Genomic DNA, 72,089 nt, shown 5'->3' on the forward strand with positions numbered 1-72,089 from the left:
CAACCGATTGTTCAGGTAAGAAACTTTTCGCAATTTCTACCCCATTTTAACAGCTATAAGCTTCAAATTTCACCGATTGCTTACGTATATAGTATGTATTGTTGTGTCAAAAAATCATAGAGATCGGTGATATATATAATATATATATGATGGTATATATAGTATATATATATATAGTATATATATTTTTTTTTGCGATTTTTGCCTCATTTTAACAGCTATAAGCTTCAAATTTCACCAAATGCTTACGTGTATAGCATATATTGATGTCTGAAAAAATCATTGAGATCGGTGGTATACATAGTATATATCTCATACAACCGATTGTTCAGATAAGAAACTTTGCGCAATTTCTGCCCCGTTTTAACAGCTAGAAGCTTCAAATTTCACAAAATGCTTACGTGTATAGCATATATTTATGTCTGAAAAAATCATAGAGATCGGTGGTATATATATTATATACTTCATATAAACTGTCATTTTTGCCCCTTTTTTACGGCTAGAAGCTTCAAAATTCATCAAATTTCATCAAATAGTTACGTTTACGTCATATATTTTTGAAAGACGTGATTCGTAGTCATAGTTTTTACATGCAGACCACAAAAAACGTGAAGCTTTGCATCCCCACACAGATTACCTACCTATTTTTATACCTTTCATGAAAATGAAATGGTATATTAATTTCGTCACGAAACCGAAAATTGTAAGTCCTTAAAGGAAAATAGATAGACCCACCATTAAGTATACCGAAATAATCAGGTTGAAGAGCTGAGTTGATTTAGCCATGTCCGTCTGTCCGTCTGTCCGTCTGTCCGTCTGTCTGTTTGTATGCAAACTAGTCCCTCAATTTTTGAGATATCTTGATAAAATTTGGTGAGCAGGTGTATTTGGGTGTCCGATTAGACATTTGTCGGAACCGACCGGATCGGACCACTATAGCATATATCCTCCATACAACCGATTTTTCAGAAAAAGAGGATTTTTGTAATATCTTACCCAATTTAACAGATTGAAGCTTCAAACTTCACCATATACTTTCGTATATTGCACATATTTTTGCCTGAAAAAATTTATGAGATCGGTCGTATATATAGTATATATCCCCCACAACCGATTGTTCAGATAAGGAACTTTTCGTAATTACTGCCCTATTTTAAGAGCTAGAGGCTTCAAATTTCAGCGAATGCTTACGTATATAGCATATATTGTTGTCTGAAAAAATCATAAAGATCGGTGGTATATATAGTATATATATGGTGGTATATATAGTATATATATATAGTATATATATATATATTTTCGCAAATTTTAGCCCCATTTTAACAGCTAGAAGCTTCAAATTTCACCGAATATTTACTTATATAGCATATATTGTTGTCTGAAAAAATCATAGAGATCGGTTGTATATATAGTATATATCTCATACAACCGATTGTTCAGATAAGAAACTTTTCGCAATTTCTACCCCATTTTAACAGCTATAAGCTTCAAATTTCACTGATTGCTTACGTATATAGCATATATTGATGTCTGAAAAAATCATTGAGATCGGTGGTATAAATAGTATATATCTCATACAACCGATTGTTCAGATAAGAAACTTTGCGCAATTTCTGCCCCGTTTTAACAGTTAGAAGCTTCAAATTTCACAAAATGCTTTCGTATATAGCATATATTGTTGTCTGAAAAAATCATAGAGATCGGTGGTATATATATTATATACTTCATATAAACTGTCATATTGACCCCTTTTTTACGGCTAGAAGCTTCAAGATTCATCAAATTTCATCAAATAGTTACGTTTACGTCATATATTTTTGAAATACGTGATTCGTAGCCATAGTTTTTACATGCAGACCACAAAAAACGTGAACCATTGCATCCTCACACAGATTACCTACCTATTTTTATACCTTTCATGAAAATGAAATGGTATATTAATTTCGTCACGAAACCGAAAATTGTAAGTCCTTAAAGGAAAATAGATAGACCCACCATTAAGTATACCGAAATAATCAGGTTGAAGAGCTGAGTTGATTTAGCCATGTCCGTCTGTCCGTCTGTCCGTCTGTCCGTCTGTCTGTTTGTATGCAAACTAGTCCCTCAATTTTTGAGATATCTTGATAAAATTTGGTGAGCAGGTGTATTTGGGTGTCCGATTAGACATTTGTCGGAACCGACCGGATCGGACCACTATAGCATATATCCTCCATACAACCGATTTTTCAGAAAAAGAGGATTTTTGTAATATCTTACCCAATTTAACAGATTGAAGCTTCAAACTTCACCATATACTTTCGTATATTGCACATATTTTTGCCTGAAAAAATTTATGAGATCGGTCGTATATATAGTATATATCCCCCACAACCGATTGTTCAGATAAGGAACTTTTCGTAATTACTGCCCTATTTTAAGAGCTAGAGGCTTCAAATTTCAGCGAATGCTTACGTATATAGCATATATTGTTGTCTGAAAAAATCATAAAGATCGGTGGTATATATAGTATATATATGGTGGTATATATAGTATATATATATAGTATATATATATATATTTTCGCAAATTTTAGCCCCATTTTAACAGCTAGAAGCTTCAAATTTCACCGAATATTTACTTATATAGCATATATTGTTGTCTGAAAAAATCATAGAGATCGGTTGTATATATAGTATATATCTCATACAACCGATTGTTCAGATAAGAAACTTTTCGCAATTTCTACCCCATTTTAACAGCTATAAGCTTCAAATTTCACTGATTGCTTACGTATATAGCATATATTGATGTCTGAAAAAATCATTGAGATCGGTGGTATAAATAGTATATATCTCATACAACCGATTGTTCAGATAAGAAACTTTGCGCAATTTCTGCCCCGTTTTAACAGTTAGAAGCTTCAAATTTCACAAAATGCTTTCGTATATAGCATATATTGTTGTCTGAAAAAATCATAGAGATCGGTGGTATATATATTATATACTTCATATAAACTGTCATATTGACCCCTTTTTTACGGCTAGAAGCTTCAAGATTCATCAAATTTCATCAAATAGTTACGTTTACGTCATATATTTTTGAAATACGTGATTCGTAGCCATAGTTTTTACATGCAGACCACAAAAAACGTGAAGCATTGCATCCTCACACAGATTACCTACCTATTTTTATACCTTTCATGAAAATGAAATGGTATATTAATTTCGTCACGAAACCGAAAATTGTAAGTCCTTAAAGGAAAATAGATAGACCCACCATTAAGTATACCGAAATAATCAGGTTGAAGAGCTGAGTTGATTTAGCCATGTCCGTCTGTCCGTCTGTCCGTCTGTCCGTCTGTCTGTTTGTATGCAAACTAGTCCCTCAATTTTTGAGATATCTTGATAAAATTTGGTGAGCAGGTGTATTTGGGTGTCCGATTAGACATTTGTCGGAACCGACCGGATCGGACCACTATAGCATATATCCTCCATACAACCGATTTTTCAGAAAAAGAGGATTTTTGTAATATCTTACCCAATTTAACAGATTGAAGCTTCAAACTTCACCATATACTTTCGTATATTGCACATATTTTTGCCTGAAAAAATTTATGAGATCGGTCGTATATATAGTATATATCCCCCACAACCGATTGTTCAGATAAGGAACTTTTCGTAATTACTGCCCTATTTTAAGAGCTATAGGCTTCAAATTTCAGCGAATGCTTACGTATATAGCATATATTGTTGTCTGAAAAAATCATAAAGATCGGTGGTATATATAGTATATATATGGTGGTATATATAGTATATATAGTATATATATGGTGGTATATATAGTATATATATAGTATATATATATATATTTTCGCAAATTTTAGCCCCATTTTAACAGCTAGAAGCTTCAAATTTCACCGAATATTTACTTATATAGCATATATTGTTGTCTGAAAAAATCATAGAGATCGGTTGTATATATAGTATATATCTCATACAACCGATTGTTCAGATAAGAAACTTTTCGCAATTTCTACCCCATTTTAACAGCTATAAGCTTCAAATTTCACCGATTGCTTACGTATATAGCATATATTGATGTCTGAAAAAATCATTGAGATCGGTGGTATAAATAGTATATATCTCATACAACCGATTGTTCAGATAGAAAACTTTGCGCAATTTCTGCCCCATTTTAACAGTTAGAAGCTTCAAATTTCACAAAATGCTTTCGTATATAGCATATATTGTTGTCTGAAAAAATCATAGAGATCGGTGGTATATATATTATATACTTCATATAAACTGTCATATTGACCCCTTTTTTACGCTAGAAGCTTCAAGATTCATCAAATTTCATCAAATAGTTACGTTTACGTCATATATTTTTGAAATACGTGATTCGTAGCCATAGTTTTTACATGCAGACCACAAAAAACGTGAAGCATTGCATCCTCACACAGATTACCTACCTATTTTTATACCTTTCATGAAAATGAAATGGTATATTAATTTCGTCACGAAACCGAAAATTGTAAGTCCTTAAAGGAAAATAGATAGACCCACCATTAAGTATACCGAAATAATCAGGTTGAAGAGCTGAGTTGATTTAGCCATGTCCGTCTGTCCGTCTGTCCGTCTGTCCGTCTGTCTGTTTGTATGCAAACTAGTCCCTCAATTTTTGAGATATCTTGATAAAATTTGGTGAGCAGGTGTATTTGGGTGTCCGATTAGACATTTGTCGGAACCGACCGGATCGGACCACTATAGCATATATCCTCCATACAACCGATTTTTCAGAAAAAGAGGATTTTTGTAATATCTTACCCAATTTAACAGATTGAAGCTTCAAACTTCACCATATACTTTCGTATATTGCACATATTGTTGCCTGAAAAAATTGATGACATCGTCGTATATATAGTATATATCACCCACAACCGATTGTTCAGATAAGGAACTTTTCGTAATTACTGCCCCATTTTAAGAGCTAGAGGCTTCAAATTTCAACGAATGCTTAGGTATATAGCATATATTGTTGTCTGAAAAAATCATAAAGATCGGTGGTATATATAGTATATATATGGTGTATATATAGTATATATATATAGTATATATATATATATATATATTTTCGCAAATTTTGGCCCCATTTTAACAGCTAGAAGCTTCAAATTTCACCGAATACTTACGCATATAGCATATATTGTTGTCTGAAAAAATCATAGAGATCGGTTGTATATATAGTATATATCTCATACAACCGATTGTTCAGATAAGAAACTTTTCGCAATTTCTACCCCATTTTAACAGCTATAAGCTTCAAAGTTCACCGATTGCTTACGTATATAGCATATATTGTTGTCTGAAAAAATCATAGAGATCGGTTGTATATATAGTATATATATCATACAACCGATTGTTCAGATAAGAAACTTTTCGCAATTTCTACCCCATTTTAACAGCTATAAGCTTCAAATTTCACCGATTGCTTACGTATATAGCATATATTGTTGTCTGAAAAAATCATAGAGATCGGTTGTATATATAGTATATATCTCATACAACCGATTGTTCAGATAAGAAACTTTTCGCAATTTCTACCCCATTTTAACAGCTAGAAGCTTCAACTTTCACCAAATGCTTAAGTATATAGCATATATTGTTGTCTGAAAAAATCATAGAGATCGGTTGTATATATAGTATATATCTCATACAACCGATTGTTCAGATAAGAAACTTTGCGCAATTTCTGCCCCGTTTTAACAGCTAGAATCTTCAAATTTCACAAAATGCTTACGTATATAGCATATATTGTTGTCTGAAAAAATCATAGAGATCGGTGGTATATATATTATATACTTCATATAAACTCTCATTTTTGCCCCTTTTTTACGGCTAGAAGCTTCAAAATTCATCAAATTTCATCAAATAGTTACGTTTACGTCATATATTTTTGAAATACGTGATTCGTAGTCATAGTTTTTACATGCAGACCACAAAAAACGTGAAGCTTTGCATCCTCACACAGATTACCTACCTATTTTTTATTTTATATTTATCTTAAAAATCGTTTAGATATGTTCAAATTTCACTAAATGCTTACGTGTATAGCATATATTGTTGTCTGAGAAAATCATAGATACCGGTGGTATATATAGTATATATCCCATACAACCGATTTTTCAGGTAAGAAACTTTGCGCAATTTCTTCCCCATTTTAACAGCTAGAAGCTTCAACTTTCACCAAATGCTTACGTGTATAGCATATATTGTTGTCTGAAAAAATCATAGAGATCGGTTGTATATATAGTATATATCTCATACAACCGATTGTTCAGATAAGAAACTTTGCGCAATTTCTGCCCCTTTTTAACAGCTAGATGCTTCAAATTTCACCATATGCTTACGTATATAGCATATATTGTTGTCTGAAAAAATCATAGAGATCGGTGGTATATATATTATATACTTCATATAAACTGTCATTTTTGCCCCTTTTTTACGGCTAGAAGCTTCAAAATTCATCAAATTTCATCAAATAGTTACGTTTACGTCATATATTTTTGAAATACGTGATTCGTAGTCATAGTTTTTACATGCAGACCACAAAAAACGTGAAGCTTTGCATCCTCACACAGATTACCTACCTATTTTTTATTTTATATTTATCTTAAAAATCGTTTAGATATGTTCAAATTTCACTAAATGCTTACGTGTATAGCATATATTGTTGTCTGAGAAAATCATAGAGATCGGTGGTATATATAGTATATATCCCATACAACCGATTGTTCAGATAAGAAACTTTGCGCAATTTCTTCCCCATTTTAACAGGTAGAAGCTTCAAATTTCACCAAATGCTTACGTGTATAGCATATATATATATATATATATATATATACCCCATATAAACTCAATTTTTGCCCCCCTTTTTACGGCTAGAAGCTTCAAAATTCATCAAATTTCATCAAATAGTTACGTTTACGTCATATATTGTTGAAATACGTGATTCGCAGTCATAGTTTTTACACCCAGACCACAAAAAACCAGAAACTTTGCATCCTCACACAAAGTACCTACCTGTTTTTATTTTATATTTATCTTAAAAATCGTTAAGGTATGCAGATCTGTTCACTATATATTTCTTATCTTATACATCCAATTATTGGGAGATTACGAACGGGATAAGATTATTGTTCAGCCCCATTCATGAAAGGTATGAAGTCTTCGGCACAGCCGAAGACAGTCCCGTTCTTACTTGTTTTTATTTGTTTATACGTAATAATAAAATGTTACGTATACGCAGTGGCGCACCTCTTTTCAGTTGGTATGGATATGTTTGTGCACGTGCTTATTTAACTTTACACACATAGATACATATATATATATAGCTAAGACATTTTTTTTCAGGAGAGTTGTTCCATATGCAATTTTTAAGCCGAATATCTGCATTTGGGGGAGTAAATAAAAGGATAAGGAAAAAATGAAGAGGGCGGGAGGGCAGAGTTAGACGGAAAAAGCTCATTAAAATGTATGCAGATAGGCCAAATTTAGGGCAGAACAACGTCTGCCGGGTCTTCTAGTCTTTTATATAAAAGGAGCCGATTTAACCGATTTAGTCCATTTTTACCAAAAATATTTCAAGTTAAACACCAAATTTTTCGCGAGTTATAGCTCCAGAAACGTTGGGAAATGCATTGTAAGAAAGGGCAGTGCCACGCCCATTTTCCAAGATTTGACTTTTTCCAATTTCTTGTTATAATGTCACAAAATACGATTGGTACAAAACTATTTTTCGCTAAGATTTAACTTATTATTTTTGCCTACGACCCTCTTTAAAGTCATTTATATAAAAGTGGACGTGGTCCTTAATCTTATCCATTTTTACTAGAAATATTTCCTGCTATAAGGAAAATATGTGTACCCAATTTTGTTACGATATGTAAATTTTTCTTCGAGTTATGGCTCCCGAAACATAGAAAATTGGTTAGTCATAAAAGGGGCGTTACCACGCCCCTTTTTTTAAATTTGAAGTTTTTCCTATTTATTGTTATAAATCCACTGGGGAAATGAAATACCATTGATATAAAGCCATTTTTTGCAAAAATATAGCTTATTTTATCGTCCACGACCCTTTTAAAAATTGTTCATATAAAAGTGGGCGTGGTCCTTAACAATTTCGTAAATTTTTCAACCTCTCTGCCGAATTTTGTTACGATAGGTTTAACGATTGCCTAAACCAAAAGAAAGAGGATACTGCAAAATGCACCAACTATCGTCGAATCAGCCTTCTTAATATCGCATATAAGGTCCTTTCAAGTGTATTGTGCGAAAGATTGAAGCCCACCGTGAATCCGCTGATTGGACCTTATCTGAAGCCGCACTCTTCAGACCTGGTAAATCTTCCATCGACCAGATTTTAAAAATGCGCCAAATCTTGGAAAAAGAAGTAAGGAAGGTTAAGTTCGGGTGTAACCGAACATTACATACTCAGTTGAGAGCTATGGTGTCAACATAAGGGAAAATAACCATGTAGGAAAATGAACCGAGGGAAACCATGGAATGTGTTTGTATGACATGTGTATCAAATGGAAGGTATTAAAGAGTATTTTAAGAGGGAGTGGGCCATAGTTCTATAGATGGACGCCATTTAGGGATATCGCCATAAAGGTGGACCAGGTGTGACTCTAGAATTTGTTTGTACGATATGGGTATCAAATTAAAGGTATTGTAACAAATTTACTTGCAATTCCCCTTATTTGCAATCTTCTGCTAACGTTTGTATCGCTAAGCTGTTAAATAAATAACTCCAATATTGAATAATGGAAAATGGCCTTTATTAAAGTACTTCACAATAACACTTATACTTTGTAACGACTAGCTTGCTTAATAACCAAACTGATTGATAGCTCAAATTAAACTGACTATCGAAATAATACTGCTATTGCTCGCTAGATAGGGTCTGAATCGAAACTTGCCCATAGCGCCTCTACCGCTGATGCTTTTATACTCTGTGATTTCTTCGTGGCATCTTCTAGGCGCTTCCAGAATTTTACTTAGTTATAAATTTCTCAGCTACAGCTACAGATGTATAATTTCTCATTTGACTAATACTTGCACAAATTATTTCCCTCTCTTGTGACAACTCAGATAAGATATATGCATGTGTTTGTGCATTGTTTCTCCGCTGCTCGTATACGTACATATGTGCAGACGTAATTATTGTTTCGTTTATGTGAATTCACGTCACTGCTTAGCATCGGCTTAGCGATAGCAGCACCCCTTAAAAAAAAAAAATTAATGTAAGGCGCGATAACCTCCAAAGAGATCTAAGGCCGAGCTTCTCTTCCAATTTGCGTCGTGCTCCTCGTGATTTTTCCTACAAATTGGCCGGACGGGACCTACATGTTTTATGCCGACTCCGAACGGCATCTGCAAGGCAGATGAGTTTTCACTGAGAGCTTTTCATGGCAGAAATACAATCGGAGCGCTTGCCAGACACTGCCGAGGGGCGACCCCGCTTAGAAAAATTTTCTTCTAATTGAAAAATCTTATTTCTAAAATTTTGATGTTGCTTTGCCCGGGAGTTGAACCCAGGGCATACGGTGTGATAGGCGGAGCACGCTTCCATCACACCACGGTGGCACCCCTTAGTTTTGCTAATATTCGTAACAGTATTAATGAGGCTTTTAAAAGGAAGTGGTGGTAGTTGTATATGTGAAGGCGTTTTCCAGATATCGAACAAAATGTGGACCAATGTGACCCAGAACATCATCTGTTGGATACCGCTAATTTATTTATATATATTGTAACGAATGTTAGCAGCACTGAGCGATGCTATCGTCTCTAAGCCGATGCTAAGCAGTGACGTGAATTCACATCCATAGATCAATCATTATGTATCTACATAAACAAAACAATAATTGCGTCTACACATATGTACCATGTACGTATACGAGCAGCGGAGAGTCAATGCATAAACACATGCATATATCTGAGATACTCCTATAAGTATGCAATGAGAAAAACTATAAAATTGTGCAATTCTAGTTACAGCTGAGAAGTTTGAGAGCTGCTGGACTAGTAGATTCTGGAAGCGCCTAGAAGATGCGAAGGTTGAAATCAAAGAGTATAAAAGGCGGCGATTCTAGAGGCGCTGGAATTCAGTTTGATTTGAGTTGTCAAGCAGTTTCGACTAAGACGCTATCTAGCGAGCAATAGCAGTATTATTTTGAATAGTAGAGTTTAATTTGAGCTATCAATCAGTTTGGTTATTAAGCAAGCTGTTCGTTGCACAGTTTTGTTATAGTGAAGTACTTTAATAAAGGCCATTTTGCATTATTACATATTGGAGTTACTCATTCAACAGATTAGTGATTCGAACTTAGCACGGGATTGCAAATAAGAGGATTTGCAAGTAAATTCGTTACAATATAATACCACGAACAGTATTCCTGCCAAGATTTCAAGGGTTTTTTATTTCGCCCTGCCGTACTTTTTCATTTCATTCTACTTAATATGGTAGGTGTCACACCCATTTTACAAAGTTTTTTCTAAAGTTATATTTTGCGTCAATAAACTAATCCAAATACCATGTTTCATCCCTTTTTTCGTATTTGGTATAGAATTATGGAATTTTTTTTGTTTTTCGTAATTTTCGATATCGAAAAAGTGGGCGTGGTCATAGTCCGATTTCGGCCATTTTTTATACCGATAGAAAGTGAGTTCAGATAAGTACGTGAGCTGAGTTTAGTAAAGATATATCGATGTTTGCTCAAGTTATCGTGTTAACGGCCATGCGGAAGGACAGAGGGACGACTGTGTATAAAAACTGGGCGTGGTTTCAACCGATTTCGCCCATTTTCACAGAAAACAGTTAACGTCATAAAATATACCCCTGCCAAATTTCAAAAGGATTGGTAAATTTTTGTTCGACTTATGGCATTAAAAGTATCCTAGACAAACTAAATGAAAAAGGGCGGAGCCACGTCCATTTTGAAATTTTCTTTATTTTTTGTATTTTGTTGCACCATATCATTACTAGAGTTGAATGTTGACATAATTTACTTATATACTGTAAAGATATTAAATTTTTTGTTAAAATTTTACTATAAAAAAAATTTTTTTTAAAAGTGGGCGTGGTCCTTCTCCGATTTTGCTAATTTTTATTAAGCGTACATATAGTAATAGGAGTAACGTCCTGCCAAATTTCATCACGATATCTTCAACGACTGCCAAATTACAGCTTGCAAAAGTTTTAAATTACCTTCTTTTAAAAGTGGGCGGTGCCACACTCATTGTCCAAAATTTTACTAATTTTCTATTCCTCGTCATAAGTTCAACTCACCTACCAAGTTTCATCGCTTTATCTGTCTTTGGTAATGAATTATTGCACTTTTTCGGTTTTTCGAAATTTTCGATATCGAAAAAGTGGGCGTGGTTATTGTCCGATATCGTTCATTTTAAATAGCGATCTGAGATAAGTTCTCATGAACCTACATACAAAATTTCATCAAGATACCTCAAAATTTACTCAAGTTATCGTGTTAATGGACGGACGGACATGGCTCAATCAAATTTTTTTTCGGTCCTGATGATTTTGATATATGGAAGTCTATATCTATCTCGATTCCCTTATACCTGTACAACCAACCGTTATCCAATCAAACTTAATATACTCTGTGAGCTCTGCTCAACTGAGTATAAAAACGTGAAAAGAGAATCGACACACATCAGCTCTTCGTCGATTTTAAAGCTGCCTTCGACAGCACGAAAAGGAGCTGCCTATATGCCGCTATGTTTGAATTTGGTTTCCCCGCAAAACTTATACGACTGTGCAAAATGACGTTGAGCGACACCACCAGCTCAGTCAGAATTGGGAAGGACCTCTCCGAGCCGTTCGAAACTAAACGAGGTTTCAGACAGGATGACCCGCTATCGTGCGATTTCTTTAATTTGATGCTGGAGAAAATTATACTAGCTGCAGAACTTAACCGCACTGGAACAATATTCTATAAAAGCGTGAGTTACAGTACGTAACCACCGCCTTATGGATCTAGCCTTATGTATACATAAGTTGATTGATGTAAACAATGTCTTACTAAATGAAATCGATATAAAATCGATTAGATATTATTATCTGGAACGAAAAGACCCTCTCTTAATATTGGATATAAAAGAAACCGGTGCTAAAGTTTAAAGAAACAAATAAAGAAATAAAATTTCTATTAAAAAGATAAAATTTAATATTTTGATTTCGTAAGGTAACAAAGAAATAAAATTTTTTTTCTTGGTTTCCTAAAAATATAAAGGAAACAAAATCTGGCGCAGTCGGTATAAGAAAAAAAGGCAAGGAGGAAATCGCATGCAAAAAACGTGCATGACCTTAACCTCAAACGTAAACCATTGTGGTAATACATCACGCCGCCCTTTTCCAAATTCGCTGAGCTTCACAGTTTAAAGCTGAGCATTTTTCAAGTGGAAATTAAATCTTTGGCTAAGGACCAATAAACAGAATCCCGGCATATTACCACGTCGAGAGAATATCGACAAATTCAATAGCCGTTCGTAGTCATAACAGCACCGGTATCGCTACGTCGAGAGAACATCGACAACACACAATTATCTTTAAGAATATCCAAGTTGCAACCATCAATCGTTTTATGAAACTTCCATGGTGCATCGAAATCTCGTATAGTAAACATTTTCACCATCTGATGCTACAATTAAGAGTAAAGAGGTACTACTAAGTTAGCGAATTTGAGCACATGAAATCAGCTATTAAGACCCGGAGACAACTTGAATTTGATAAGGAACGTCCTTTAAGTAAGCTAGTTCCAAGTAATATTTGTGAAAATAGAATAACGATGGCAAACGCATCTGCCACTGGTGGACAAGCTAGCTCAAACGGAGGAAATCTTAACACACATCCTAATGTTACGCAACTTTTAGCACACATAAAAATTCCGGACGCCGTAAAAGATGTGCCAGAGTTTAAAGGCAACTCAACATCGTTATACGATTTTATCGATAATATAGAGAAAATATTAAGTCTTTTGCCAGATCTTGGCAGTAATTACACAAAAATTATAGTAAGGTCGGTGCGTAATAAAATTGTTGGTGAAGCTAACGACGTTCTTAATATGTATGGAACAACACTCGATTGGCCACAGATAAGAAGCAATTTAATTACGCACTATGCCGATAAGCGAAATGAAACTAGCCTAATTCGAGATCTACATTTTATTAAGCAAAATACAGGCAGCGTCGAAAATTTTTATGCAAAGATTATAGAAATTTTAGCAAGATTAACGAATACCTTAAAAGTGCATGAGTGCGATCAGAATGTAAGAGTAGCGAAGCTTAAATTGTATCAGGAAATGTGTCTTACCGTTTTCTTATCTGGACGTAGAGAGAATCTTGGATCCACTATTCGAGCTATGCGTCCTAACTCAATAGCTCAGGCTTTTAATTTTTGTCTCGAAGAACATAACATTCAATATTTGAGAAGTCCTTTGTCGTCAGGAGAAGCTACAAAGCGAGTTTCAGTTCCCAACAATACAAATCCACCACAAACTACCTTTCAAAAATCACTAAGTAGAATGCCACAATCGCAAAGGTCTTCCGACATTTTTGGAAGAACCAATCAGCAATCTAGAAACTTAGACGTGCCAGAACCTATGGATACGTCTAGTGGAAACTCATACCTAAATCGTTCCAATAGCAATTTGCAACCACGTAACCCAACGCAGTACACGGTAAAAGAAGTATTTAACGCAGAATATCGAGATCATCACAATCCAATTTAGGAACCAGATTCAGGAACTCAAAAGAGCTCTAACAACCCGTATACATTTTCAAACGAAGGCAAAACATATGCTTTTAACCCTCACATTTCTTCTAAGCCCCACTTCCATACTAAATACGAAATAGATGATGGAAATTTTCAGATAGCAGCCTCGGAGACTCCATTACATTCGTAGATTTTAACTCACATCAGTCTTGTAATTTGCCTTACATTGATATCGCCGATAGCCAAAATAATAACCTAAAATTTCTCATAGATACTGGTAGTAATATGTCGTTCATAAACCCAGAACTTGTAAACATAGACGTTATCGAAAAAATCAAACCCATTGCAATTAAAACCGTTTTTAATACTCATATGGTCGACAATCAAGTAAGATTTAACTGTTTCAAAGGATTCAACGATAATAAAAAATGTCGCTTCCTTTTATTTAAGTTTCATAGCTACTTCGATGGTCTTATAGGCCTAGAGACTATGAAACAGCTTGGCGCAGTTATTGATCTAGAAAAGTCTATCCTAAAAACACCAAAGACAGTAATGCCTCTTAAATATAAACCAATCTATATGTCAAAAAAATACATTGTTCCACCTAGAACCAAAATAGTCGACAATCTGCGTTTGGGCGACGAAGTACTTCAGGCCGTATCTCTTTGGCCGAAAATTCAAAATAGTTACCGATCATAAGCCACTCACTTGGATTTTTTCCCTTACAGAACCTAATTCAAAACTTGTTCGTTGGCGACTTAAGCTCGAGGAGTTTGACTACGAAATAGTTTATAAGAAAGGAAATGAAAACAGTAAAGCAGACGCCTTGTCGAGAGTAGAGATAAATCTCACAGAATCAGTTGAAAATAATGTAGATGATTTAGACTGGAACATGGTACACTCCGCCATAGAAAACCTTAACGACGCAATACCTATATAGGAGCGTCCGATTAAAGACTTTCGTTATCAGGTTATTGTAAATAAACATAACAACTGTGGAACTCAAAAATCTTTAAAAATTTTGTTTAAGAAAAATCGCAGATACACCATAAAGACAACCGATTCCAGTATATTAAAAGATATCGTCGATATCTTAGAGTCGTTTTCCAATTCAAAAAAAACAATCGCCATTCTAAGTGATGATGAAAGCTTCAAAGTTGTTCAAGAAGTTTACTCTAAGTATTTTAGCAACAGTAAGTTAACTCTAGTCCGATGTGTCACGCTTGTGACAGATGTAGTAAAACCCGAAGAACAGGAAGAAATCATCCGAAACTATCATAGAAACTCCAATCATAGAGGTGTGAACGAAACATATAACCATCTGAAAAGAAGATACTTTTTTCCAAAAATGAAAGATTCAATAACCAGGGTGCTAAAGAATTGCGAAATATGTATGACACTTAAGTACGACAGAAACAATAGACCCATAAAGTTCGAGTTGAGTGAAACCCCCAAAAAACCAATGGAAGTAGTTCACATGGACGTCAACACAGTTCATAAAGAAAATTTTTTAACAATTATAGATAAATTCAGTAAATTCTCAAGCGCTTATTTATTACCCTCAAGAGGTAGCATCTGTATAATACAAAAGCTGACACATTTTTTTTCTCATCATGGTATACCAAAGAAACTTGTTTTCGATAATGCATTGGAATTCACATCAACCATTTTTCAAGAATTTCTTAACTTATACAATATAAAACACACGTTACTTCAGCAAAAAATTCAACCGGTAATTCACCAGATGAAAGATTCCACTCAACTTTAACAGAAATAATCAGGATTATATACCACCAAGACAGAAATAAGCCAATTAGTGAAATTATCGATGAAGCGATCCTTACATATACCAACTCCATCCACTCTTCAACTAAACTTACCCCATTTGAGGTAATAACAGGCCATTATTTCAGGTCGACACCATTCCCAGCAAATACTTCCACCATTACGAATCATGATTTCTTAAATAACCATGCCAGAGAATACGAAAAGTTTGCTGAAATTATATTCAAACGAAGTCTTAAAGATAAAGAAAAAAATATAAACAAACTTAACTTGAATCGCATAGAACCAAGAAATTTTAATGAAGATGCCTCGGTTTATGAAGCCGATAATAGAAGAAATAAGCTAGCTCCGAAATTCGTAAAACATAGAGTAAAAAATGATAACAAAATAACAGTAGAAACCGAAAAAAGAAAAATTCATAAACAGAAACTTAAGAACAAATGCAAAAAATTATAAAAAAAAAAATATATATACACAATATTATAAAAATGTTTATTACCGTAATTAATAGTTTGAGATTCACGTATACCCACGTAAATTAGTCAATATGCTTAAAATAATAAGGACATGTAAATATTTAATTTAAGCTATCTTCATTACTATTGGTTTTTTTTTTTTTGGAAAGGGAGAAGTTACAGTACGTAACCACCGCCTTATGGATCTAGCCTGATGTATACATAAGTTGATTGATGTAAACAATGTCTTACTAAATGAAATCGATATAAAATCGATTAGATATTATTATCTGGAACGAAAAGACCCTCTCTTAATATTGGATATAAAAGAAACCGGTGCTAAAGTTTAAAGAAAGAAATAAAATTTCTATTAAAAAGTTAAAATTTAATATTTTGATTTCGTAAGGTAACAAAGAAATAAAATTTGTTTTCTTGGTTTCCTAAAAATATAAAGGAAACCAAATTTCGTGCAAATACTGGCCTATGCTGATGACATTGATATAATCGGCCTAAACACCCGCGCCGTTAGTTCTGCTTACTCCAAACTGGAAAAAGAAGCGGTAAAGATGGGTTTAATGGTACATGAGGACAAAACGAAGTAGCTGCTGTCATCGAGCAAAGAGTCAGCGCATATGCGCCTTGGCAACCACGCTACTGTTGGCAGCCATAATTTCGAAATAGTAAAAGACTTCGTTTATTTGGGAACCAGCAACAACATCAGCACTGAAATCCAGCGAACAATCAATCTTACCAATAAATGCTACTTTGGACTAGGTAGCAATTGAAAAATAAAGTCCTCTCTCGGCGAACGAAAATCATACTCTACAAGTCACTTATCATACCCGTCCTGCTATATGGGGCAGAAGCATGGACCATGACAACAGCAGATGAAGCGGCTTTGGGAGTGTTCGAGAGAAAAGTTCTACGAAAGATTTATGGACCTCTACGCCTTGGCGATGGCGAGTACCGAAGAAGATTTAATGATGAGTTGTACGAGCTATACGCAGACATCCACATAGTCCAGCGAATTTAAACGCAGCGGCTGCGCTGGCTAGGCCATGTTATGCGAATGAAAGATGATGCTCCGGCCAAGAAATTGTTTCTATCGGAACCCGCCTATGGAAGCAGAGGTAGAGGGCGGCCCCCACTCCGTTGGAAGGACCAGGTGGAAAACGATTTAAACTCCCTTGGTGCGACCAATTGGCGCCGGTTGGCGGAGCGAAGGAGCGACTGGCGCGCCTTGTTGGACGGCCATAACCGTTTAGACGGTTAAGCGCCAATTAAGTAAGTAAGTAAGTAAGGTTTAACGATTTTTGATTTATGATTAATAATATTTGTAAAATTGAATTTATCACAATTGGGCGGTGCCACGCCCATTTTGAAAATTTTTTCAAATTTTTATCAAGAGTCTCAATATCAGTCCACACGTCAAATTTTAGGTGTACTATTTACTAAATAATCAGGTTTTTTGTGTTTTCCAAAATGTTATATACATATATAAAAAGTGGACGTGGTTTTCATCCGATTTCGCTCTTTTTCAATACCAATCTATTCTATTTTTATTTTTTTTATCTCAATATTTACTCAAGTTATCGTGTTAACGGACAGACGGACGGACGGACATGGCTCAATCAAATTTTTTTCGATACTGATGATTTTGGTATATCGAAGTCTATATCTATCTCGATTCCTTTATACCTGTACAACCAACCGTTATCCAATCAAAGTTATAATACCCTGTGTACAAGTACAGCTGGGTATAAAAATAAAACTATTTTAGTAAAAGGAATATACCTACAACTTTCTTTTTAATTTTCCAGCTTTGGAACATTTGTCGGCCGGATATTACATTTACGCACTGTGACTTATAAATAGTATGTATGAGTGTTTCGTAATTGTTTTACGCTTCGTTGAAATGCGATTATTTTTTTAGTTGTAATTTATAGTCAATTGAAAACGAAAGTTTCTAAAACGTATCTAATAGGCTCAAAGTGGGTAAACCGAATTCTCGTTAGCTGCAATGCGGACCACACCAATTCTGACAACGCACAGCTTTAATTTCTGCTTATCTTTATATACAGCATGAAAATTTAAGCGAAATGAACGTCAGCCTGAATGATTTTCAGATCAGTGCATAAAAATGGGAAATTAAACTCAGGGAAGTGTTAAATTATGTAATCAAACGCAAAAACAAATATATGTTAAAAATATCCGTTTTACTTCTTGAAAGTTACGATAAGAAACATATTGCGCAAGTTTACACATGGTCATAAAATTACATAAGTTAAATGAAGGGATTTTTGAAAAGAGCTCAACAAGTCGGACCAATGCTAGTGTTGCTAGCATGAGTTAATCTCAGTACCGAAAGAGGTAGCTCACGAAGAATTAGCGATTCATGAAAACATGTCCTATCAAACATTGCCGTTTGTAGTTTTGTAAATAACTCATCTTTTCGTTTTAATTCGAAGTATTTCTTATGTGTAAAAGTAAAAGTAGTATTTTGAAGTGGTATGCTATATGGGGGAATACAGATTGTAACCGTAAGTGTAGTCATTAATGTGCATACTATAGCGTAATGTATACACCTCCGAGCTTGACTAGCACAGAGTTTGAGAACATGATTCTTGTGATGTCCGTAGAAGCACAGGGTAAATACCCGCATATAATATATGGAGACTTCAAGGCATGGTCAGCTGTATGGGGTAGTAGTCTAACTAACGTTAGAGGTAGAGTTCCTTTCGAAAGCCTTACACCCCTGAGCTTGGAACTTTTAAATGAACCAGGGAAATATACATTCGACACTGGCAATGGACTCTATTTATAGATCTCACGTTTGCTAGTATCGAAGTAGCGAGACGAGCAAAATGGTTCATCAGTAATGTCTACACGTACAGCGACCACAAAGCTATTAGCCTAAAGATAGTGGAAGCTTCACCAAGGACAGCTCCCAACCAACTATAAAGAAGAAGATGGGAACAACATCTTTTTTGAACCAAAAGCATTTTATGTTGTATGAAATGATGCCATAATACGAAGGGCATATGCGGAAGACCTGTCGGTTCAAATATCTACGTCATTACGTATGGCGTGCGATGCTGCCATGCCTAGAAGTCGCGCCAAAGTAAATCGAACAAATGTATATTGGTGGAATGAGAAACTAGCACGATGAACGGCACAGAGGCTACGCTAGACGCCACGATATGATGAGCTACACAGTAATACCCCAAAAACCGCGCTTAAAAATTCTATAAAAATAGTAAGAGAGCGGGCTTCAAGGAACTGATGGATGGTGCTGATCTTAATCATTGGGGCTTGCCTAAGAGAACGGTGATGGCTAAAATTAGGGGCAGAAATCAGAGCAGCCTACATGTCCGATACTAAAAAAGAGAAGAATCGTAAAAACCTTGTTTCCAACACAATATTACTGAACCTATAAAAGCGAGGAACTCCCAGGAATAACAGAACAGCAGGTAACGGATGCAATACAAAAAATCGCGGATAATTTTTTTAGCAGGACAGGCTGGAGCACCAAATTATAGCCCTTAAATCAGCCATAAGGTCAATAATAAGCAGTGACGACTAAATCGCCTTTCCCCCCAGCGACGTTATGCCTAACGGCTGTACCACGGGTGGTGAACACATGAACACTATTAGGGTGGTTTCATTAGGCCACTTGAAGCCATTGCCCCAACGTCCAAGAAAAAAAAAAGAAAAGGAAGAATGTACGTGGTAGAGTTGATATGAGCTAAAACAGACAGCAAATTAAGACAAGGCAAGGCAAGGCCAAAGGCGAGAGGAAAGTATAGATTGGAACTCAAACCAGAGACCAAAACCGAAACGGAATGGCGTGTTATACATTTTTTATCGAATTATAAACGGTTGGTTATCAATGAGTTTTCGGTTTATTATCGACGGGTTATAGGCTTGTAATTCATTTCGGTTTGTTATAGGTGCTTTATGGACGAGGTATATGCGATCGATTTGTTATCGATATGTTATAAATTTGCTATCGATAACAAAAATTACCAATGACATACTGATTTTTAATCTACGTGTTATCGAAAAGTTATCGGTTTAGCATCAAAAGGCACTCGATTATTTATCAAAAAGTTGTCGACTTGCTACCGAGAAATATTCGATTTGTTATTGGAGTGCTACCAATTTGTTATCGAAGGGTTTTCGATTTGAAAAGTAATCGATTTTTTATCGGATTGAAAATAGTTTGTTATCGGCATGTCATCGATTTGTTATCGAAGACTCATCGGTTTGTTATGAAACAGATAATGAAAAAAATTTACTATAAAATCGATGACACATCGATAGCAAGATGATTACAAAGCAAAAATAAGACGATAAGACGCTGACAGAAAGTTTTTCTATGCGGGGTTGCCCCTCGGAAATGATTTTCTGTCATGAAAAGCTTCTCAGTGAAAAGGGATGGCCTAGAAGGTTCGATGCGGTCATATAAAATCGTTCTCGAGATGGTCGGGCTCGTACCTAAATGGTGTGGAACGTACCGCATCTATATCCGTCTAAGGGCCATCAACATCAATAACACTCTCTAAAACCTTCGGGGAGTGTCTTTGCCGCTACAACAACAACCACCAATTGCCCATTTCTGGAGGCAAACTGAGTAATCCCTGTTAATGAAATAAACTTCTTGTGGACCAACCTGGATGATTGTGAGGTCTCAATGTCCTTATGGTCATGTTTACATAGGAAAAGAACGAATCTCGAAACGAATGAAACTAAAAAGAAACTGCAATGAAAAGACCTACTGACTATGGCGCATACACTCAGAGAAAAACGCCGTTACAAAATTCAGTACCACCGTACTCAATTCAAGCTTTTCATGTTCTTACTTTTTTGTTCTTGAAAAACGAACGACCTGTTCGCAAAACAATAACCTTGTTCTTGAACTGACAACGACTTTCTTGAAAAGAGAACGGCTGGTCTTAAAATATGAACAAATGTTCTTAAATTAAGAACAATGTTCTTAAATTAAGTACAAGAAAAAAGAAACGGTAAAATTCGTGTGTACTACAATGTTAAATACAACATTTGGCACAAGCTATCAAGCAGTTGTAGTGGCCCAGCGGTTATGATGTTGCGATTGTGATAGTGTGGCGCGAGTTCGATCACCGTCAAACTCTAAAGTTTTTTAAAACAATTTTTGTATATTCTATTTTTTTAACTCTTATTTTTCGTTGAGTTCCATTCACATATGCACAGCTAATTCTCAATCTTGTTATGCTGTGCTTTAAATATATATTCAGATTGCATCATCAAATAAGATAATTTCTCAATAAGAGAAATTATATAAAAAATGCATATTATGCGTTTTTTCATACCTTTTGGAATTTTAATAATAATTTTTTTTTGTTATTAATATTTTTTATTAATGACAAAAAAATTATTTATTAATAAAAAAAATAAATAATTGGTACCTTTCCACTCCCACCAATGATCAAGCACAAACCGTTCTTGAATTGAGACCGAAAAATGTTAAATCGACCACAAATCGTTCTCGAACCATGAGAACGAAAAATCTTAAATCAAGCCCAAGTAGTGCTTGAAATGAGCACAGAAGATTCACACATCAATAACAAAATGGTCTTAAAATACGAACGGTGTGCTTGGAAAAACTGTTCATAAAACAAGCCCATCGGTCACGAGTTAAGAAAAAACGTACTTAACAGACTTTTGTCAACGAATGTTCTTAATTGTGAACTTGTTTCGTTCGTTTTAGAACGATTTTTTCTTTGAGTGTACCTGCAACCTTCCTATGCAGATGCTGTCTGAATGAAGAAAAATAAGAGTTGATTAATCATTTTCTCTACCGATGTTCAGGATTGCACATAAACCGACTTAGATTTCTGCGCGCTATTAACTTCTTGCTTTTATATCAAAATCATGAATATCGCCAGTGTTATGGCGCAGTAGTACAACCCCAAGGATAGGATAACAAACAATACGAATGTAATCATTTGCAAACAGATGGTACAAGGAAATGGAAAAAATTGGTCCGGTGTTTGTTTATACCAAATACTGTACACAATCCTGCCAAACAAAAGATATTTTATTTAATAGTATGTTTCAATTACTTGAACAAATGCAGATAAATATATGTACTGTAATTCGTATTACGTTTTACGATCACGGATCGAAAACCATTTTCACTCAAATGATAGATATGAAACGGTAATCATTTTTTGAAAATGAGAATTAATTATGGATATTATGAGTACGAATTCTCCCTATCTAACATATGTTATTACTCCGATTCATCACCTTTGGGCTATTGTGATTTCAGAAATAGTTTTCGATCACGGATCACAACACACAATACGGGCCCAATTTTGTAGTCCAATCAATTTTAGTCTCACAAAGTACAAATACTCAAAAAAATTCAGAGAACTCCAAATAAAAAGTTCTAAATTTTCGTAAATTTTTTTCCAATTTTCCAATTTTTTTGAAAACGTTTTTGAAATTAATTAGCATAGCAAAAGCTAGAAATTTACACAATTTTTTTCTGAAAAATTCGAAAATAAAACAAGTAAATGTTTTTAAGTTCGGGTGTAACCGAACAATATATACTCAGCGTGAGCTTCAATTGTACATTTCATTTCAGATAAATTACTTTTCAACATAACACGTGGCACCGCCCGTTAAAAAAAAATGTCTCCCCATTTCCTCTTACAATAAAACTTGATGACTGAAATATCATTGATTCAAAACTATTTTTTGCTAAGTTATAGCTTATTATTCTAGTCTAAGACCCTTTTAAACTTGTTTTATATATAAGTTGCCGTGGTCTTTAAGCGATCTCGTCCATTTTTTCTAGAAATATTTCCTGCTATAAGGAAAATCTGTATACCCATTTTTATTACGATCCGTTAATTGTTTTTCGAGTTATTGCTCCCGAAACATAGAAAATTGCTTAGTCATAAAATGGGCGGTGCACGCCCATTTTTTTAAACTCGAAGTTTTTCCTATTGTTATAAATCCACTTGGGAAATGACATACCATTGATATAAACCTCTTTTTTGAAAAGATATAGCTTATTTTATTCGTCCACGACCCTTTTAAAAATCTCTTATATAAAAGTGGGCGTGGTCCTTAACCGGTTTCGTTGATTTTTCTTCAAAGCATTCCCTATAGTAAAGGCAACTTCTGCCGAATTTTGATACGATAGTTTTAACGATCTTTGATTTATGATTAATAGTATTTGTAAAATTTATTTTATCACAAGTGGGTGGTACCACGCCCATTTTAAAAATGTTTTTCGACTTTTTATCAAGAGTCTCAATATCAGTGCACACGTAAAATTTCAACATTCATCATCATCATCATTTATTTAAGAGTTCGTTATTAGTACAGTAAGATAACATAATCTTTTATCGTACAACACAAAATTATTAAAAGTCAAGTGAATCGTATTCATTTATAATTATACATACATATAATTAATTTAACAAATTTTAAAACAGAATAAATAGCTTAAGTAAAAAATCAAAGAAAAAGGAAGGTAAGAAGTCAATACAGGATAGGTTGCATTATGCTGATGGTTGGTTTATGTTTTATTAGAAAAAAAAACTATAAAGAACACGTCTATAGTTGTTTTGGTTTAAAGAGTTTCTCACAGTAGACGGTATTGAGTTCCAGAGACGTATGGTGTTGACGAAGAACAGCCTAGCCGATGCCACATAATTAAAACTCGGTATATTCAGAGTACATGACCTGGTGGACTTATTAAACGCAAGTTTGTCATACAGGTATGGCGAAGACTTCGTTAAGATTAGTCTGAATAAAAATATGAAACTCCTTGCCCTTTGATACTCAGTTATGTGGCAACCTAATAGACGAGATCTCCATGCAGATACATGGTCAAATTTGTGCAAGCCATACACATACCGAGTGACGTGGTTGAAAGCAACCTCCATTTTATGGGCAGAGCTCGAGTCTAATGCATTGCATACCAACTCTGAGTATGTTATGATTGGCATAATGAGCTGTATGGCTAGCTTTCGGCTCAGATTACTCAAAGTGCCATAAACTTTACCCATCACGGCGTTAATATGGTCGCTGCCATTAAGACTGGAATTAATCACTATACCAAGATTCTTTACTTTATTGACGGTCTTCACGTTAGAGTTGCCAATAATTATTGCAGGTATTTGAAGGCTCGATATGTTTTTCTTAGCAATAGGTAACATGTATGATTTTGAAACATTGAGACATAGGTCATCGTCATTCGCCCAACATAATATGGATGACAAATCACTATTTACTCGACAACATAAGTCACATATATCAGTAAACTAACTAGACAAATACAACTGAATATCGTCAGCGTACGCATGCACATTAACAAATTTACACACATTAAACACATCGTTTATAAAGAGACTAAATAGCAAAGGACCAAGTATAGACCCTTGAGGAAAACCAGCTGTTAACTCCTTTGGCTGCGATACATCAGCACCGTTGCTCACGAATTGTGACCGGCCGAATAGGTAACTTTTTATCAAGTTGTGAGCGTTGTTACCGAATCTAAAGTATCGTTGCAAATTGTAACATAACAATGAGTGGTTAACAGAGTCGAATGCCTTGGAAAAGTCGAGTAAGCATAGAAGCGTTAGTTGGCCTTTGTCAAAGGGCACGCGTATGTCATCCAAAATTTTTATTAGGGCAGTTGAGCAGCTATGTCCAGCTCTGAATACGGACTGACACGGAGATAATAAGTTATGTTTAAGCATGTGTGTGCCAATTTGCTCCGCTAGTAAACCTTCGAATGCTTTAGACAAAATTGGTAAAATGCTTATAGGTCTAAAGTCTCCCGGAGAATTTGCCTTCCTATTTTTAGGATGAGGTAGAACCTTGGCCACTTTCCATACATCCGGAAAGCATGAGGTTGTAATAGAGTGATTGATGATATGAGTTATTGTCCCGGATTGAGTTATTGAACGGAAGAATAATTTTCAAAAATTTGATAGGGATTTCATCCACTCCTATAGCCTTGGTTTTAATTTTGAGGATGCACCTTATGACATCAACTTCTGTCACCGTAGAGATCTCAAGCCTCTGCCCCGAATTACATGCAGGTACACAATACAGGGAATTCACATGACTTAAACTATACCTAGGACCACTAAGAAATGCATTATTAAGCACATCGGACTTCAAGGAGCATTCGGAAATGGCCTTACCACAAACACGCAAACTTTTTAAATTTCGCCACAAAACACTGGGTGGAAGATCTGAACCCAAACGTGACGAGTAGAGCTTGCACTTTTCCATTTTAATAATCTTTGTGGCTGTATTTCGCGTATATTTATAAAAGACCCAGTCTGATTCCCGCCTTTTCTTTTTCCAAATGGAATAGGCCTTATTCCTCGTTTTAATTGCATCTATCACTTTCCTATTAAACCAGGGGCATGTTAAGGACTTAACCTCTCGAATGCGCATGGGGACATGATTCTCAAGTGCATCAGTTATTTGGTTGTTAAGAAACCCCAGCTTCTCATTTACGGTTGGAAGACGCCAACATTCACACCAATCGACACTAGACAAATGGGAGAAAAGAGCGTTTTGGTCAAGTGAGCGGTAATCTCTATAACTATATGTAGTTCCTATGCTAGGTTGGTCAAATTTGAGGTCAAGTGAACAATATATAAGATCATGGTCTGAAATAAACGATAACTGGTCAAATTTTAGGACAGTTGTAGGGTCAGCGATAATAAAATATTCCAACAGGCTAGGACTACAGTTATGAGCATATTTAGTAGGTACACTTGTGTTAACAACAGAGAGACCTGCTCCAGCTACGTTATCAAGGAGCCTAACACTGTAACACTCGCGAACAAGGAGGTTGACATTTAGATCTCCACATATAACCAAATAATTATAGTCGACTACATATGAAGCCAAAGGCGAAAATAATGCGTCAAGGCTTATCGACTTGTGGGGATTGTACACACATGAGACAAACATTTTAACAGAATTACTATACAATTCGACAAACAAATACTCTACCCCCTGGACCCTCAGACATCTTTATACATTTCATTTTGATACTATTTTTGCAATATATCGCAACGCCTCCACCTTTTTATCCTTTCTGTCATTTCGGATTAGGCTATAGCCATCGATGGTAGCGTGAATATCATCCAACTCTGGCGTAAACCAAGTTTCGGAAACACAGATTACATCCACAGCAGAAGATTCAAACACATACCTGGCGTAATCCATCTTTTCATTGAATAGACTTCTAGCATTGAAGTGAACAATGTTGAATCCTGTTTGTTGTTTACACAGCAAGTTTACCATCGCAAGGCTGTTATCGACAGCACCACTTACGCCTCTGCTAGGAGACATAGTATTATTTACTAAATAATAAGGTTTTTTGTGTTTTCCAACATGTTATATATATAAAAAGTAGGCATGGTTATCATCCGATGTCGCTCATTTTCAATACCAATCTTCTGGGTGCAGATAAGCTCGTGTACCAAATTTGGTGAAGATATCTCAATATTTACTCAAGTTATCGTGTTAACGGACAGACGGACGGACGGACGGACATGGCTCCATCACATTTTTTTTTGATACTGATGATTTTGATATATGGAAGTCTATATCTATCTCGATTCCTTTATATCTGTACAACCAACCGTTATCCAATCATCTGTGTGCAAAGCATACTGAGTATAAAAAGAAGAATTAAATCTACGAAATTTCATACAAAATGACCATTGCCAGTTTCCTGATCATTGCTCTGTATGTACATTAAGCTGGGTCGATTTATTAACCTATATCGCGCCACCGATATTTCGATAGGTTTTGGGCTCAGGGAAAAAATAATTTTCGAGCCTGCAAAATTTGAGTTTTTTAACTTTTTTTCTTTGATTTTTAAGGTTTTTTTCATGACCTACTTAAACAATTTTCATTTGATTTTACAATTTTCATTATACCCTGTCCGACTCAAAATTGTCCGCTAAAAACTTTGGCGATAACAGTTTTTTGGAAAAAAAAAATTATTTTTTGGGTTTTGAGGAGTGTTTTGGTGAAAAAATTTATTTTTTCGCCATTTTTTTTTTAATGGTTTCTTCAGAAACGTGCAAAAGTGTTGCCGATGAAAACGAATTTGTCTCATAGTTTCTATCACACTTAACATTATGCGATAAAAACGTTGACATTAACAGTTTAAAAAAAAAATTTTTTTTTGGTTTTTGGGACTTGTTTTGGTCGAAATCGATTTTTTTTCATTTTCAAGGCTCCAAATCATTTTTTGTGTATACATATGTTTCCGTTAGACCCACCAATAAGTATACCCACCCTCAATTTTTGAAATATCTTGATGAAATTGGTAAGCAGGCATATTTTGATTGTGGATTTGACATTTGCCGGAATCGACCGGATCGGACCACTATAGCATACACATACCTCCCATACAACCGATTGTTCAATAAGAGGGTTTTCGCCATTTCTGCCCCATTTCTGCCTCATTTTAACAGCTAGCAACATCAAATTTTACCACAAGCTTACGTATTGGGCATAGATCGTTGTCTGAAAAAATCGTCAAGATCGGACATATTTATAATAAAAATCGCTTTCGACAAAAATGATGAAAATCCTCTTACCTGAACAGTCGGTTGTATGGGATATATATTATGCTTCCAAATTTCATTTCTGCTTACCAAATTTCATCAAGATATCTCAAAAATTGAGGGACCAGTTTGCGTTCAAACAAACGGACGGACGGACAGACGGACATGGCTAAATCAACTTAGCTCGTCGGACAGGATATACATGAACATTTTAAAATCAAATAAAAATTTTTTAAGTAGGTCATGAAAAAAACCTTAAAAATAAAACAAAAAAGTCAAAAAACTCAAATTTTGCAGGCTCGAAAATTATTTTTCTGGGTATACTTAGTGGAACTTTTTTTTCTTAGCCCAAAACCTATCGAAAAATCGATGGCGCGATATGGGTTAACTTTCGTCCATGCAAATCAACTCAGCTTAATGTACATACATACATTATGTATGTAGTAATATAAATTTTAATCTTTATATAATAGTGAGAAATGTCGTAAACTAACTTTATATTTATATGTACTTGTAATAGAATGTTCAACCTTATTCCTTGTGGGCATACTGCAATGTACACGTCGTATTAATTTTATTTTTATTAGACTGGTGAATGTTATAAGTTAGAGCCTGGAGCGTAAGAGCTTTAGCAATACAATAAGCTTACCTGATTTAGCAGTAACAGAACGATATGGTGATGAAAGGATACGTATTTATTACTTAGTGTGTATGTTTGTATGAGTGCAAGTAAAATTTTTTTTGCCTTGTTAAGAAATATTTATTGCATTCAAAAGTCACAAAAGGCCTCTAAGCCCTGCGCATGTTAAATAATTAAAATGTAGGAAGATTGAGACCATCTCTTGATGTACTAGTACGTTTCGTCCAGGACGACGTCCACAGAAACGGTAAACTGCGTCTCGTCCTCATTCAACGGTTGGTTCAGTGAGCTTATTTGTGTCATGTTTAGAGCTTCAGATGTACGACACACGCGTATTACCAGTCTTCGCATTCTATGGCATACCCAGGTAAAGTCGCTATGTGTGGCATAGAGGTGCTGCAAGTGTGGCGTTAGTAGCGCATCGTTCTATTCTACGGCAACGTCCGCTACTTTTGACCACTATCTGCCGGGCGAGTGCATATATGTACACGCAAGAGTGGAGAATCTTGTAGATTGTGATTAGAGGTGCCCCATCTCACTTTCATTTGCGGCGCTCTCTCTGCCTTTGTTTGACCTGCGATATTGAGCTTAATGGTGATTTGATTATAATCACTGCCCATCAAGATCCTCCTTAACCCTCTATTCAAACGCTTTATAGCAGAATTTCTTACACTAATGTAATATCTAGTCTGGAGCATTCCCTATTCGACAGAGCTTACGTTGAAATCTCCAGCGACAACCACGTTACAAGTTTGATCACGCAGAGCGTAAATTTGCTTAAGATTATCCAACTAGTTTGGTACAGGTCTTGTTCTGTGGATGTCAGATATCATGAGCACATCCACACCGTCAAACACTTTTGATCTTATAAGGTTCCCTGCTGATGATCGCATAGCTTACCTTGCTACCCAAAAACAGTTAGTCCAGCAAAGCATCAGCTTACCTACTTCGATTTAGGCTGCTTTGAATAAAGATGTTTATTTGCGCACCTGTACGCATTACCAGCACCAAGCACAGGAAGCACTTTTTCTTTTCGGTAGAGATGGAGACCTGATGGCCATTTTGATTGCACTTTCAGTCAAGGCCCTTGCAGTCTGCTTTTCGCTGTCCGTAGCTTAGGTACCTAAAGCATCGCGTACATCTACCCTCTGCATCGCAGCCAACCGATACGAATATCTCTAATAAAAGGAAGACCACAGTTCTTCCTATGGCTCATAAAAGCCCTTTATCGCCACATCATGCCGTTTCATTAGTTTGCTATTGATATTGATTGAGGTTATCGATGAGGTATCAACTTTTTATCGAAGATTTATCGGGTTTTTATCGATTTACCATCGAAAAGTTGTTCATTTTTTAACGAAAAGTTATACATAGATATTTCGATGAAATATATTGTCACGGATATTAGCATCACTAAATTATCCCATCACTAAGGCGATACTAAGGCCATGCCAAGCAGTATTTACGTTAATAATCAAATCAAGTATACACATATATAAGGCAGCCCAGAGAGATGTCACACACAGATGCATTTACTTATATGCCTATGTGCGCAAACTACAAACATTCACATCAATAATTCAATCTTTATGTATCTACATAAACGAATAAATAATTGTGTCTACACATATGTACGTATACGAGCAGCGGAGCGGCAATGCACAAACACGTGCATATATCTTATCTGAGTTGTCACAAGAGAAAGCAATAATTTGTGCACGTAGTTGTGGCTGGCGATTTTGTAGCTGAAACAAGTAGTAAGTTCTGGAAATCGAAGAGCCTAGAAGTATGCAGCGTAAACTATAAAAGCGGGGCAAGCGAGTAAGAAGAATTCAGTTTGATTTGAGTTGTCAAGCAGTTTGATTAAGACGATATCTAGCGAGAAATAGCAGTGTTATTTTGAATAGTAGAGTTTCATTGAGCTATCAATCAGTGTGGTTATTAAGCAAGCTATTCGTTGCACAGTTTGTTATTGTGAAGTACTTTAATAAAGGCCATTTTGCATTATTACAAATTGGAGTTATTTATTCAACAGTTTAGTTATTCGAACTTAGCAGAGGATTGCAAATAAGAGGATTTACAAGCAAATTCGTTACAATTGGTGTCAGAAGAGGAATTGTTGAATAAATTCCAAAGGACAACAAGGACATGGCAAAGTTCGGTGAATTGAAGATCCAGCAACTAAAGAAGGAGTTGGAGACCCGTGGATTGAATACAAGCGGCGTTAAACTTGAACTTCAGGTACGGCTACGAGAGGCAATGGAAGCAGAAGGAATTGATGTGGAAGAGCATGTCTTTCATCTTGATAGCGAGGAGACAACAAAAATTGAACAGAAAAACGAAACATCGCAGACGGTTACCACTACAGACTTGAACATGATTTTAGCTGCAATATCTGCTCAAACATCGACAGTGTCATCTCAACTGGCAGAACAGCAAACATATATGGAATCGCAGGAGAACCGAATAACATCGAAGATTGAAGCACAGGAAACAAAAATTTCTTCACAACTTGAAGAACAGAAGACGTATATGGCATCCCAACTGGAATCGCAGGAGAGACGCATAACATCAAAGATGGAAGAACAAGAAGAGCGCTTATCATTACAGGTGGCACAAATGTCTTCACAGTTAGAAGCACAGGAAGCAAGGGTAACATCAAAGCTGGAAGCGCAGGATGCAAAAATCGCTCAATTTCAGGCAGAAGTCGATGATTTGAAGGGTCGTATGGAGCAGTTACAATTAAATCGTCCAGCAGTTTCAGCGAGTAATCCAAAGGTAAAAACACCATCCTTTGACGGTTCTGTTCCTTTCCAGGTCTTTAAACTACAGTTTGAGAAGACCGCAGCAGTGAACAACTGGAATGTGGAAGATAAAGTTGCCGCGCTCTTCGTAGCATTGAAAGGACCAGCTGCCGAAATCTTACAGACTATTCCAGAGTACGAACGGAACAGTTATGACGCATTGATGGCTGCTGTAGAACGACGTTATGGAAGCGAGCATAGAAAACAGATATTCCAAATTGAGTTGCAAAACCGCTACCAAAAAGCAAATGAGACATTGCAGGAGTTTGCTTCAGATGTTGAAAGGCTGGCTCATCTCGCAAATGCGGACGCACCCGTGGAATACACCGAGAGGGTAAAAATCCAGAGTTTTATAAATGGCATACGAGACGTGGAAACCAAGCGACCTACATACGCGAACCCATAACTGACATTTGCTGAAACGGTATCACATGCATTGACTCAGGAAACTGCCTCCCTGTTAAGTAAACCAGCATATAAGGCTCATCGTGTAGAAGTAGAAAGGCCAGAATGGGTAGACACAATTTTGGAAACACTGAAGGGATCACAACAGAAAAATGCCGGAGTTATTAAATGTTTCAAGTGCGGCAACCCAGGTCATATTGCACGACATTGCAGCACCGGTCCCAATAGCTCCAACAATGTGGGTGGCCGTAAACGCAGAGCTGAAGGAGATGAGCAAATCTCCAAGTCCACTCAATCGTTAAACTAAAGCGAGTCAGCAGCAAGGGGCGACAGCTGGCTCCCTCAATTGAATGCCTCATAATCTCTATCTCACAAATTGGAAGAAGGTCAAACAATCTTACTGTCGGAGGACATGTAGATGGAAAGGAACGTTTACTGACTGTAGATACGGGTGCATCTCATTCCATCATTCGAGCGGATTTAGTCAACAAGAAGATAACACCATTGCATGGAGCAAGATTGCGTACAGCCACTGGAGAAGACAGCACGGTTCTAGGAGAAGTATCATGTGAAGTCGCAATTGGGAACGTCACGGTAGTACACAATTTTATAGTGGCAGAGATTGTTGATGAAATCATAATTGGAGTGGACTTCTTAATCGACCAGGGCATCAAGATCGACATGCAAAGCAAGACGATGCGATATAAGAACATGGATGTACCACTTAATTTCGGCTACGAGAGAGGCTACAGCAGTAAACGAGTGCTGGTGGAAGAGAGTCAGCGAATACCACCAAAATCCGACGCAGTCATGTGGGCAAAGGTTGATGGAGATTGTAGGACAAACAAATTGTGGGTTGTCGAAGCAGCAAACAAATCAGCACTGAACATACTTGTAGGAAAAACCCTGGCTATGACAAAACAAGATGGACGTGTTCCAGTAAGAGTACTCAATGAGTTCAATTCACCACTCAAACTAACTAAAGGAGCTATTTTGGGAAGATGCCAAGAGGCTGAAGTAGTTATTAACTGTGAACAGCTCCAGGAACACGTTTCAGCTAGTAATACTAATCTTTCAAATGACATCACGGCATGGACGCAGGGGCTAGAGGAAGCATATCAGAGTAAGGCAAAACAACTGCTCCTAAAGTACGCGAACATATTTGACCAGGATGGTTCTAAACCAGGCCGCACCAACGTTGTGAAACATCAAATTGACACTGGAGATGCGAGGCCGATCCGTCAGGCTCCACGGGGTGTTCCACTGGCGAAGCGGCAAGTTGTGAGTCAAATTATACAAGAAATGAGCGACAGCGGCGTCATCGAACCATCAGCTAGTCCCTGGAGCTCACCGGTAGTACTTGTAAAGAAGAAGGATGGAAAAATGAGGTTCTGCGTGGACTACCGGAAGTTGAATGACGTTACGAAAAAGGATAGCTACCCATTGCCAAGAATTGACGACACTCTGGACTCGCTCTCTGGTATGAAATGGTTTTCCACACTGGACTTGAAAAGCGGCTTCTGGCAAGTGGAGGTAAATGAGGAAGACAAAGAGAAAACAGCCTTCAGCGTCGGAGATGGTCTTTGGCAATTTACAGTAATGCCCTTTGGACTATGTAATGCACCAGCTACTTTCGAGAGACTCATGGATCAGGTATTGAAAGGACTACATTGGAAAACATGCTTGGTGTACCTGGACGACATCATCGTATTGGGCAAGAATTTCGATGAACATCTTAAGAACTTGGAGGAAGTTTTCCAAAGAATAGCTGGCGCTGGTCTGAAGTTAAGTCCCAAAAAGTGTGCGCTGTTTAAAAAGGAAGTAAATTATTTGGGTCACAAGGTAACGACAGAGGGCATCTGCACTGCGAACGAAAAGATAGAGGCTGTAAAGGATTGGCCAAGACCACAGAACCTACATGAATTAAGAAGTTTCCTTGGGCTGTGCACATATTACCGCCGATTTGTACAAAATTTTTCCAGCGTAGCCCATAGCCTCCATGAGCTTACAAGAAAAAATAAAACTTTTGAATGGAAGAAGGAGCAAGAAGTGGCTTTCCAAACATTGAAGGAGCGTTTGTGCACTGCCCCAATGTTAGCATATCCGATTCCAGGAGCAACATTTATTCTAGATACAGATGCGAGTGGATATGCTATAGGAGGCGTTTTATCACAACTGGTCGATGGACAGGAGAAGGTAGTTGCATATTACAGCCGTTCGATTGGAAAACCAGAGAGGAACTACTGCGTTACGCGGAGAGAGCTGTTGGCATTGGTAGAGTGCGTTAAACATTTTCACAAATACCTCTACGGCCAGCGATTCCGTGTCAGGACAGATCACGCAGCTTTAAAATGGCTACTGCAGTTCCGTAATCCAGTAGGACAATTGGCACGGTGGATCGAGCGACTACAAAGCTATGACTTTTCCATTGAGCATCGAAAAGGTAGTACCCATGGAAATGCCGATGCAATGTCACGAAGACCATGTAGTTTGGAATGCAAGCACTGTTCAAAAGCCGAGGCTAAAGAAGACATTATAGAAGTCCGGCTAATGACTATAACATGTACAGATGAATGGGAAAAGGAACAGCTAAGAAAGTGCCAGCTAGAAGATGTAGATCTGTCACGTGTTATGCAAGGGCTCGAACGAAATGAAAGACCAAACAGAGAAGAGATGTCAGCAGAGAGTCCCATTGCGAAGTCATATTGGGCACAGTGGAACAGTTTGGAATTGATATACGGTTGCCTTCATCGAGTATGGGAGAGTGAGGATGGTAAATATAAGAATAAACTGATAGTTGTTTCCAGAAAGAGGATTCCTGATGTGCTCAGCGAGCTGCATAATGGTCCAAGCGGAGGTCATATTGAAATCACGAAGACGCTCGAGAATATTAAACAGAGATTATATTGGGTTGGTTGCCGTCAGTCGGTCACTGAGTGGATTGCGAACTGCGAGGTTTGCAGCAGAGCGAAAGGGCCCAGAACACGAAGTCATGGCCAGATGAAGCAATATAACTCAGGTGCGCCATTTGAAAGGATCGCTATGGATGTCGCCGGTCCATTTCCTACTAGCAACGGCGGAAACAAATATGTACTGGTAGTTATGGATTATTTCAGCAAATGGCCAGAGGTATACCCAATCCCAAATCAAGAAGCGGAAACGGTAGCAGAAGTTTTTATAAACAATTGGGTTGCATGGTATGGTGTACCAATGGAGTTACATTCTGATCAAGGCAGGAATTTCGAATCAGCTGTGTTCCAGGAAATGTGTAAGTCATTGGGCATTCGAAAAACACGGACAACTGCATTGCATCCTCAATCCGATGGTATGGTAGAACGATACAATAGAACATTGGAGGAGCACTTAAGGAAAGTAGTGGACAAGTACCATAAAGAATGGGATACCCGCATACCATTATTATTGATGGCTTACCGATCAGCAGTGCATGAGACAACGGGCCAAACCCCTGCAAAAGTAATTTTTGGCAATGACCTTAGACTGCCAGCTGATTTGAAGTTTGGGATAGATGCCAATGCGGAGAGAAATGTCAGGAAATCCACTAGTGATTTGGAAGAAGAGCTAAGAGAAATACATGATCTGATAAGGCAACGAACAAAGATTATGAGTGACAAGATGAAATCCAGATATGATAAAGCAATTAATTCAGAAGGTTTTCAGGAAGGAGATTTGGTGCTGTTATACAACCCACAACGTAAAAAAGGTTTGTCCCCGAAATTGCAGTGTAATTGGGAAGGCCCATACAAAGTTGTAAAACGGATCAACGATGTAGTGTACCGCATACAAACCATCGGTAAACCACGAACCAAAATGAAGGTGGTCCATTTGGAAAGGCTAGCAACGTTTAGATAGAGAGATTTGTCTGATCGGGACGATCAGACTTAGGTGGAGGGCAGTGTCACGGATATTAGCATCACTAAATTATCCCATCACTAAGGCGATGCTAAGGCCATGCCAAGCAGTATTTACGTTAATAATTAAATCAAGTATACACATATATAAGGCAGCCCAGAGAGATGTCACACACAGATGCATTTACTTATATGCCTATGTGCGCAAACTACAAACATTCACATCAATAATTCAATCTTTATGTATCTACATAAACGAATAAATAATTGTGTCTACACATATGTACGTATACGAGCAGCGGAGCGGCAATGCACAAACACGTGCATATATCTTATCTGAGTTGTCACAAGAGAGAGCAATAATTTGTGCACGTAGTTGTGGCTGGCGATTTTGTAGCCGAAACAACTAGTAAGTTCTGGAAATCGAAGAGCCTAGAAGTATGCAGCGTAAACTATAAAAGCGGGGCAAGCGAGTAAGAAGAATTCAGTTTGATTTGAGTTGTCAAGCAGTTTGATTAAGACGATATCTAGCGAGCAATAGCAGTGTTATTTTGAATAGTAGAGTTTCATTGAGCTATCAATCAGTGTGGTTATTAAGCAAGCTATTCGTTGCACAGCTTGTTATTGTGAAGTACTTTAATAAAGGCCATTTTGCATTATTACAAATTGGAGTTATTTATTCAACAGTTTAGTGATTCGAACTTAGCAGAGGATTGCAAATAAGAGGATGGATTTACAAGCAAATTCGTTACAATATATATATTTCATCAAAAGGTTAACGATCCTTTGACGAAAAGTTTTCGAGTTGTTATCGGCGTGTTATCGGTTTGTTATCAAAAGGCGCTCGAGATCTTTTCAAAAAGTTATCGATATGTTATCAAAAAGATATCGATTTGTTTTCAAAAATTTATCGATTTGTTGTCGAAAAAAGATCGATGATTTAAAGAAAATTTTTGAGATGTTATCAAAAAGCTATCAAGATGCTTCCGATTTGTTATAGGAGTGTAACCAATTTGTTATCGGCATGTTAGCGATTCGTTATCGAAAAGTAATCGATTTGTTACTCAAAGACTATCGAATTTTTATCAAAAAATGATTGATTTGATGTCAAAAAGATGTTGGCTTCTTATTGGAGTGATGCCAATTGATTATCGAAGACTTATCGGTTTATTACGAAACGGATGCCAATTAAACTGCAATATATAAAGTCAATAACACATCTGTACCCCGTCGATAACAAGCCGATGTTTTCGTGGTAACAGTCCTTCGCCCCATTCAATAGGTGCGACCACTCACCAGCCGATAAGAAGCCGATGTCTCAGCGATATCAAACCGATAATGCAACGATAGTAATTCGCTGTGGATAATAAGTCGGCAGCGATTTAACCTATAGACTCGCACATAAAATACAAAACAAAATTAGTTAGAAATTGCTTACATAACATTCTATTGCGTTTTCAGATTTCTCCTTATTTTGAAATTCGTAAAGCTTATCAACATTTGCTGAAACACTTGCACTTGCGCATGAGTTAGAACAAATACCGAATTTGAAATTCAAAAATGAATGAAAATACGTCATAACACACTTCCTTTACTATTTCAAAACGTGACTAAAGAAAGACTGAAGACAGTTTAATAAAACATGATTGAAAGTGAAAGCAAATACGAACTAAATAAATAACTTACATAAGTTTTACGCTCTCAAACTAATAAGAACCACCATAAATAAATAAAAAATTGCAATATTGAGTAAAAACGAAGCTATAAATAAAAGTTGCTTATAACAGCACAAAGAACCATTTGATATATAGTTACATACTAGCTCATGTAAAATGTAAAAGATAATCATGAAAGAAGAAAAAAGTAAACAAATATGCCAACATGCAAGCTAACCATGAACGCACTTACAATTTTCTATCGAAAGCAAAAGCTCAAGAAGGACGAAATGACATGCGCCTTTAATAAGTACATAAAATTTTTCAATGTTAAAACTGAAAGTTTTTTTTACACACACACACGTTCAACATATGTAAGTTGCGAAGCGGAAGCAATACAAAACCTTACACATAAACTTAAAGTGAACTCGAATAACAACAACAGTAATGAAACAACATTTCGGCTATGAATTCATCATGGTAAGGTATCTAAGGCCCGGTTTTTCAGTACAAGTTCAACTCAGTTTGTCAGTTAAACTACGCTTTAACTTATTCTGCAGTTTTTTCGTCTACTTTAACTGAAGTTTAAGCTAAGCTTAAGCGGTCGATCTGCCAGGGTTAAACTCTAGTTAACCTATCAGTTATTTGCGTTAGTACGAAATGGCATCTAATATACCCAACAAGCATTTGGGCTTGAGTACCATTAGAGCTCATGTTGATAACTAGGCATACTTCTAAAATCTCAATAGTTGTTTCCATATATGTAATACTCCTATATTGCTACAAAAGGCTAGCTACATTCCCAAACATCAGAGTGCCGATACATTGCTGTTTCAACGTTTTTGTTTTTGTATTCCACAATCAAATGTACCTAAATATAATTTTTTTCGTTTCACACTTATGCTGCTACAATCACAGAAATTTTATAGGCTGTCTTGTTTTGATTTCGAATTCAAAACACATTGCGAGCATTTTCTATTAGCAATATAGGAGTATTGCATATATAGTTGTTTCGAAACAGTGGCTCAACTCGAGAATCATAGCGCACTCAGCAAAAGAGGGAACTTTTTATAAAGCAAAATATGCTATTACTTAAGTTGAATAAATGTAATGAACAACTTGTGGTTCTCTAACTGGACTCAAATGTAAGATTCAATGATGTTGATGTAGGATCTTCGGTGTGGTAGTTGGAGCACGCTACCATCACACCACGGCGGCCGCCTATATAATTTATTCTTGATTAATTACGCTTCATTACTGCTATTAAACAGGTGTTTATTTCTCACAATAAACAGCTGTTAGTTTTGGTGGTACCACCTTGGAGATTGTTTTCAACTCCACCTCAACTCGATATATAATATAAGATATCAACTGCAGAAATGGGTTGAATATTTATTTGAAAACTGTACATTTCTCAAAATCTCTCGAAAGTAGGATAATAATTGGAAAATATTAATGATCAACTGGAAAGTGGGCCTAAGTTATCTATGCGCACGCTTCAAGTGGACACTGTGACCAACCAACTACGCAGCCCAGCTACTTGGTTGACTAGTTGTGCATGCCTTGGAGACACTCTGGCTAAGTTGGGACAGAGTAGAAAAAAAAATACTGGCACGTAAACCACCAACGAACAAAAAAGTGCTATGGTAAACAACAAATTTCATGAATATTTGTATTGAATAACAAACAAAATTTACATAGATACTAACATACTCAAAGACATACATACAAACAAGCACATTTTGCACAAAACTGTGTTTGTAAACAACGTTGATAAATCGCGCTAAAATATACGACCTTGATGTAAGAGGCAAACAAATATCACAAAAATAGCTTTGGTGGGATTTCGTTAGTAATAGTAACGTAATAGTAGAAAAAGGCTGAAGGGAAGAAAATTAGTAAAAACATTTTCTAGAATGTCGATTAATTTAAGTTTTTTTTTCTAAATTATAGCAACAACGTGAATATTATTGGAAATGTGTCTATTTGGCCGGGTCGATTTGTGGGGAGGCAAAAAAATCGCCCATTGCTCTGTGAAAATCATATTCTAGGGATCAAAATAAGAAACTTTGCCGAAGGAACCATACCTCTAAAACGAATTCTGATGTCCCCCCACTTTGGGTCGTAGGGGCAAATTTTGAAAAATCACACTTTGAAATGCCTATTTTTTTTCTTTTTGGAGTTTATTTTTCTCTTTAGAAATTTATTTAGTCAGAACATATGTAAATGAAAAAATGAATTTAACTTAGTAATAGAAAAGAAATTAAAAAAAATTATTAGAAATTAGCGTTTTTACAACCCCCTTTTAAAACCAAGGCATCACTGTGATGCATTTGCATGTCGTAAACATAGTTGTGTGGGTTTTTTATTCAACCGTTTTAAAAAATTAAGGTATCACTGTGACACAATTGCAGATCGTAAAATTGCTTGTGTTGTTTTTTAAGGTACCACAAGACACAGCATGTAGAATTGAAATTCGTTTAGAGGTATGGTTCCTTCGGCAAAGTTTCTTATTTTGATCCCTAGAATACGATTTTCACAGAGCAATGAGTGATTTTTAAATCGACCCGCCCTAGTGTCTATTGTGTACTATTTCTAACGATTTTCTCCGCCAGTGAAAAAAAATGTTGCACAGACGGGATTAACATGAAATTTTTCTAAATATTTCTAAGATCAATTTTGAGAATTTTCTTCAATCATCATTGCTTGAAATTTAAATAAGTCATTTATTCGTGTAAAGATAAAACAACCGTCGCATGACATAATAGTAATGATTAAATATCACTCATACGCCTAGTGGCACTCCAACCTAAGTACACTTACTATCAAAATTATAGCTATATAAGTTTCATTAGATTTGAGAAAGTTGAATGTGACCTAAAAATGCTTTATAACAAATCGTCAGCGCATAAGGTAAGGACCGCGCTCTGAAAAAATTTCATTTATATTTTAACCGATATTTATCTTTCAATTTACTTTATTTATTTAATTTGGGAAATTTTTTCGAAATATGATTGGAAATACCTGCCAGTCGTGGCTTGGAAGCTTGGTTCTGGCAGAAATAAGGCCTTCAATGACCAAAACAAGAAAGGAAAAAACAGAACACTTCTTAAAAAGTAAGGAAGGTTAAGTTCGGGTGTAACCGAACATTACATACTCAGTTGAGAGCTATGGTGACAAGATAAGGGAAAATAACAATGTAGGAAAATGAACCGAGGGAAACCATGGAATATGTCTGTATGAAATGTGTATCAAATGAAAGGCATTAAAGAGTATTTTATGAGGGAGTGGGCCATAGTTCTATAGGTGGACGCCATTTAGGGATATAGCCATAAAGGTGGATCAGGGTTGACTCTAGAATGCGTTTGTACGATATGGGTATCAAATGAAAGGCGTTAATGAGTATTTTAAAAGGGAGTAATCCTTAGTTCTATAGGTAGTCGCCTTATCGAGATATCGCCATAAAGGTGGACCAGGGATGACTCTAGAATTTGTTTGTACGATATGGGTATCAAATAAAAAGGTGTTAATGGGTATTTTAAAAGGGAGTGACCCTTAGTTCCATAGGTGGACGGCGTTTCGAGATATCGCCATAAAGGTGGACCACGTGCGACTCTAGAATTTGTTTGTACGATATGGTTATCAAATGAAAGGGGTTAATGGGTATTTTAAAAGGGAGTGGGCCTTAGTTCTATAGGTGGACGCCTTTTCGAGATATCGCCATAAAGGTGGACCAGGGGCGACTCTAGAATTTGTTTCTACGATATGGTTATCAACCGAAAGGTGTTAATGAGTATTTTAAAAGAGCGTGGGGCTTAGTTCTATAGGTGGACGCCCTTTTGAGATATCGCCGTAAAGGTGGACCAGGGGCGACTCTAGAATTTGTTTGTACGATATGGTTATCAAATGAAAGGGGTTAATGGGTATTTTAAAAGGGAGCGGGCCTTAGTTCTATAGGTGGACGCCTTTTCGAGATATCGCCATAAAGGTGGACCAGGGGCGACTCTAGAATTTGTTTCTACGATATGGTAATCAACCGAAAGGTGTTAATGGGTATTTTAAAAGGGAGTGGGCCTTAGTTCTATAGGTCGACGCCTTTTCGAGATATCGCCATAAAGGTGGACCAGGGGCGACTCTAGAATTTGTTTGTACGATATGGTTATCAAACGAAAGGGGTTAATGGGTATTTTAAAAGGGAGTGGGCCTTAGTTCTATAGGTGGACGCCTTTTCGAGATATCGCCATAAAGGTGGACCAGGGGCGACTCTAGAATTTGTTTCTACGATATGGTTATCAACCGAAAGGTGTTAATGAGTATTTTAAAAGAGCGTGGGGCTTAGTTCTATAGGTGGACGCCCTTTTGAGATATCGCCATAAAGGTGGACCAGGTGCGACTCTAGAATTTGTTTGTATGATATGGTTATCAAATGAAAGGGGTTAATGGGTATTTTAAAAGGGAGTGACCCTTAGTTCCATAGGTGGACGCCGTTTCGAGATATCGCCATAAAGGTGGATCAGGTGCGACTCTAGAATTTGTTTGTACGATATGGTTATCAAATGAAAGGGGTTAATGGGTATTTTAAAAGGGAGTGGGCCTTAGTTCTATAGGTGGACGCCTTTTCGAAATGTCGCCATAAAGGTGGACCAGGGGCGACTCTAGAATTTGTTTGTACGATATGGGTATCAAATAAAAAGGTGTTAATGGGTATTTTAAAAGGGAGTGACCCTTAGTTCCATAGGTGGACGCCGTTTCGAGATATCGCCATAAAGGTGGACCAGGGGTGACTCTAGACTTTGTGTGTACGATATGGGTGTCAAATGAAAGGTGTTAATGGGTCCTTTTAAAAGGGAGTGGCCCTTAGTTCTATAGGTGGTCGCCTCCTTTTCGAGATATCGCCATAAAGGTGGACCAGGGGTGAGTCTAGAATGTGTTTGTACGATATGGGTATCAGATTAAAGGTACTAATGCGGGTTTTAAAAGGGAGTGGTGGCAGTTGTATATGTGAAGGCGTTTTCCAGATATCGACCAAAATGTGGACCAGGGTGACCCAGAACATCATCTGTTGGATACCGCTAATTTATTTATATACTAGCCTTTACCCGTGGCCCCGTCCGCAAGGAGAAAAATAAATATATGGGATATTCACGTTAGCCTACTTATCAAGTTATCTGTTTAAAAATATGTTTCTGTCTAATACATTTTATTTTTGTAATTGAGTAAAAAAAGAACTAAATGAGCTGATAACCTGATAGGATCCCCAAATGATCCCAAAATTATCCAGAAAAATCCACGAAATTACCCCGACGCTATCGCGGACAGATCCCGAAAACCATCTAGAAATGCCACGGAAGGGTCTCCAAAAGTTCCCGGAATAGTCCCAAAAAACCCGAAATGACAACGACACGATTCTAGACTTATCCAGAGAACCACAAAGAAATGATGCCTGAAGGGTACCAAAATGATCCCGAAATAGTCCCGAAAAAGTTCCGAAATGACCCTGACGGGCTCCCGGACGGTTCTCGGAAATATCCAGGAAGGGTCCCTAGGGGATCCACGACGGATCGCGAAAACCATACAGAAATGATTCCGAAAGGGTCCCAAAATGAGCCCGTATTAGTCCCGAAAAAGTCCTGAAATGACCCCGGCGGGATCGTGGACGGATCCCGAAAACCATCAAGAAATGATCCTGGAAGGGTCTCGATATGACCCAAACGGGATTACAAATAGGGTGAAGATATTTATAAAACCATGTTAATAAGGCAACATACGGGTAAAGCTAATAAAAGCGTGCTAATAAAAACAATTGAAGGAGGGCGGATGGCGGGAGGAGGAGAGTACCACTGATCGTTTTTCCAAAATTGTTTATATCTCGATCTGTATGAGCCCGATACCAAAAATTATTGATTTTAGGACAACATTTACATTGATTTATAAAAATTTATAGATTTTGCACGAGAGCGGAAAGGAGGGGGGGTGTATCACTGCTCACTTTGTAAGTCCTCGACTTATTTCACCCATTGAGTTTGTAATATAGGTGAAGGTCAGTATACGTAAAGTTATAATGTGTAAAAATTGTTAAAAAGTAATTATTCGAAGGGGTCGTGGGACCCCCTTCCCCCTTTCCATGTTCGAATAAAATTTCGCCAGTAGCCTGTTATCTCTGTCCCAAATTTCATCAAAATCCGTGAAGCCGTTCTGGCGTGATTCAGTCGCAAAAACAAAAAAATATAATAATTAAATTATAACTGTTCCTAGGGGGCGGAGACCACGCCCCTTTTGAAAAATATATGGCTAGTAGATCCTTCTAGACTATTGGCTACATGCTTGCCAAATTTCATACAAATCCGGCCAGCCGTTCTTGCGTGATTGAGTCACAAAGACAAACGTCTGGACAAACATCCAAACATCCAAACATCTAAACATCCAAACATCCAAACTTTGCCATTTATAATATACTAGCCTTTACCCGCGGCCCCGTCCGCAAGGAAAATTTTAAATATATGGGCTATTCGCGTTAGCCTGCTTATTATCTGTTTAAAATTTTGTTTTCTGTCTAATGCATTTTATTTTTGTAAGTGAGTAAAAAAAAGAACTAAATGAGCTGATAACCTGATAGGATCCCAAATGATCCCGAAATTATCCAGAAAAAGCTACGAAATGACCCCAACGCTATCGCGGACGGATCCCGAAAACCATCCAGAAATGCCCCGAAAGGGTCTCCAAAAGTTCCCCGAATAGTCCCAAAAAAACCCGAAATGAGAGCGACACGATTCTAGACGTATCCAGAGAACCACACAGAAATGATCCCTGAAGGTGTTCCAAAATGATCCCGATAAGGTTCCGAAATGACCCTGACGTGCTCCCGGGCGGATCTCAAAAACCATCCAGAAAATATCCAGGAAGGGTCCCTAAATTATCCCGACTAACTCCAGAAAAAGTTCCGAAATGGCTCCGAGGGGATCCACGATGGATCGCGAAAACCATACAGAAATGATTCCGGAAGGATTCCAAAATGATCCTGAAATAGTCCGGAATTGACCCAGATGGGATCCCGCACAGATCCAGAAATGATCCCGGGAGGGTGCAAAAACTATCCCGGAAAAGTAACAAAAAATCCCGAAATGGCTCCTACGGCATCCCGGACGGATCCAGAAATGATCTCGGAAGGGTCCCCAAATGATCCCAAAATGGTCCCGAAATAACCCTGATGGATCCGGCAAACCATCAAGAAATTATGCCGAAAGGGTCCCAAAATGATCCCGAAATAATACAGAAAAAGTCACGAAACGACCCCTAGAGGATCCCCAAATGATCCCGTATTAGCCCCGAAAAGGTCCCGAAATAACCCCGACGGGATCCCGGACAAATCCCGAAAACCATCGAGAAATGATGCCGGAAGGAATCCCAAATGATTCCGTAAAAGTCCCGCATTGATTCCGACGTGATCCCGAACGGATACCGAAAATCATCCAGAAGTGATGCGGAAAGGTCCTCAAATGATCACCTAATAGTCCCGAAATGACCCTTAAGGGGTCATGGACGGATCCCATAAACCATTCAGAAATGATCCCGATATAGTCCCGAAATGACCCTGACGGGATCTCGAACGCACCCCTAAATGACCCTGAAGGGATCCCGGACAAATCCCGAAATCCATCCAGAAATGATCTTGGGAGGGACCCCAAATGATCCCGAAAAAGTCCCGCAATGATTGCGAGGGGATCCTGATCGGATACCGAAAACCATCCAGAAGTGATGCCGGAAAGGTCCTCAAATGATCACCTAATACCAAAATGACCCTGACGGCATCCCGGACTGATCCCAAAATCCATCCAGAAATGATCTTGGGAAGGTCCCAAAATTATCCCGAAATAGTCTCGGAAAAGTTCAGAAATTACCCTGACGGGTTCCCGGACGAATCCTGAAAGCAATCTCTAAATGATCCCGAAAAAGTCCCGAAATGACCCTGACTGGACCCCGAAAGGATCCCGAAAACTATCCAGGAATGATGCCGGAAATGTCCTCAAATGATCACCTAATAGTTCCGCAAAGACCCTGACGGGATCCCGAACGGATCCCGACAACTATCTAGAAATGATGCCGAAAGGGCCCGCAAACGATCCCGTATTAGTCGAGAAAAAGTCCCGAAATGAACCCGACGGGATGCCGGACGAATCCCAAAAACCATCCAGAAATGATGCCGGAAGGGACACCAAATGATCCCGAAAAAGTCCCGCAATAATTCCGACGGGATCCTGAGCGGATACCGAAAACCATCCAGAAGTGATGCCGAAAAGGTCCTCAAATGATCACCTAATAGTCCCAAAATGACCCTGACGGCATCCCGGACAGATCCCGAAATCCATCCAGAAATGATCTTGGGAGGGTCCCAAAATTATCCCGAAATAGTCTGGGAAAATTCCAGAAATTACCCTGACGGATCCCGGACGAATCCTGAAAACCAATCTTAAATGATGCCGAAAAAGTCCCGAAATGACCCTGATGGGACCCGGAAAGGATCCCGAAAACTAACCAGAAATGATGCCGGAAAGGTCCTCAAATGATCTCTTAATAGTTCCGAAAAGACCCTTACGGGATCCCGAACGGATCCCGACAACTATCCAGAAATGATACCGAAAGGGCCCGCAAATGATCCCGTATTAGTCGAGAAAAAGTCCCGAAATTACCCCGACGGGATGCCGGACGAATCCCAAAAACCATCCAGAAATGATGTCGGAAGGGACCCCAATGATACCGAAAAAGTCCCGCAATTATTCCGACGGGAATCTGAACGGATACCGAAAACCATCCAGAAGTGATGCCGGAACGGTCCTCAAATGCTCACCTAATAGTCCCAAAATGACCCTGAGGGCATCCCGGACAAATCCCGAAATCCATCCAGAAATGATCTTGGGAAGGTCCCAAAATGATCCCGAAATAGTCTCGGAAAAGTCCAGAATTACCCTAACGGGTTCCCGGACGAATCCTCAAAGCCATCCTTAAATGATCCCGAAAAAGCCCCGAAATGACCCTGACGGGATCCCGAGAGGATTCCAAAAACTATTCAGAAATGATGCCGGAAAGGTCCCCAAATGATCGCGAAATAGTCCCGAAATGATTCCGGAATAGTCCCGAAAATGTTCCAAAATAACCCCGACGGGATTCCGGACGGATCCCGTAAACTATACAGAAATGATCCCGGAAGGGCCCCAAAATGATCCCGAAATAGTCCCGAAAAAGTCCCGAAATTACCCCGGCGTAATCCCGGACCGATCCCGAAAACCATCTAGAAATGATCCCGGAAGGGTCTCGATATGACCCTTACGGGATTACAAATAAGGTGAAGCTAATTATAAAACCATGTTAATAAGGCAGCAGGCGCATTGGAGCGAATAAAAAGTTAGATAGAAACATACACGTAAAGCTAATAAAAGCGTGCTAATAAAAACAATTGATGGAGGGCGGATGGCGGGAGTAGAGGAGAGGACCACTGATCGTTCCTCCAAAATTGTCTAGATCTCGTTCTGCATGTACCAGATACCAAAAACTATTGATTTAGGAGAAAATTTAGATTGAGTTATAACAATTTATGGATTTTACACCAGAGGGGAGATAAAGGGGGGCAGGCGGAGGGTGTCACTGCTTACTTTGTAAGCCCTCGACTTATTTGACCCCTTGAGTCTGTGATATTGGTGAAGGCCAGTATACGTAAAGTTATAATGTGTAAAAATTATGAAAAATAATTTCTCGAAGGGGTCGTGGGACCCCCACCCCTCTTTCAATGTTCGAAAAAAATTTCGCTAGTAGACTACTGTCTGTGTCCCAAATTTCATCAAAATCCGTGTAGCCATTCCGGCGTTATTCAGTCGCAAAGACGAAAAAATATAATAATTAAATTATAACTGTCCCTAGGGGGCGGGGACCACGCCCCTTTTGAAAAATATATAGCTAGTATATGTGTGCAAAATTTCATTCAAATCGGTCCAGCCGTTCTTGCGTGATTGAGTCACAAAGACAAACGTCTGGACAAACATCCAAACATCCAAACATCTTCACATCCAAACTTTGCCATTTATAACATATATTAGATTAGATATTAGATATTAGATTAGATATTAGATATTAGATGTAATACCAGGAACAGTATTCCTGCCAAAATTTCAAGGGTTTTTTATTTCGCCCTGCATATCTTTTTCATTTTTTTCGATATCGAAAAAGTAGGCGTGGTCATGGTCGGATTTCGGCCACATTTTATACCAATACAAAGTGAGTTCAGATAAGTACGTGAGATATATCGATTTTTGCTCAAGTTATCGTGTTAACGGCCGAGCGGAAGGACAGACGGTCGACTGTGTATAAAAATTGAGCGTGGCTTCAACCGATTTCGCCCTTTTTTACCAGAAATAAGTTATCGTCCTAGAATCTAAGCCCCTACCAAATTTCACAAGGATTGGTAAATTTTTGTTCGACTTAGGGCATTAAAAGTATCCTAGACAAATTAAATGAAAAAGGGCCGAGCCACGCCCATTTTGAAATTTTCTTTTATTTTTGTAATGTGTTGCACCATATCATTACTGGAGTTGAATGTTGACATAATTTACTTATATACTGTAAAGATATTAAATTTTTTGTTAAAATATCACTTAAAAAAATTTTTTTTTAAAGGATATAGGATATAATAGGAGTAACGTTCCTGCCAAATTTCTCCATGATATCTTTAACGACTGCCAAATTACAGCTTGTAAAAGTTTTAAATTACCGTCTTTTAAAAGTGGGCGGTGGCACGCCCATTGTCAAATTTGTTTCTAATTTTCTATTTTGCGTCAGAAGGTCAACTCACCTACCAAGTTTCATCGCTTTAGCCGTCTTTGGTAATGAATTATCGCATTTTTTCGATTTTTCGAAATTTTCGATATCGAACAAGTGGGCGTGGTTATAGTCCGATATCGTTCATTTTAAATAGCGATCTGAGATGAGTGCTCAGAAACTTACATACCAAATTTCGTCAAGATACCTCAAAATTTACTCAAGTTACCGTGTTAACGGACGGACGGACATGGCTCAGTCAAATTTTTTTTCGATCCTGATGATTTTGATATATGGAAGTCTATATCTATCTCGATCCCTTTATACCTGTACAACCAACCGTTATCCAATCAAAGTTAATATACTCTGTAAGCTCTGCTCAACTGAGTATAAAAAGAACCCCAACTACTAGAGAAGAAATCTAGTGAGGCGTTGATACTTTCTGAGTTTTTCCAGGAAACCGATCGAGGAGGTTGGTATCAAGACATTCAATGTAAAAAGTATTCCAAATAAACTCTGCGAGTCACGTGAATCCCAAGTAATGTGTCAAATGCACAAAGAACATTTTTTTTTCAATTCGAAAGTTTTATCATGGGCGAGAAATACTATGATTTGTCCGTATTTTCACAGAGTCTAGGTCAAGAATTTTACTTTGCAAACTCTCTCCTAAATATCGGCGATATTTCATCCGAAATCCCTCTGGCGGGGGGCAACCTGTAAGTTTAGCAATAAAAGATTTTTGGAAGTCAAAGAAACTGCTAACTTCCAAAGATTACGAACGATTGCTTGAGAAAGGTATGCAACTTTTTCTAAGATAGTCCAAGGCTTCTAGTAGTCTTTAATACTTATTTTACAAAAAAATTGCTTCAAAATGTTTCTCAAGGGAATGTGCTTTGCAAGCTTCAAGAAGCCAATTAGCCAAACGCTGGCCAATTGAAGGAAACTTGGCAAAAAAAAACCTAGAAGGCTATACATTTTTAGAAAAGTTATGTTCAGCAGTTTGCCATGCCTCTCTGAATGTCATAAAATCCTTAATATCTGACATCTTCTCGGCATTGTTTTTTATTTTTTGTAAAATACAAAATATGGGAAAAATTTTAAGATATTGTAAAAAACGTAATAAAAAAAAGTTAAAAAACAAAAAATTCCTACTGCTTTACGATGAGTATTGAATTGCGTAATTGCATTTTTTTTGAACGTAGGTCGTAATATATGGAAGGTGTGGTATACATATGTGATTAATCCGATTTTTCCAACTTACATTAATCAAAAATGAGATAGCTTGAAAAGTACTAATCGTGGCTACTGCCTAAAAAGCACCAAAATTTAAGAAAAGGGACCAGTGGACCAAATGGGGTTGGAAGGGACCATTTTTGGTCCAAATGGACTAAAGTGACAACCGTGAAAGCGAAGAAAACTATCTTTCAAATTTCTCCACAGACACTGGTGAGTTTTTCGGTGATGATAGCGTTACCACTTGGGCCAGAATCGCGGATAAAAGAACTGGTAACGATATGCGGTTACATAATGTTCTGGGTATTATTTTACCGGAAACGCTCAGAATCGGGGCGTTAGTGTGACATTGGCTACTTGACTTTTACGGGGACAATGACATTTTAACCAAAAACAAGCTACCAGATTGAAAACTGTTACGAATTTTTCTAATTTTGATAGATTTTATATTAACAAATACGACTAAATTACTTACACAGTTATTTTAAATAAAAAAGAAAGAAAAAATGAGCCGCATGCGTGGCAGATATTTTAATACGAAATATCAGCCTAGAAAAAGTTTCTAAAAAGTTTTTCCAGCTTGGTGGAAGAAACATAGGTCGAAGTATTGTTATTATTACTAGTTCTGGAAGCACTGCAGCTTTGTACAGATCTATTGTGGGTCGAAGTATACAAAGCAAGGTAATATAGCCTTCTTAAGTGTCCGTACGTTTGTTCAGAACATGTTGACAAAACAAACACGATTGTCAATTGATTGGCCAAAGGGAGTTCTTATAAACCGACACCGCAATTTCTAAAGAGTTTAGCATACTTAAACGAAATTTTTATAAAATTTAATGGTGGTTAATTGGCTACAAGTCCACATTTTTTATTTATTGTATAATTCAAGCGTAGCTCTTGAGGAGGGAATTGTTCAGCCATTTTTTTTGGGAGAATATTTCCCTGTAGCTCTGCAGGTTAGCCACTAGTTATGAGAGTTCTTTTGCCCGTTGTACAAAGGGGAATCTTTGGGCAAGCCCCACCTATACATATTCTGTGCCCTTTTAGCATTGACATGAATGTGGCGTCCCACAAACGTAACAAATTAAACGCCTAACACTCACTCCAGACTTTGGAGGTATACTTTTTCTCAACATACCTTGAGAAATATCCACTGTATAGGTATGATAATAGGGCCATGCTAGAACAACAGGATTTTTCGTGTATTTTTTCAGTCTAGGGGTCAAGCTGCCATAAAGATATGAGTCATTAACCAATGTATGAGTCATTATCAACTATTTTTAAATAAAATTGCATGTTTACTGTATTCTCAATCGATATATATGCACACAAATCGTGCTAAGCATATTATTATTGTCTCAGATGACCATTGCGTTTTCATCGTAAAGGAAATTTCAACCCCGAGAAACCACAATTTCGCCATAAACAGTAAAGGTATGGCAACGCTTTTAGCAAAACAACAAACATTATGAAACTTCAAAAATCCCCAAATACGTCAAAAAAAATTTGAGTGGAACTACCTTCTTTGAATGAAAAAGCGGATGAACTAGCTAAAAAGGGCGCATCCCTTGAAGCTTGCTCCGTAGACATCCCAATTAGACTGGGCGAAATTAAGCGAAGGCGAGAGGTGCACATGATCGACCAAGCAGGAAAGGCGTGGGTTCAAGCGCAGGGCTGTAAAGTGTCGAAGATTATGTGCAGGTCTTACAACCTTAGACTAACAAAGTTGCTCCTATCATTAAACAGAGAGGAATGTAGATTCATGACGGGTATTCTGACTGGACACTGCCTTCTGGCGTCACATGCCGTTAAATTAGGCTTGGGCAGTGATAGCAGATGTAGGAAGTGCGGGCTGGAGGAGGAAACGATCGAGCACGTTCTGTGCTCGTGCCCTGCACTTGCCAGGCTAAGACTCCAGCTATTAGGAGTGATACAGATGTCAGATCTAGAAGCAGCAAGTGGCTAAAATACTAGGAATCTTCTAGTATTTGCCAAGAGGACGGAGTTATTTTATAACATAGGTCCTGGTTTTTGATAGGGGTTTTCAGTTTGGTCGTTAAAACAAACTTCTGGTAACACTACGGACTTATTCAGTCTATGTGAGGTCCTCATGGACAGGCCAGGTCAACCTAACGTACCCTCATTTTTATACCATGGTTTAAGCTACATAAGCTTTATTGATTTTTATATTAAACTGGTTTTCATGATTGCATTCATTTTTCTCATTTCATTATCATACATACGTAGCACACGAATTTACCCATTACCAACATTCAAACATTGCAAAGCGTTAATCAGCATATTTGCAATGACGACAGCGAACAAACAGAACTAAAGACCTATAAAGCGAAAACAAAACGACAAACCAACCGTTAGTTTATACAGCGTAAATATAACCGTAAAAGAACACCTTAGTTAACAGCACGTAAATTTAAGAAAATGTTGAAAGGTAATCAATCAAGTTGCAACAAAATAATTGAGCGTCAATATTGTGTGTGAATTTGTATTGAAACGAGTAGTCATGGGATATTGTAGAACGCAAACTTTTGGTATTTTCATTAATATTTTTTTTTCACTGCTATCGTCACATAAATCGAAGTTAATAAATGGATATTCAAGAACAGCAAGCAAGAAATTTAAAAAAAAGAAAGCATGCCGTCATTCTTACAATATCCTTATGCAAATGTATTAAGCAATAACACTTTTATTTTATTAACGGCACATAGACGTTTATATATTGCTGCTTTTTAGTACTGGTCTTCAGTGTACACACATATTATAGCTTTACAATCCATTTCACTCACACAACTCACTCAACTCACTACCTTACACGACGCCGTTCCAATGGCAACTAAATGGCGTGCACAAATGCAAAAATGATGTGTGTGTCAAAGGATGTTGACTGCTGAATCTCTGGAGAGAGTAGGAATACGCACAATATCAACGACGTCATCATCGCCATATAATACAGCGTCCCGCCAATTTCTACTACAAACAGCAAAAAAAATACCAAATACCTTACGTCCTGTCGATTGAATTCGCATTTAGCAAACTAATGTTAAACTTCTTTTTTTTTTGTAGTACATCTATGACATAAACAAATGTTTATTTTGCTAAATTGTTCTCCGATACAAACAAGTTTCTTTTTGTAATCAAATACGCTTACTGGTAAAAGAAAAAATCGTTTCAATGGCGACGTAATGACCTTCACCAACAAAACATTTTATGTACGGTATGTAATAAACAGGATACCGAAACTGACTATCACAGCACAGAAAGTCAGCAAAAAAACAAAACCAAAAGCTCATTTTTATTCAGCGTTTGTGTTTGTGTAGTTAGAGTAATGTGTGTGCGAGTGCAGAAAATGGCAACAAAAGTGCTTGTATTTTGCTTTTAGCCATTCTTGCCTTCATAGTATTTCAATGTCGAAATCAAAATTGTGTACACACAAATGTATGTATTTATGTATGTATGTACGTTACAGTGCATGTAAGGCTCGCCGAAGCCCTCAGAAAGCATTGTAAGATAAATGGTGAGAGTAAAAGCATTATTAAAGCTCGCTAAATGCAAAACAAAAAGCTCAGTAGACTACATACATACATATACGCTAGATATTACATTACCCAAAAACAATTCAACCGGAGATCTAGGTCCTTAAAGAAACCGGTTATACTGGTCTTGCAAGAACCGTACAACAAATTGTGAACGAAAACAAAAAAACTGCTGAAATCTGGGTTTTATTAATGAAATCAAAAACAAGTAAGGAAGGCTAAGCTCGGGTGTAACCGATTATTACATACTCAGCTGATAGCTTAGCTGCGTTGGTTTCGTAAGGTTTCGTAGATGGCTTATAAGTGGTTTTTAATTCCATATCACATACGTTTGAGAAATATCCACCCATGCCGTTTTTTGGAACGATTTTCCTTCATCCTTTGTCAAATAAGGGAAAATCACCATGTAGGAAAATGAAACTAGGATAACCCTGGAATGTGTTTGTATGGCATGGGTATCAAATGAAAGGTGTTAATGAGTATTTTAAAAGCGCGTGAGGCTTAGTTCTATAGGTGGACGCCTTTTCGAGATATCGCCATAAACGTGGACCAGGGTGGTGACTCTATAATGTGTTTGTACGATATGGGTATCAAATTAAAGGTGTTAATAAGTATTTTAAAAGGGAGTGGTGGTAGTTGTATATGTGAAGGCGTTTTCGAGACCAAAATGTGGACCAGGGTGACCCAGAACATCATCTGTCGCGTGGCTTCAACCGATTTCACCCATTTTCACAGAAAACAGTTATCGTCAAAGAATCTATGTCCCTACCAAATTTTACGAGGATTGGTAAATTTTTGTTCGACTTTTGGCATTAAAAGTATCCTAGACAAATTAAATGAAAAAGGGCGGAGCCACGTCCATTTTGAAATTTTCTTTTATTTTTGTATTTTGTTGCACCATATCATTACTGGAGTTGAATGTTGACATAATTTACTTATATACTGTAAAGATATTCAATTTTTTGTTAAAATTTGACTTTAAAAAAATTTTTTTTAAAAAGTAGACGTATTCGTCATCCGATTATGCTAATTTTTATTTCGCACGCATATGGTAATAGGAGTAACGCTCCTGCCAAATTTCATCATGATATCTTCAACGACTGCCAAATTACAGCTTGCAAAACTTTTAAATTACCTTCTTTTAAAAGTGGCCGGTGCCACGCCCATTGTCCAAAATTTTACTAATTTTCTATTTTGCGTCAGAAGGTCAACCCACGTACCAAGTTTTCATCGCTTTATCCGTCTTTGGTAATGAATTATCGCACTTTTTCGGGTTTTCGAAATTTTCGATATCGAAAAAGTGGGCGATCTGAGATGAGTGCCTAGGAACTTACATACCAAATTTCATTAAGATACGTCAAAATTTACTGAAGTTATCATGGTTACGGACAGACGAAAATGGCTAAATGAATCATTTTGATATATAGAAGTCTATATCTATCTCGATTAGTTTATGCCGTTACGGATTATCGTTATACGAACAAAATTAATATACTCTGTGAGCTCTGCTAAGCTGAGTATAATAATAGTAAGAAATTTACTTATTATAATAAAATTTGAAATTAGAAAAAAACTGGTTTTGAGCTATACCAGTTTTTTTCTACTAAGTAAATATGTACATATGTACATTAAAGCAAAGTACATACAATATTTTCGGCTCTTGTAAAAACAGCGAAAATGGAGTTTTCTCTATGTTTTTAATATCTTGTTTTCGATTTTAACTTGTTCACAGCGGTAAATTGGATGGCGGTTTTTTGAAAACATCATTAACAGCTGAACGTGGCGAGATTGGCTTATGACTTCTTCGAACGAATTGTGTCCTGAGTAAATACATGTGTTTCCCACAATATATCAATCATTGCGATTAATTATCAAATAGATAGGTTATAAAGAAACAAGTAAGGACGGGACTGTCTGCGGTTGTGTCGAAGACCTCATACCTTCCATGAATGGAGCTGAACAATAATGTATTGAAATTTCAAAAATCCATAAAATCTGATCAATCGGTTGTATGGGATATATGTTCTATGTACAACTGATCTTAACATTTTTTTTTTTTCAAAAAAAAAAAAAAAACAGTGTTTGCCTTATATATAAAAATCCTGTTAAATTTCAAGCTCTTAAAGCTTGGTTTCCTCGGAAGCGGTGCCGCTATAAGGCGACCGTTACATAGCGGTAAAGTATGTTGTCAAAAATTTTGCAGTGTAAAAGTAATTATGTGGAAACTAAGAACACGGTGAAGTTCACCGTAACGTATACAGCGGCAGGGCATACAATATTACGGCCATCATGACGGTAGAAACTCGTTCATCAACGTTTTTTGCCACCGCTATTTTCATAGCGGTGAACAGTTTGTCAAATAATCATCATATATATTATTTCTAATTGATGTTTTTATGTACGTTATGTTATTCGCTCTTATTTGGAATCGAAATCTATAAATAAAATTTTTGTTGTAAAGATGGAGATTCGGGCTATTAGCGAGCTTTGGGCAATTTTGGCCGTAGTGCTTTTGTTTAGCTACATTTTATTAAAATAATTTGTTAAAAATAAACGATTGTGAACACACAAAAAATCTATTTGTAATATGGCAATATTATGAATATGTGCACTGCATTACCGGCAGTTGCTACCATATGCTAGATGGCAGCGCAAGCTGTAAGTTGTAATTGATTGATAGAACAGCTGACTTCTGTTGTAATTTGATAAGAGACTTTTATATTGGGTGCGCAAGATACGCACGAGTCCGGCTGGTTGAAATTATTTTTATTACATTTTTGAATTAAAATTTTTTTCTTGTACGTCTATTTACAGAAAATAATAAAAAAAACTAAAAAAACACGCAAAAATGCAAAATTAAATTTCGCGAATCTTCTGCCGTAACAGTTCGTAGCTTCCAACAAAGCGGTGCCGCTGAAATGGTGAGTATACCGGTCGTTCTTTAGCGGTCGTCATATAGCGGCACCGCTTTTGGAGGAAACAAGCCTTTAGCTTTGTTTGTTTTTAATGGTGTGTTCAATTTTGCGTTGCGAATGAGAAGCTTTGTAAACTCGGGCTCAGTTTTACATATTTATGCTTGTTTGTTTTTAATGGTGTGTTCAAGTTATACTTATTATTTAAGAATTCATGAGCTTAACACCGGCTTATAATAATCGAATATTCAATTATTATGTTTTTCTAAGAGAAACTAAAAAGAAAGAAACATTTACTGGCATATTGCGATGGTACCATTTCGAAAATCGCCACGAATTCATCATCAGGCAATTTCGTAATGATATCAAAGGTTTCACCGAGATTCGAACCGCTCCTTCGCTCCGCCAACCGGCGCCAATTGGTCACACCAAGAGAGTTTAAATCGTTTTCCACCTGGTCCTTCCAACGGAGTGGGGGCCGCCCTCTCACTCTGTTTCCATAGGCGGGTTCCGATAGAAACACTTTCTTGGCCGGAGCATCATTTTTCATTCGCATAACATGGCCTAGCCAGCGCAGCCGCTGCGTTTTAATTCGCTGGACTATGTGGATGTCTGCGTATAGCTCGTACAGCTCATCATTAAATCTTCTTCGGTACTCGCCATCGCCAACGCGTAGAGGTCCATAAATCTTTCGAAGAACTTTTCACTCGAACACACGCAAAGCTGCTTCATCTGCTGTTGTCATGGTCCATGCTTCTGCCCCATATAGCAGGACGGGTACGATAAGTGACTTGTAGATTATGATTTTCGTTCGCCGAGAGAGGAATTTATTTTCAATTGCCTACCTAGTCCAAAGTAGCATTTATTGGCAAGATTTGTTCTTCGCTGGATTGCAGTGCTGATTTTGTTGATAAGTGTTGATGCTGGTTGGTTCCCAAATAAACGAAGTCTTTTACTATTTCGAAATTATGGCTGCCAACAGTAGCGTGGTTCCCAAGGCGCATATGCGCTGACTCTTTGCTCGATGACAGCAGGTACTTCGTTTTGTCCTCATTCACCTTTAAACCCATCTTTACCGCTTCTTTTTCCAGTTTGGAGTAAGCAGAACTAACGGCGCGGGTGTTTAGGCCGATTATATCAATGTCATCAGCATAGGCAAGTAATTGCACGCTTTTATAGAATATTGTTCCAGTGCGGTTAAGTTCTGCAGCTAGTATAATTTTCTACAGCATCAAATTAAAGAAATCGCACGATAGCGGGTCACCCTGTCTGAAACCTCGTTTAGTTTCGAACGGCTCGGAGAGGTCCTTCCCAATTCTGACTGAGCTGATGGTGTTGCTTGCTAAATGAATCATTTTGATATATAGAAGTCTATATCTACCTCGATTAGTTTATGCCGTTACGGATTATCGTTATACGAACAAAATTAATATACTCTGTGAGCTCTGCTAAGCTGAGTATAATAATAGTAAGAAATTTACTTATTATAATAAAATTTGAAATTAGAAAAAAACTGGTTTTGAGCTATACCAGTTTTTTTCTACTAAGTATATATGTACATATGTACATTAAAGCAAACTATATACAATATTTTCGGCTCTTGTAAAAACAGCGAAAATGGAGTTTTCTCTATGTTTTTCATATCTTGTTTTCGATTTTAACTTGTTCACAGCGGTAAATTGGATGGCGGTTTTTTGAAAACATCATTAACAGCTGAACGTGGCGAGATTGGCTTATGACTTCTTCGAACGAATTGTGTCCTGAGTAAATACATATGTTTCCCACAATATATCAATCATTGCAATCAATTATCAAATAGATAGGTTATAAAGAAACAAGTAAGGACGGGACTGTCTGCGGTTGTGTCGAAGACCTCATACCTTCCATGAATGGAGCTGAACAATAATGTATTGAAATTTCAAAAATCCATAAAATCTGATCAATCGGTTGTATGGGATATATATTATATGTACAACTGATCTTAACATTTTTTTTTTCAAAAAAAAAAACACAGTGTTTGCCTTATATATAAAAATCCTGTTAAATTTCAAGCTCTTAAAGCTTGGTTTCCTCGGAAGCGGTGCCGCTATAAGGCGACCGTTACATAGCGGTAAAGTATGTTGTCAAAAATTTTGCAGTGTAAAAGTAATTATGTGGAAACTAGGAACACGGTGAAGTTCACCGTAACGTATACAGCGGCAGGGCATACAATATTACGGCCGTCATGACGGTAGAAACTCGTTCATCAACGTTTTTTGCCACCGCTATTTTCATAGCGGTGAACAATTTGTCAAATAATCATCATATATATTATTTCTAATTGATGTTTTTATGTACGTTATGTTATTCGCTCTTATTTGGAATCGAAATCTATAAATAAAATTTTGGTTGTAAAGATGGAGATTCGGGCTATTAGCGAGCTTTGGGCAATTTTGGCCGTAGTGCTTTTGTTTAGCTACATTTTATTAAAATAATTTGTTAAAAATAAACGATTGTGAACACACAAAGAAATCTATTTGTAATATGGCAATATTGTAAATATGTGCACTGCATTACCGGCAGTTGCTACCATATGCTAGATGGCAGCGCAAGCTGTAAGTTTTAATTGATTGATAGAACAGCTGACTTCTGTTGTAATTTGATAAGAGACTTTTATATTGGGTGCGCAAGATACGCACGAGTCCGACTGGTTGAAATTATTTTTATTAGATTTTTGAATAAAAATTTTTTTCTTGTACGTCTATTTACAGAAAATATTAAAAAAAACTAAAAAAACACGCAAAAATGCAAAATTAAATTTCGCGAATCTTCTGCCGTAACAGTTCGTAGCTTCCAACAAAGCGGTGCCGCTGAAATGGTGAGTATACCGGTCGTTCTTTAGCGGTCGTCATATAGCGGCACCGCTTTTGGAGGAAACAAGCCTTTAGCTTTGTTTGTTTTTAATGGTGTGTTCAATTTTGCGTTGCGAATGAGAAGCTTTGTAAACTCGGGCTCAGTTTTACAAATTTATGCTTGTTTGTTTTTAATGGTGTGTTCAAGTTATACTTATTATTTAAGAATTCATGAGCTTAACGCCGGCTTATAATAATCGAATATTCAATTATTATGTTTTTCTAAGAGAAACTGAAAAGAAAGAAACATTTACTGGCATATTGCGATGGTACCATTTCGAAAATCGCCACGAATTCATCATCAGGCAATTTCGTAATGATATCAAAGGTTTCACCGAGATTCGAACCGCTCCTTCGCTCCGCCAACCGGCGCCAATTGGTCACACCAAGAGAGTTTAAATCGTTTTCCACCTGGTCCTTCCAACGGAGTGGGGGCCGCCCTCTCACTCTGCTTCCATAGGCGGGTTCCGATAGAAACACTTTCTTGGCCGGAGCATCATCTTTCATTCGCATAACATGGCCTAGCCAGCGCAGCCGCTGCGTTTTAATTCGCTGGACTATGTGGATGTCTGCGTATAGCTCGTACAGCTCATCATTAAATCTTCTTCGGTACTCGCCATCGCCAACGCGTAGAGGTCCATAAATCTTTCGAAGAACTTTTCTCTCGAACACACCCAAAGCCGCTTCATCTGCTGTTGTCATGGTCCATGCTTCTGCCCCATATAGCAGGACGGGTACGATAAGTGACTTGTAGATTATGATTTTCGTTCGCCGAGAGAGGAATTTATTTTCAATTGCCTACCTAGTCCAAAGTAGCATTTATTGGCAAGATTTGTTCTTCGCTGGATTGCAGTGCTGATTTTGTTGTTAAGTGTTGATGCTGGTTGGTTCCCAAATAAACGAAGTCTTTTACTATTTCGAAATTATGGCTGCCAACAGTAGCGTGGTTGCCAAGGCGCATATGCGCTGACTCTTTGCTCGATGACAGCAGGTACTTCGTTTTGTCCTCATTCACCTTTAAACCCATCTTTACCGCTTCTTTTTCCAGTTTGGATTAAGCAGAACTAACGGCGCGGGTGTTTAGGCCGATTATATCAATGTCATCAGCATAGGCAAGTAATTGCACGCTTTTATAGAATATTGTTCCAGTGCGGTTAAGTTCTGCAGCTAGTATAATTTTCTACAGCATCAAATTAAAGAAATCGCACGATAGCGGGTCACCCTGTCTGAAACCTCGTTTAGTTTCGAACGGCTCGGAGAGGTCCTTCCCAATTCTGACTGAGCTGATGGTGTTGCTTAATGTCATTTTGCACAGCCGTATAAGTTTTGCGGGGAAACCAAACCGCGAATCACACGGCTGTTAAAATGAGGAAGAAATTACGTTCAGACTTTTATCTGAACAATCGGTTATATGAGATATATACTACATATATGACCGATCTTGATGAATTTTTCAGGCAATACCGTATAACATTCATACATATGTAGTATGTATAAGCGTCTTATGGAATTTCAAGCTTCCAGCTGTTAAAATGAGGAACGAATTACGTTAAACCTTATCTGAACAATCGGTTGTATGGGACATATATTTTATATGTGACCGATCTTGACAATTTTTTCGGACAGCCTTATATATAATCTGGCTGTGAAATAGCTTTTAAAATACGGAATAAATGACAAAAACCTTCATTTTCGAAAAATCGGTTCCCGCAAGTGATCAATCCCCAAACATACCAGCCCACCAAATTTCATCAAGATATCTCAAAAATTGAGGGACTAGTTTGCGTTTAACGCACGGCTAAATCAACTCAGCTCGTCATCCTGACCATTTCGGAGGACTTATTGGTGGGTCTATCTCTTCTCCTTTAGGGACTTACTATTTTGAGATTCATGACAAACTTAATATACCATTTCATTTTCATGAATGGTACAAAAACTAGTTTCGATGTTTTACAGGGTGCTGAAAAAACCACTTGAAATATCTACAAGGGAAGTATTCAAACCAGGGGGCACGTTTTCAACTTTTTTTAGTAATACCCCGTTACGTGCATATCAGTCAACCCATTGTACATTCTTACTAAGGTAGTGCGTCCCTTATTCCATTTGGCTCCCTCCCACGCCCAAACCTATTTCCAGTCCCACTTCCACACCCACTCCTCTCCATCTCTCACCACAATTTCCTCATTTACGGAATCTCTTTACCAAATATAGAATACATGCTTCACCTGACCGACCGATTTCAATATCTTTGTTTGTATAATCCACTACGAAGCTATATAAAACTAACGCATTTAAATCGCAGTCATTTTTTTATATATAAGACATATATAGATATCGAACCCGTTCTCCTGCCCGATAACATTTCTCCCTGCGATGTTACTGCTCTCCAAGTAAAGGCATTTGTCATATTGAGCTCCAGTAAAAAAACTTTTTATCTTCTTGTCTTTGCCTTCTTCTCTCCACCGTATTTTCCCTCTTCCACATTCCTTATTTTTCTCCCTGCTACTCCCACTTTCTTTCCTCTCAATCAACCTCTCTTTATTTTTCTTTATAACTTGGTCAAAGTGGTACCCCTGAACCAAATTTCAAGGAAATCGCAACAAACATTTTTTTTATTTAAAATAGGTCCGCTCCCTGGTTCGCTAACCGGAAGGATAATAAAGAAAACGGACCACATTCTGTATCCAAAGCATCCTCGAATCTCTTTGAAATCACACATCATCAAAATCGGTCCTGTCTTTTAGAACGAGTTCAGTCACAAACACAGGGCGTAGTTGGTAGGGGCGTATGAGTAACATTTTGCATTTTATTTTGTATGATTTTAAATGGTTTTACTTAGCTTGACTTGACACTTCGGCCGCACGGCCGTTGTGAACGAATTTTGTAATTGAAATGCAATAATAAGAAATTAAACTAACTCCGCTAGATTGCGCATGGATCGAAATATTTCAAAAAATTCGTATTTGTGGTCCGATTTGGTTCATATTTGGAAACACATAATACATGCATGAATAGAAAGCGAGCTATGAAAAAAAATCGCCGCTAGGTGGCGCAAGGATCGAGATATTCCAAAAGGTCGTATTTGTGGTCCGATTGGGATCATATTTGGAACACATAACACATACAAGAATAGAAAGAGATCTATGAAAAAAATTGCCGATAGGTGGCGCAACGATCGATATATTAAAAAAAAAAAACGGTACTTGTGGTCCGATTTTGGCTCATATTTGGAACATTACCGGACTATACGGTAGAAGTGACATCAAAATATTTTGGCGTTCGAAGAGGGACAAGCATACGTGGCGCAGAGTCGGGTAAAGTCTTTGGAAGGATTATGTATTGAGGGACTTAGATTGTAACAAATTGTCAGGAAAGGGTCCTTGTAATAATGAGTTATTAATTGAACTAAATAGAATGAGAAATAATAGGCAATGAAATAATGAAAACTTGAAAATAAAATAATTAAAAAAAAAAATGTTTAAGTTAAACGGTTTTCACTGAAAACAATACTTACATTAAGTAATAATAATACTAAAAGCTAGAAAATAATTAGGTAGGTCCTAGGTACTAGTCATCACACTCCTCATCAATCTAGGCGTTGATCAGATAATTAAATAAAAGCGTTGGGTTTCTAAAAAGGTGAGGCATAGCATAACCTTATTAGGTTCAGTTGGTCTTATATATGACTATCAATGACTATCAATTTGACGCATTCAACGCTTTTATTTAATTGTCTGATCAACTCCCTAGATTGATGAGGAGTGTGATGACTAGTACCTAGGATATACCTAATTATTTTCTAGATTTTAGTATTATTATTACTTCATGTAAGTATTGTTTTCAATAAAACCGTTTAACTTAAACATTTTTATAAATTATTTTATTTAAATGAAAGCTAATTATGTGCATTTTGTAATAGAGCTTTGCACCATCATTCAAACAAAGGCGAACACACAGACTTCGATCAAGTGTTGAAGGGGATGGAATTGTATCGTATATTCATGGAATTTGGGTCTACTTCGGTACTGATTCGTGAACACTTCGGGATTATTGCAGGAGCACTTCGGGATTATTTTAAAGCTAATATCGAAATTATTTAGATGCAATTTTATGGAAATTTCGGAATCACTTCTAGATTTATTTAGACATTATTTCGAAACAATTTCGGGATTATTTTAGGTATGCTTTCGGGAAAACTTCAGAATCGTTTCAAGGCTATTTCAGGACAAATTTAGATTTAATTTAAGGAAGTACAATATCATCCTGGAAATAAATACGACATTTAAGTTATGTTCTTACTGCCCTCTTTTCTTTTACCGCACTTTTACGAATGTATTTATAGCAGGGACCCAAACTGGGATTCAAGTGGTTGATAAGCGCAATACTGACTGATCGACTGATTGACTCATTTGTTCCTGAGGATTAAGTTACTAATTCGATACCTACAGTTATTAAAACGATATTATTTGGTTAATTTCACAAACTCAAAAAACACTTTAGTGGAATTTTTTCCTTTAGAAAGATATTCAGGGGATGCTTAGCTATAACGCTGTTAACCCAGCTTTGCAAGATCTTGGCGATAGTCACTATCTCTGGTTCACAAATGGCTTTGTAGTGTTTTATCCATTTCGTTGCAAAGATAATTTCAAATCAATATGAGTCCTTTTTAAGAATTCTCACTTCCAATAATATGCATACAATGCAGCCAATTACTTGCTTTGAAGATACAAAAAGAGTGAATTGCCGAGATTTTTCATCTTATCGCCCTAGTAACTTCCATTCCCAGCGAAATGGTTCCTACCCTGTAAGGAATTTAGTAACTAGTGATACCAGTTTCTGGTTCAGAACTAGTCCTAAAGTAATAGTTCGATAGTAACCAGATTATCTCTAGTTCAACAAGTAAGGAAGGTTAAGTTCGGGTGTAACCGAACATTACATACTCAGCTGAGAGCTATGGTGACAACATAAGGGAAAATAGCCATGTAGGAAAATGAACCGAGGAAAACCCTGGAATGTGTTTGTATGACATGCGTATCAAATGAAAGGCATTAAAGGTATTTTATGAGGGAGTGGGCCATAGTTCTACAGGTGGTCGCCATTTAGGGATATAGCCATAAAGGTGGATCAGGGTTGACTCTAGAATGCGTTTGTACGATATGGGTATCAAATGAAAGATGTTAATGAGTATTTTAAAAGGGAGTAATCCTTAGTTCCATATGTGGACGCCGTTTCGAGATATCGCCATAAAGGTGGACCAGGGGTGACTCTAGACTTTGTTTGTGCGATATAGGTATCAAATTAAAGGTGTTAATGAGTATTTTTAAAAGGGAGTGGGCCTTCGTTCTATAGGTGTTCGCCTTTTCGAGATATCGCCATAAAGGTGGACCAGGGGTGACTTTAGAATATGTTTGTACGATATGGATATCAAATGAAAGGTGTTAATAAGTATTTTAAAAGGGCGTGGGGCTTATTCTATAGGTGGACGCCTTTTCGAGATACCGCCATAAAGGTGGACCAGGGGTGACTCTAGAATGAGTTTGTACGATATGGGTATCAAATTAAACGTATTAATGAGAGTTGTAAAAGGGAGTGGTGGTAGTTGTATATGTGGAGGCGTTTTCCAGATATCGACCAAAATGTGGACCAGGGTGACCTAGAACATTATCTGTTGGATACCGCTAATTTATTTATATATGTTATACCTGCCAAGATTTTAAGGGTTTTTTATTTCGCCCTGCAGAACTTTTTCATTTTCTTCTACTTAATATGGTAGGTGTCACAACCATTTTATAAAGTTTTTTCTAAAGTTATATTTCGCGTCAATAAAACAATCCAATTACCTTACCATGTTTCATCCCTTTTTTCGTATTTGGTATAGAATTATGGCATTTTTTTCATTTTTCGCAATTTTCGATATCGAAAAAGTGGGCGTGGTCATAGTCCGATATCGTTCATTTTTCATACCAAGGTAAAGTGGGTTCAGATAAGTACGTTAACTGAGTTTAGTAAAGATATATCGATTTTTGCTCAAGTTATCGTGTTAACGGCCATGCGGAAGGACAGACGGACGACTGTGTATAAAAACTGGGCGTGGCATCAACCGATTTCGCCCATTTTCACAGAAAACAGTTAACGTCAAAAAATCTATGCCCCCACCGAATTTCATAAGGATTGGTTAATTGGCTAACAATTCAGAAACAGTTTATTCAAATGTATTATCAAATGCCCAGATGACTGCTTCTAATTTTGCTGGTATTTGCTGACATTCTTCCACCAGCACTCGTTTACTGCTGTAGCCTTTCTCATAGCCGAAATTAAGTGGCACATCCATGTTCTTATATCGCATCGCCTTGCTTTGCATGGCGATCTTGATGCCTTGGTCGATTAAGAAGTCCACTCCAATCATGATTTCGTCAACAATCTCTGCCACCATAAAATTGTGTAGTACCATGACGTTTCTCTCGTGGGTGTCCTCTCCCGTGGCAGAACGTAATCTTGCTCCAAGCAATGGTCTTCTTCTTGTTAACTAAATCTGATCGAATGATGGAATGAGATGCACCCGTATCTACAGTCAGTAAACGTCGTTTCCATCCACATGTCCTCCGAAAGTAAGATTGTTTGACCTTCTTCCAATTTGCGAGATAGAGATTATGGGGCATTCAGTTGAGGGAGCCAGCTGACGCCCCTTGCGGCTGACTTGCTTTAGTTTAACGATTGAGTGGACTTGGAGATTTGCTCATCTCCCTCAGCTCTGCGTTTACGGCCACCCACATTGTTGGAACTGTTAGGGTTGATACTGCAATAACGTGCAATGTGCCCTGGCTTTCCATACTTAAAGTATTTGACGGCACCATCGTTTTTCTGCTGCGTTCCTTTTAATGCTTCCAAAATTGTGTCTACCCAGTCTGGCTTTCCACTTCAACGCGATGCGCTTTATATGGGGGCTTACTCAAAAGTGACGCTGTTTCCGGATTCAGTGCATAGGATACCGTTTCGCAAATGTTAGCTTTGGGTTTGCGTATGTAGCTCGCTTCGTTTCCACGTCCTGTATGCCATTTATAAAACTGCAGTTTTACCCTCTCGGTGTATTCCACGAGTGCGTCGGCATTTGCTAGATGGGCCAGCCTTTCGATATCCGATGCGAACTCCTGCAAAGTCTCATTCGATTTTTGGTAACGGTTTTGCAACTCAATTTGGTATTTCTGTTTCCTGTTCGCTTCCGTATCGCCTCTCTAGAGCGCTCATCAATGTTTCATAGTTGTTCCGTTCGTACTCTGGAATCATCTGCAAGATTTCAGCTGCAGGCCCTTTCACTGCCACGAACAGTGTAGCAACTTTATCTTCAGAATTCTCAAACTGAAGCTTAAACACCTGGAAAGGAACAGAACCGTCAAAGGATGTTGTTTTTACCTTTGGATTACTCGCTGAAACTGCCGGGCGATTTAGTTGCAACTCCTGTATACGACCTCTCAATGTTTCAATCTCGGCATCGATTTTGTCCTCGAGTTGTGAAATTTTTGTATCCTGCGCCTCCAACTTCAAGGAAATGCGTCCTTCTTGCTCTTCCAGTTACGCAGAGATCTGTGATGATATCTGTGCTGAAATTTGCGTCGACATTTCGGATATTTGTATTACTTGTGCTTCAATCTTTGATGTTATGTGTGTCTCCTGCGATTCCAGTTGGGATGCCATATATGTCTTCTTTTCGGCCAGTTGAGTTGTTATCTTTGTCTTTTGTTCTTCCAGTTGAGATGACATATCGGTTGATATTTGTGACGACATTTGCATCAACACTGCTAGTATCGCGTTAGTGTCAACACTTGCCAATGGATTCGGAGTCTATTATCTTCTCCTCCATTTTAGTCGCTGGCTCTTCCAGATCAGGATAAAAGACATACTCGTCCACATTAATTCCTTCCAACTCCAATACCTCCTAGCCGTGCTTGAAGTTCGATCTTATTGCAGGTTGTATTCAATCCTCGGTTCTCCAACCCCTTTTCCAGTTGCTGGATCCTTAATTCACTTAACTTTGCCATGTCCAAGTCGTATTCTGGAATTTATTCAACAATTCCTCTTCTGACACCAACTAACGTTCGAATCACTAAACTGTTGAATAAATAACTCCACTATTCAATAATGCACAATGGCCTTTATTAAAGTACTTCACAACAACACTTCTACTTCTCAACAGATAGCGTGCTTAAATCAAACTTATTCGTCGTGCCTCAGCTGCTGCTTTTATACTCTTTGGTTTCCTCGTTGACATATTTCTAGGCGTTTCTATTTCTAGAATTTGCTTCTTGTTTACCAGCTATAACTCACCAGCTATAACTCAGATGCACGTTATAGCTTCCCATATGCGCGTGTATATGTGAGTGATACTTCCACAGATGATTGCCTACTTTTGGGAGTATCTCAGATATATGCATGTGTTTGTGCTCTCCGCTGATTGTATGGACATATGTATAGACATAATGATTGACTTGTTGATGTGCATACACGTCACTGCTTAGTATTGGCTTAGAGATGACAGTATCCCTTAGCGTTGCTAATATTCGTCACAATATTATATTCTAAACCCCTAACCTGTTGGGGGGAAAAATACAACCCACTATACCACGGTGATTAGGCACTCCCCTCTTATAAACATGGCAACACCGGCAGGTAGATACTACTCTGAAAGCAACCTACTATAATAAGAAACGAAAACTAAAACATAAAAAATATTAGTATTCATTGATTTTCTTAGTTAAAACATATTTTAGTGTGAAAGTCTAAATTTTCAATTCATAAAATTTTCCGTAGAATTTAAATATTTATTTTTGAGTCTTGAAAATTTATGTAAATGGAAGGCGAGCCGACAGAGTGCTTATTTTTTGCTGTTGCGAAAAGCACATGCAATGTTAGAGCTAAAAACAGAGGCGGCAAATGCCATCGTCGTCCTGGGCCATTAATGCGAAATCCTTATTTAAATTTCTTACGCGAATTTCGTAAGCACAATTGTGGTCTGAGCGTTGTTGAGGTAGTACGAAGAGGTGCTAAAGAATGGAATGCATTACCGAAAGAAAAAAAACGCCGTTACTTAGAAGAGGTTCGCCCTGCCCTGTTTTTGGTTATTAAAATGCTGCTTTAAAATTTTTTAATTTAAACAAGAAAATATTGCATTTTTTCCTTTTTTTCAATTTCAGGCATTTTATGCGCCCAAAATACGTAAATGTTGTTGCTCTATGCCAGTCGAAGCATGCGGCCATAAAAAGAAAAAAAGTATCAATTTGTATAAGCAAAAAAAGGCGTTCGAGATCTAGTAGCTGCTCCTCAACCAAAAGAAGTTTAAGAAAGAAATCATCAGGATGCTTTGGCAAGAGAAAAAGCAAGAGACGCACCAAAAAAATGAAAAAGCATAAATGTGGTCAACGTAAAAAGTTAAGAAAGCGCAGACCAAGATCTCAGTGCAAGCAAGAAAATTGAGAAAAATAAAGAAAAAGCGTAGTCAGTGTAGCTTTTTCTAATTTAGTATTAATAGTTAGAAAAAAAGAGATGATTTGTATAAATTTTTGCTAAACGCCTTTTATATGAAAATTCTTTGTAACTTTTTTTTTAGTATGCTATTATTGTAACTGAGTAAAAATATATGTACTTATTTTACGAGAGCTTGTTTTTTAGCCTAAATGATTGATAAATGCATTTTTATGTCCAGCTTTTTTCCTGTCGCAATAATGAAGCAGTCATATTTTTTTGTAGCAGTGCTTCGCCCCATCAAATAAGTGCGATCACTCACAATTGTCATAAATATCTTGGAGTCCTAGAAAACTTTATATTTTCACTAGGTTGGGCCAAAGAGATAAGGCTTGGTTCCAAATTCCAATTGAAACGAAGGTTGGTGTCATCTGGGGAAAAATTTCGAACCTACTATTTAGAATTGAATGAATTTTTAAGAGTATAGATTTTTGTAGCCGAATCAATTTTGATCTAATAAAGTACAAGTTCGCACTGATTTTTAACAATTTTTTCCGAAGGGTGTTTCAGATTTTATTATATACCAGCGTACCCGGAATACATTCTCTTGTTCGAAAATCTTCAGCCTATATCCAATTTTTTTGCATTTTTTTCTCATTCTTGTCCACCCCTTCTATTCCTTGTCTACTCCCATTTCCACTTCCACTCCATTTCTCATTCCCACTCCCACTTCCCACTTCCCAACGCAACTCCCATCTTAAGCGCTCAAGAAAAATTTCTTTTGTGAAGAAAAACTCATAACGTTAGTGTGAAAATGTGCTAAATCACTTTTTACGAATTTTACAGGAGACGAAAAAAAATAATTTTTGAAATAACCTTTTTTTCAAAACTGTGAATGAGGATACCTTAGTTGCATTATGAATTCATACAAGTGGCGAATGTTTGATAAAAACGTTCACAATAGTAAACAGCCTCTATCAACTGTTCCATCGCTGTTCGATTACTTAAATTATTTGCTCAATAGTGTTTTTCAAAAATTTTTGTAGACGATTGGCTTATTACATCTAATCTAATCTAATATCTAATCTAATCTAATATCTAATATATATTATAAATAGCAAAGGAGGTCCCCGCCCCCTAGTAACAGTTATAATTTAATTGAATTTTTTCGTCTGTAACTGAATCACGTCAGAACGGCTACACATATTTTAATTAAATTTGGGACACAGACAATAGTCTACTAGCGAAATTTTTTTCGGACATGGAAGGGGGGTGGGGGTCCCACGACCCCTTCGAACAATTACTTTTAAATAATTTTTATACATTACAACTTTACGTATACGGGCCTTCACCAATATTACAGACTCAATGGATCAAATAAGTCGAGGGCTTACAAACTGAGCAGTGACACCCTCCGCCCCCCTCTCCCCCTTCTCACCACTCTGGTGTAAAATGTATAAATAGTTACAAATCAATATAAATGTTCTCCTAAATCAATAATTTTTGGTAGCTGACTCACACAGATCGAGATCTAAACAATTTTGGAAAAACGATCGGTGGTGCACTCCGTCTCCTTCCACCATCCGCCCTCCATCAATTATTTTTATTAGCACGCTTTTGTTAGCTTTACCTGCATGTTTCTTTGTAACTTTTTATTCGCTCCAACGGACCTGCTGCCTTATTAACATGGTTTTATAATTAGCTTCACCTTATTCGTACTCCCGTTAGGTCATATCGAGAACCTTCCGGGATCATTTGTAGATGCTTTTCGGGATCCCGCCGGGGTCATTTCGGGACTTTCGGGATTATTTCGGGATCAATTTGGGACCCTTCCGGGATCATTTCTGTACAGTTTTCGGGATCCGTCCGGGATCCCGTCGTGGTTATTTTGGAACATTTTCGGGACTATTCCGGGATCATTTCGGGACGGGATAATTTTTGTACCCTTCCGGCATCATTTCTGGATGGGTTTCGGGATCCGTCCGGCATCCCGTCGGGGTATTTTCGGGATCATTTGCGTAGCTTGGAGATAAATTCTTCATGGTTTTCGGAATCATTACGTGAATTTTTCTATGTCATTTTGGATCCCTTCCTGCATCATTTCTGGATGGTTTTCGGGATCCGTCCGGGATCCCGTCGTGGTCATTTCGGGATCATTTGGGGTACATCCGGCATCATTTCTAGATGGTTGTCGGGATCCGTCCGAGATCCCATCGGGGTCATTTCGCGACTTTATCTCGACTAATACGGGATCATTTTGGAACCATTTCGGCATCATTTCTGGGTGGTTTTCGGGATCCGTCCGGGATCCTGTCAGAGTAGTTTCGGGGGCTCATTTGGGGACCCCTCCGGCATCATTTCTGGACAGTTTTCGGCATCCGTCCGAGATCCCGACGGGGTCACTTCGGGACTATTTCGGGATCATTTGGGGTAACTACCGGCATCATTTCTGGATGGTTTTCGGTATCCGTCGGGGATCCCGTCGGGGTCATTTCTGGACTTTTTCGGGATCATGTGGGGTATTTTCCGGCATAATTTCTGGATGGTTTTCGGTATCCGTTGGAGATCCCGTCAGGGTCATATCGGGAATTCTTCGGGATTATTTCGGCATCATTTATGGATGGTTTTCGGTATCCGTTCGGGATCCCGTCGGGGTCATTTCGGGACTTTTTCAGGACTAATACGGGATCATTTGGAGACCCTTCCGGCATCATTTATGGATGGATTTCGGGATCCGTACGGGAACCCATCAGGGTAATTTCGGGACTATTTTGGGATCATTTGGGGACCCTTTAGGGGTAATTTCGTTACTTTTTCTGTATTATTTCGGGATAATTTGGGAACCCTACCGACATTATTTCCTGATAGTTTGCCGGATCCATCAGTCATTTCGGGACCATTTTGGGATCATTTGTGGACCCTCCCGAGATCATTTCTGGATCCGTTGTTGTTATTGTTGTTGTTGTTGTTGGTGTTGGTATTGGTGTTGTTGTTGTTGTAGCGATAAGGTTACTCCCCGAAGGCTTTGGGGGTGATGTGATGGCCCTTTGCCGGATACAGATCCGGTACGCTCCGGTAACACAGCACCATTAAGGTGCTGGCCCGACCATCTCGGGAACGATTTATATGGCCACATTAAACCTTCTGGCCATCACTCCCTCCCCACCCCTAAGTTCCATGAGGAGCTTGGGGTCGCACAAAGACTCGTACGTTAGTGCGGGATTTCATCGTGGTCATTTTCGGACTATTTCAGGCCCTTCAGGAATCATTTCTGTATGGTTCTGGCGATCCGTCGTGGATCCCCTCGGGGTCATTTCGGAACTTTCTATACTATGTCGAAATAATTTAGGGACCCTTCCTGGATGGTTTTTGAGATCCGTCCGGGAGGGAGCCCGTCAGGGTAATTTCGGAACTTCTTCGGGATCATTTAGGTACCCTTCAGGGATCATTTCTGTGTGGTTCTCTGGATAAGTCTAGAATCGTGTCGTCATTTCGGGTTTTTTGGGGACTATTCCGGGAACTTTTGTAGACCCTTCCGGGGCATTTCTGGATGGTTTTCGGGATCCATCTGCGATAGCGTCGGGGTCATTTTGTAGCTTTTTCTGGATAATTGTGGGATCATTTGGGGATCCTATCAGGTTGTCAGCTCATTTAGTTCTTTTTTTTACTCAATTACAAATATAAAATGCATTAGACAAAAAACAAATTTTGAACAAATAACTTGGTAAGCAGGCTAACGTGAATAGCCCACATATTTCATTTTCTCCTTGCGGACGGGGCCGCGGGTAAATATATATATTATAAGTGGGAAAGTTTGGATGTTTGGATGTTTGTCCAGACGTTTGTCTTTGTGACTCAATCACGCAAGAACGGCTGGACCGATTTGGATGAAATTTAGCACGCATATAGCCAATAGTCTAGAAGGATCTACTAGCTATATTTTTTTAAAAAGGGGGGAGGTCTCCGTTCCCTAGGAACAGTTATAATTTAATTATTGTATTTTTTCGTCTTAGTGACTGAATAACACCAGAACGGCTACACGGATTTTGATGAAATTTGGGACACAGACAATAGTCTACTAGCGAAATTTTTTTCGAACATGGAAAGGGGGGGGGTGGGGTTCCCACGACCCTTCGAACAAGTACTTTTAAATAATTTTTGCACATTTTACACTAGTCCCGGAGCCGTGGATCGCTAGCAATAGGATCTGTGGCCTGCGGACACCAACGTATAAGCTTTATAGCGCTC

Source organism: Eurosta solidaginis, unplaced genomic scaffold (assembly GCF_040869045.1).
Source record: "Eurosta solidaginis isolate ZX-2024a unplaced genomic scaffold, ASM4086904v1 ctg00001056.1, whole genome shotgun sequence".
Classification (NCBI taxonomy): domain Eukaryota; kingdom Metazoa; phylum Arthropoda; class Insecta; order Diptera; family Tephritidae; genus Eurosta; species Eurosta solidaginis.